Source organism: Ceratotherium simum, chromosome 14, assembly GCF_057802395.1.
Source record: "Ceratotherium simum simum isolate JZ-2026a chromosome 14, ASM5780239v1, whole genome shotgun sequence".
NCBI classification, from domain to species: Eukaryota; Metazoa; Chordata; class Mammalia; order Perissodactyla; family Rhinocerotidae; genus Ceratotherium; species Ceratotherium simum.
In genome coordinates this window covers 50,889,191-50,961,279 of record NC_141913.1, presented here as the reverse complement: position 1 = coordinate 50,961,279, position 72,089 = coordinate 50,889,191, and the positions used below count along the sequence as shown (strand labels likewise).

The 72,089-nt window shown below is 41.2% G+C and overlaps 2 protein-coding genes and 1 pseudogene across 5 annotated transcripts in view; all 3 read right to left on the bottom strand.

Moving 5' to 3' along the window:
- Nucleotides 1–21,038: 21,038 nt before the first annotated feature.
- On the bottom strand, nt 21,039–36,112 carry SERPINB8 (serpin family B member 8). Of its 3 annotated transcripts, none has more exons than XM_014781495.2 (7): nt 35,898–36,112; nt 30,001–30,178; nt 28,536–28,673; nt 26,561–26,678; nt 24,701–24,843; nt 23,162–23,314; nt 21,039–21,564 (listed from the first exon to the last, which is right to left on the bottom strand). In XM_014781495.2, exons 2-7 carry the CDS (start codon nt 30,166–30,168, stop codon nt 21,160–21,162), a joined length of 1,125 nt encoding a protein of 374 aa, XP_014636981.1. In that variant the 5' UTR covers nt 30,169–30,178; nt 35,898–36,112; the 3' UTR covers nt 21,039–21,159. The 3 variants fall into 3 exon arrangements, with proteins under 3 accessions (XP_014636981.1, XP_087295450.1, XP_087295449.1); XM_087439324.1 differs by lacking the exon at nt 35,898–36,112 and adding an exon at nt 35,441–35,523; XM_087439323.1 differs by lacking the exon at nt 35,898–36,112 and adding an exon at nt 35,337–35,398.
- Nucleotides 36,113–43,655: 7,543 nt separating this feature from the next.
- On the bottom strand, nt 43,656–48,016 carry LOC106800596 (serpin B6-like; annotated as a pseudogene). The gene is made up of 3 exons (XR_015554212.1): nt 47,918–48,016; nt 47,444–47,600; nt 43,656–46,080 (listed from the first exon to the last, which is right to left on the bottom strand). The product of XR_015554212.1 is annotated as a serpin B6-like (transcript).
- Nucleotides 48,017–70,110: 22,094 nt separating this feature from the next.
- The window catches only part of SERPINB10 (serpin family B member 10), a 24,358-nt gene continuing 22,379 nt past the window's right edge, over nt 70,111–72,089 (bottom strand). The window contains exon 8 of the mRNA XM_014781494.2: nt 70,111–71,513. Coding sequence (XP_014636980.1) covers nt 71,109–71,513 — 405 coding nt within the window. The 3' untranslated portion in view covers nt 70,111–71,108. The remainder of the gene's footprint in view (nt 71,514–72,089) is intronic.

Genomic DNA, 72,089 nt, shown 5'->3' with positions numbered 1-72,089 from the left:
TGTACTAATGATGTCAAGACCAAACATTCTGACATTTGGTCGTATCTCAATAGTGAGAGTCATTTTAGGATTTGAACTTTCATTGCACTGGGAATTTGTGGTTAGCGTTGGTATGAGCAGAAAAAGAGTGTATCTAAAACCTCAAAGCCAGGGAAAAAATAGCTTTAAATGGGAAAATTGGAGATGAGTATTTGAGAGGAAACAAAGTCTTTAATGAAGATAAATGGGTGGATAAAAGCAAGTAATCAGTGGAAGAAGGATGTTCCCCAGCCTGTGGCAATGCTGATGAATTATTCACTAGAACCAGGCCCAGGGCCTGCTGGGAGCTGTCCTCTCCTCACTTTGAAGTTACTGGAAAAGGCAATGGATGTGTCCAGATTTGACCTCATGCACACCGGGCCCAGCTTTCAGGGGAGTCAGACTGTGGCAGATTTGGGGGAACGACCTTCAGATTGTTGAAATAGTAACCTGTGTCCACATTTTCAGGCATGGTGAGATAAAGACAATGCCATCTTGCTTAATATTAAATTGCATTCCCGTGAGATTATTTTCAGGTTCAAGAATAATAGTAACTTTCTTTCCACCTCCATACAACTAAAAGTAGATTTTTTTTCTACCAGAAAAACACCTAAACATATCAATGTTAATTTATCTTCTAATCTTGGACAAATATTTTAGTTTTATTGAGTCTTTGTTTCTCAGCTGTGAAATAGAGATGATTTTTTGAAAGACCTACTTAACAAAGTGAGTGTGAAGATTAATTACATGAGCTATCATATGGTGCAGTTATTCATAAATTTTCAAGTGTTGTGTGCACTAGTTATTATCTTCACCTTTCTGGCTAGATCACATTTGTGCCCCTTCGCTAAGTACTAACACATACATGGACCCATTTAACAAACGTTTATTGTACCTCCTAATACTGTGCTATTGTAACAGGTTCAAGGATAAAGAAACAGTTCTCTTCACACATAATTTATATGGCAAGGGTGAGGGTGATATTACAACAGAATGTGACAATGGTTCTGATATTTTAAAAATGGGTGTACATGGGAGAAACACTTATTCCAGTCTTGGGTCAAGGAAGACTTCCTGAAGACAGTTATATCTAAGATGAAAACTGAAGAATGTATGACATTTAGAAAAGTGAGAGAAGGTTTTGATAGGAGAGTATAACCCGGGCAGAATAAACAACATGTGCAAAGACCTGGAGGAGACATTCATAGCAGATTTCTGGACCTGCACACCGTCTAGTTTAGATAAATTGAATAGTGTATCCTGTATGTAAGGAGAGATGAGACTGGAAAGGTTTACAGAAAACAAATCTTGAATGGTCTTATACAACATACAACAGAGTCTGGACTTTTTTCCGTGGGCTGCAGCAGCTATTAAAGCTTTTAAGTAGGCTATGGCATGATCAGATTAGCATTATTAAGGATTGGATTAAGGGTTTAGATTAGGATTATTGCAGTTATCCAGGTGAAATATGGTAGCAAAATGTTCATCAAGTTTTATCAGAACACAGCCACATTCATTTACGTACTGTTTATGTCTGCTTCCGTGCCACAATGGCAGGGCTGAGTAGTCATGACAGAGACTGTTTAGCCCGCAAAGCCTAAAATATTTACTATCTGTCACGGACCAAAAATGTTTGCCAACCCCTGATCTAAGGAAAAAATATTAGGAATAGAGAGAAGAAGAAGGCATTACAGAAATATCAAGGTGCTAAAGTTGACAGTCTGTGATTGACTGAATATGAAGTAGGAAGAAAGACAAGTCGAAGATGTCTAATATGGGTTCAGTGAATAGGTGATAAGTAAATAAACTTTATCTGATACGCTATCTTTATAAGTGTTCCACTACTATGAAGTTATCATGCTGTCTGATAATCACAGTTTAGGGTACAATATACATAACATACTGCAATATATTCAGCCTACAAGAATCTCAGTTCATATGGTTCAATGCATAAATGAAATAGACCAATATTTTATTTAGAATCAAAATCAAAATGAATATTATTTTCCAAATAAAGCTAAACTTGCCCCTTCAAGTATGATTTTGTTTTTCTTGAATGAATCTCATAGCTGTTTGTCTATGGCATTAACTAGGCATCTTGGGCAAACTCTTTCAAGTCTCAGTTTTCTCATTTGTAAAATCTCATTTGTAAAAAATGACATATTATCTCTAACATCTGAAAGTTCAAACATTAATGATCCTATATCATTATGATTTTCAATTAATTTGCAACAGAGGAAAAGAGCAAAAAGCTGGTTGAGGTGATGGTAAATCTGACTGAGATAGAACATCAAAAGAGAGAACCATATTATAAGGGAGATATGACTGAGCTAAAGGGAAAAATTCCAGCCTAGATGCTTAGGAGGCATATGTCCAGCATAGTCTAAAACTGGACTGGGTACACACTATGGTAAGTTGGTTTATACTTTTAAAAGGTCCGGAATATGGAAACCTCTTTAATGGCCTATTTCTGCACTTTTATTGTACTTCCAATGCCATGATGATTCTCTCTAGTGAGAAGCTCAATACGATTACTGATTTGTTTCTCTGTCTTTATTGTGTAGAACCAATCAGTGTAGCTGTCCTGTCAACTGATCAATAAGTATATTGGAAAGACTGAGATATGAACTTTGGTAAGCTGCTTTGATTTTTGATGTTCTAGACACTCTTCCTTCTGAAAGTTTCCTTTTTCGTGTCTTTTTCTTCTCATGTCCTGATAGAAGGAGAGGGAAAGGAAGGATCTTTTGTGGTATGATACTTTCGGTTGATTCTAAAGACAATATTAGTCATTCAGAAGAGGAGATTGGGAGAGTAAAAGTTGCATATATGTAATATAAATGTTGCATTGTCTATTACTTCAGCATTTAGGCATTTGCATTTAAAACCAAGAGCACAGATATTGTGAGTCAGAATCAATTTTGCTTTAAATCAGTTGGAGAAGTTCAGAGCCAAGGCACACCGGCAGCCAAAGTACCTGTTAGGGGAGATGATAAATTGAATCCTTAAGTCCTTGGCAGAGGAGCTGACTTAGAGATAAGAGATAAGAAAATTAGTTTGCAATAGAATCTCTAATGATTAGTAGGGATGGAAATCAGGTCTTCTGCAGTCTTGATTACATTTTTTTTAATCTTGGCAACTTATTTGGTACATCAGCATATTTTGCAACTTCCCCCCTACTCAGTCCCTTCAGTAACAACTTTCACTTGAGTGAGCAGTAAATAACAAGGAGAACTAGGGACAACTAACTATTATTGTAGCCCTATGACTAATGAAAATTCTTATACTGCACTTTGGGGAAAAATGTACTTAGTAACATGCCTGTGGGGGGTAGGTTAATGTTTCTATTTTAACTTTGCTTGGGAGAAACTGAAGTAGAATAACTTATCCAAGGTTATCCAGCCGTCCGTGGCTGTCAGCATTACACAAACAGAGTTCCTCCCAGCAATGGCCCCAAGCCACCTTGTGAAGAAAGTCGAGGGTACCTGCAGCATCCTCTGGCCACAGCCCAGACTCTGAACACAGGATTCATCTCTGCATAGTGCAGCTCCTTAGCTGATTGACTAAAAATTTATATATTAACTAGTAAATCTTAATATTCCCAAAGCTTTTCACAAGCATGTATGTACACGTTCATTTATCATTCATTTTTGAGGATTTTTGAACCCAATATAAACTTCAGGACCCAAAGAAGAAAGTTTTAATGGTGATGTGACAATTGGCAGGGTTGAGGTGCTACTCCATTAGCCATCAAATCACACTGTCACTTATTTCTTTATTAATTCAACCACAATTTATTGAGCACTCACTGGGTAGTTAAGTGCTGCTGTAGCACAAAACTTAACAGAGTACTGTGGTATTAGATGGGAGCAGATATGGAGGGTGTTCTAATATGACAAGCAAGAGGGTATTTTATCCTGTAGCTAATGGTTAGTGACTAGAAAATTCTAAGCAGCAGTGTGACTTGATTAGATTTTCTTGACTGGTTCTGGCAACAATCTGGAGGACAGAGGAAAGGAAACACTGGAACTAGGAAATAGCCCTTTTCTGAGAAAGAGATGATGAGAACTTGAACTAGGTCATTGGCCATGGATGCGGAGAGAGGAAGACAGGTTATGAGAGATATCAGTATTCACAGGAGAAAAAGGCATGAAGACATGAGTGACTGGATGTAGGAGGCAAGAGAAAGGGGAAGTCTAGGATGACTTCTGGGTTTCTGGCTTGGAAAACGGGGTGGATGATGGTGCCATTCAGTGAGACTGGAAACACAGAAGGCAAACCAGGTGGCGTTCAGCAGATGCAGGGATGGAAAATGTCTTTACTTTGAAATATGTTGAGTTTGAAATGCCTGCAGACATCTGGAAGACATTTTCCAAAGAGTAGTTCACTATACAGGTCTAGATCTCAAGGCGAAATCTGTACTAACATAAATATTTGATAGTCATGATGGAGTCGACACTCATGCATCTTGGCTGGCCTTGATTCTTCACCCACTGGTGTTTGATCCTGAATGAAGGTTATAATCCTGACAACTGAAAAACTGGACACAGTCATTCATTTTCTCTTTGGCTTTATTTCTTTTTAATGTGTTTTTTTATTTTTTAAGCCATGAAGAAGTCTGATGATCTTAGCAAGTACTAGAAAAAATATGCAGTCAAATATCAAGATGTGTCTAATAAACGTTAATACACTTTTATAAATCCCTAATAATAGGGAGTATAACTCATAGATGTTTCTCATCTTTCCTTTGTTTCTAATGGTTTTCCTGAGTATTTTTGACACTTGCCCTCTGCCTCATGGGAGTCATTAAGATAAAGCGAATTGTAAGCTGCAAAACATTAAACAAAAGTAAAGAATCAAAATGGTTGTAATGATGAAGATAAGTAGACTTTATACATGTAAATCACTTAACACAATGTCTTCACACCATAAATATTCAATCAATAATTATTTTTCTTACCCATTTCAATGGATTCAAGTGCTTACAACATCAGCACAATAAAACTAGAACTGTACTAAGAATCAAATTAGTAGTTTTAAGAAATCAATTCTAAGCATTCCAGTTCACTTGGCATTGATTTGGCCTTGACAACATTTTGAGAGTTTCCTTCTGGTCCTGTTACTTCTGTTCAATGAACCAAGATGACTTGGGTGCAATAACTGAGGTTTTTTACCTTTCATTAGAGAAGATATATTTGTTCAGGAATACGTCTACTGAAATAAACCCAAAGTCGATTACTATTAAGTTTTGAAAAATAAAATTAAAAAGCAAGAATTTTAGTTGAATTCTGATATATCTGTTCCAGTTTAGCCCGAAAGTATTTCTTTAAAATAAACAATTTGTCATTTGTGTAGAATATATGAAAAGGAAATCACTGTTCATTCAACTACATACAGACAAATAGCAACACCAAGTGGTATCATATTGCAAATGTTTTTAGTCTGTTATTTAAACATGGGAGAGAAATTACAACCTGGGAAAATGGTTATTGTGACCAGCATCATCTGTAATCTGGCTCAAAATGGGTGGATATTTTCCATTATAATTATAGCCAGTGCTTCTGTAATGAAAATTTTGTCTCCAGCCCAGACTCAGAGTCAAATAGGAAATTCCATATGGACAGCTATGATTAGTATATAAATGAACGTGAGTATTTGTGCTTATCCTTTTGGAAAGAAGGAGGAGGCAGATGTGCAGTGCAACGTGAGCATTCTACAGAGGTAGCTGCTGCCCCTGATGATGAGAGGTACCAGTGGGAAGATTCAACCAAGTAAGGTCCAATCCTCCTTTGCTGCTTATTAAGTGTATGATTTGCAGCCCATTATCTAAAATCTCTCATTAATAAGTTTTCTTCCCCCATCTCTAAAATGGGGAGACCTAAACTCATTGGTGTGAGGGGAGGCCAGTTCCAGAAAGATCCAGAGGAGACAGTGGATCTGATATGACTTTCAGATAGCTGGGCTCCCCTTGTCTTACCTTTACCTGGGGATCACCTGAGAAGTTCTTTGGGTTGCAAGGTGCTCCGCTGGGCATGTATGTGATGGCTAGAAGCAGAGAGGAGGCCCACCTTATTAGACCAATATCCATGTGCATGAGGATATGAAGAAGCATGAAACATAAATCAAACTAACCGGTTCACTACAGCTGAAGCATTATGTACAAGTGAGAGAAAATGGGAAGCAATGAGAATAAAGAATTAGTGAGGGGACAGGTCATAAAAGGCCAAGTCACTTGAACAAGTTTGGATTTTATTATGAAGGCATGGCATCGAAAAGTAGAAATAGTATGAATATATTTACTTTTTTAAAATTATGACCCTAATAACAGTTTAAAGATTCGATTCATGGGAGGGAGCAGATAAGACTGGAGCAGAGGAACTGCTGAAGGGCGGGGAGGATGGTAGATGCGGGTGGAATCATAGCACAGGCAGGGTTCTTAATTGATTGGATATGGGAGTACCACGGAGGTGGACATCAAGGATGATGCCTGGGTTTCTCTTGCTGTGCCCTGGCAGATGATGTTCTATAAATATAGACAGAAGTGCAAAAACAGCTCTCTGTCACAATTCCTAAAAATGAAAGTCTTAGGGCTTAAAGCAAGGTTCAGACAGGCCATGGAAAAGGAGGAGTTTTAAATGTCAAGGACTCTTCGGTGGAGATCTAATGCTTCCTTTTTTTCCCCTTCCAAACCCATAATTCAGGACTGCCACCAACAAGATTTGTTACTGGACACTTAATTCAAAAATATTTAATTTAATAAACTGCTTTAATGCGTGGGGTGAGGTGATGGGTGCTGGGCAAGCCATGCAAACTCTCTGGGTCTTAGATTCCATAAAATAAGGGTGGCGTTTACATTGTTCCTAAAACCCCTCCCTATTCAAATACTGACTCTCTGTGACTTTACAATAAACCCCTTCTTTTTTTTTTTTACAATAGAGTTTTTTCTTTTGTTTGTTTGTTTTTAATTTATTTTTTCCCCCAAAGCCCCAGTAGATAGTTGTATGTCATAGATGCACATCCTTCTAGTCGCTGTATGTGGGACGTGGCCTCAGCATGGCCGGAGAAACGGTGCATCGGTGCACGCCCAGGATCCAAACCTGGGCCACCAGCAGCAGAGCGCAAGCACTTAACCGCCAAGCCACGGGGCCGGCCCTAAACCCCTTCTTAATCACTTGTCACTGTTACAATAACAAAATTTGCTTATCCCCTCCGCTCATCACCATTAATATTTCTCCTTGATGTCTACCTAAAGGTGAGGAAATCATCCTTACTTCAACCTCCCCTGGAAAGCAGAAGTGTCAGAAGTCCTGGGTTGTCTAGAACAAACCTAATTTCAAACCACAACAAACTTGATTTCAACCAGAACAATCCTGATTTCAACCCAGAAAAATCAAAAACTGATTTCAAACCTGTTTCTCAGAAAACACAGTTGCATTGTGCCCTGATTCAGGATTTGGGGAAAATGACCCCGGTAGAGACAGCTAGAAAGCTTTCTTCATGCACCTTCTGGAAAGCTTTGTGACCCATTAGATAAACAAGGCGTCTCCCAGCTGAAGGGCTTGATGGCATGGTTCAGTCACGGCTGTGCTTCTCAGGCAGGGATAACCAGGTCAGCTGTCCCTCCTGCCCCAGGCCCAGGACTCCCCGGCCTCTCATGATGAAGAAGCACGTAAGGTCTGAGAATATACATAAGCTTTACTTCCAAACAGCAGCACCGAAGCAGCAGGAGCCACAAACCCCTGCAGCAATTTTTTCCTCCAAATCTTGGTCCTCTAATTGAACAACGCTTTCTCAAGCAGGAAGAGAAGGAGATTGCCTGGAGCCCCAAGTTAACACTTAAGCAAGCTTGCCTAACCCCCTTTCTCTGACACAAGCAGCAGCCCGGAGAACTATTAGCAAAGGCCTTCAACCAGATGAGAGAAACTTCAAAGGCCCCAAATGAGGAAAAAAGTGTCACTGAAAAATGTTGAAATGACAAATTGCAATATTTCCGCTGACAAAAGATGAAGATGAAACAAATGTTAGAACAGAAAACATGGTTCTATTTTGCCGTGCTCTCACTGGAAACTATCATCAAAGTCTTTAACTGAAATGAAAAAGTATCGATATAGCAAGTACACGAGAGCCCACTTAGATTTCTAACCACAAAAATCATCTTTGAAATAACAAAAGCTTACAAAGTAATGAAAAATCTCAATGCAGAAAGTAAGGCATATGGCCCAAAATAGTCTTGTGCTGCACATTTATTAGACGATATTAGAGCTGGAAGCCACTTAGGGATCATCTGGGCAAACCCTTTCATGTTACAAAGGAGGAGACTCTGAACCCAAAGGACTTGAGTAACTTGCTCAAGGTCATATAACTAGTTAGTGACTTCTGAATTGTTAGCAACTGTCTTCTGTACGTCCACTGGAATTCTATCTGCAAATCCACTTTTGCCCAGTTGTTGAGGCAGCCCTGATCAGGGCTGAAGTTCAAGCTCACCTTGGGGCCTAATATTTGTCTTGCTGTCTTTGATCCATGCTGCATTGTGCTCATTGAGCCAGACTTGCTGGAACCTGCCTCACTACCACTCCCACAACTGCAGAATCAGAGGTCCGTGTGCAGGCCTATGCTGTCTGCAATTAGGTCTGTCTGATATATGATATAGAACACAAGTACAAAAACTGTAAATTCCAGAAAAATGCTGGGCAAACAGGACGGATGGCTGGGGAAGGCATGGTGCAACCCAGAAACTGAAGCCCACAGAATTAAATCTTAAAGATAAGGGGAAAGATGGAAAACCCAAAAGGTAAAACATATGATTTTTTTTTCAAATATTGCCTAGTATGAGAGATCCTGTGAATCAGTCAGTAGGAGAGACATTCAGACAATTCACCTTTTAGAAACTGGCAAAGGATTTGGAGCTGTGTGGCTTAATCTGCCTTCTGGCTATACAGATCATACACGTTTCAAGAATAAGTAAAAATTTTTTTAAAAAATGCATGGAGCCTGTAGAGATAAGCACCTTCAGATCAAAGGGGCAGAAGCAGCATGGAAAATACTCAGAGAAAGACAATCTAAGGATGATCTCCTGCAGAATCTAAAGATACCGTATAGAAACTGTTTAGCACAAGCAACAGGTATCAAGAAGATGTTTATTTATGAAATAGGATCACACCCTCAAGAAGAGAAGAGTCTGGTATGAGAAGATTGAGATCATTGACATCAGGAAGGATTGCTGAAAGGGCACTCAATCCACGTCGTCTCTTCCCAGGTCCTCTGATCTTCCAGCCACTTCCATGGCCTTTCATCCATCTGAAAGTCTCTTCTGAGCTCAGGACCCAGCTATGAAGCTACCTTCTTGAAATAGCATGTCTATGTTGCAGGAATCTCAATGTTAACAAGTTCAAAATGGGATCCTTGGTCCCTATCCCACCTAAAACCTCCTACCTCTGCTCCCCCTTCAGCTTTCTCTGCTGTAGGAAAAGCACCTCCTTCTGTTCCTTTGCTCATCTCAAACCTTTCAATAATTTTGCTTGTCCTCACCACCCCCAGGCATATGCTGATGCATTCCATCCAACACTGGGACCTATGATTCCTTCTTTAAAAGATATCTCTAATGCCTTCCCTTTTCTACATGTCTTCCTCTACTGCTCTAGTGTCAACAGCCCTCATCGCTTGCCAAGACTATTAAAATAATCTTCCAATTGCGCTTCTTGTCTCTACTTTTGCCCCTTTTTATTTTATTCTCCATATTGCAGTCCAAATAGTCTTTAGAAGCTTAAAGTGTAAACCCTTATATTTAAAACTCTTCAATGAATGCCAATAGCGTTAATAATTAAATATAAATATTTTTTGTGGCATACCCTACCCTCAGGACCCGATTCTGCCTCTGTCTTCAGCCTCCTCTGCTACCCTTCTCCCTCTGGCTCACGACTCCACCCCCACACCAGCATTGTTTCAGTTCTTCAATAAGCACCTTCTAACATTAGGGATTTGCACATGCTGTTCCCTCTTCCTGAAACACTTTCACCATTAACATAGCCTTCTTAGTTGTTCTTACTCCACATTTAGATCTTAACTTAAATAGTACTTCCTCAAAGAAGTCTTCCCTCACGTCCAATCTAAATCACTCTCCCAGCTTACCCGCTCATGGCATCCTTTATTTTACTTCCTTTCCCAGCAATTAGAATTGGTTATAATTATATTGTTTTGCATCCCTTTGGTTCATCATTATAATCTTTACTCGCACAAGACAGAATGGCACAAGTAGACAGTCTATAAATAGCAATCTCCTGGCACACAATAGATAAAGAACATGTGCTTATCTCCTTTTCCTCTAAATATCCTATTTTAATGTCTATGTAAGAGGGAAAAAAGAAATATATGAATGAAAATAAGAAGTATAGGAGGGAGTTCAATGGTGGGGAGGAGGTTTTGGTTGATTTCTGGAAGTCATAATGTATATGACAGAATATTGATGGATGAATCAAGGTGGAGGAACACGCAGCTCAGCATACATAAAGGACAAGGCTGGGGTCCTGGTGGGAGTCAGAATTCACAGACAGGCTCAGCAGATAGAGAGGGAAGGGGGCAGAAGGGAGACAGAACTCCAGTGGCTCCAACTGGCTCCCTAGCTTCCTGTTGGCACAGTGATTGGTAATCCAGAATTGCTCCCTAGGGAAAAAATAAAATAGTGACCTTTTTTAAAAGAAACTTTTAAAATCCAGCCTGAGAGAGAAGGAGCTTTTACTATGAATACTAGAGCCTGAGAGTAGAACTCATCTTCTTCTGAAATGTGAGACAGCATTAACGGAGGGGGAAGGAGAGTGGAGGCAAGTGGGGAAAAGGGGCCAGCATACCAGGCTCACCGCCTGTGCACTTTCTGGTACAGAATGTGGGGTGGCACACTTTTCCATAAAAAGCAGGCCTCTCAACTAAGCACACTTTTTGACAGAGAGCCCTGTTGAGAAAATAGACCAACCTATACATTAGATAGGAATGGACAATCAAAATTTGCAAAGAACTTTGAAGAACATCATTTGTCTTCATCGTTGGTCAATATCATTCACTCAGAAGAGTTGATCTGGAAGAAACAATTTAGGCAAGAATGTCAAAAATCCCAATTAGTGTTTTTAGCTAACTCAAGAAGTTATTCCACGTGCTCACGTGCACACAGACAAACACACACGCACACAGAGACTGATATGATAAAAGGAGTAATCAAAAAGCAAGAAAATATATTTTTGAAATTTAAAACATTATTGCCAAAAAACAGAAATCAATAAAAGCGCTAGCAGAAAAAGTTCAGGAACTCTCTCAGGATTTAGGAATGGAAAATAGAGAAAAGTTGAACTGTAGATGATCACTTCAGAGGGTCCAACACCTGGCACACATTCTTTCTAGACACTAAGGTAGGAAAGGAAGAAATAAAATAAATTGTACCACATTTCATCAATTCTAAAGTGACTTCAGCTCTAAAATGCATTATTATTTCATGTATCACCAAGGAAATAAAAGCCATGCCAAGTGAATTATGATACAATACTTTCTTTCACTTGAATTTTTATTTTATAAATATGTAGAGTTCTTTTAGCTGTATTTAGATATATATTTTATTATATCTTATTCTTGTTCATATGTAAAATTAATTATTTACAAAATAACCTTACCACATACTCAGAATCTGACTCTTGCAAATTATGTGGCTTAAAACCATAGATGCTCATGTTTTTCATCACAATATTGCTTACTATGCCATCAAGAACTTTCGTATGGCATTATCCAACGCTACCAAAGGGGAGCAAACACAACACTCTTGTCTCTATGATTTTCTTCAAAGCTGCTGACACCTTTTCTGCAAGTTTTGGTGTTGGCATGTGATAGATAATCCTATAGCACAGCTTCTTCTGCTTGTCCTTTCTGGGGTCCTATAAATCATGGTCATTGCTTTGCAAGATAATAGGGAATTTCACTCATTCTTCTAAAGATAAGTATTTGCTTCTCTAATATCAAATTCCACATCACTGTTTGACTTCAATAATTTTCAGCATTCACAATAATTTTTTCAATACCTAATAATATCTTTTTTACTGAAGTATAGTTGACATACAATATCCTATCAGTTTCAGGTGTACATCATAGTGATTTGATATTTATATACATTACAAAATAATCACCTTGATAAGTCTAGTAATCATCATTCACCATAAAAAGTTATTACAGGGGGCCGGCCCCGTGGTGCAGCAGTTAAGTGCACGCGCTCCGATGTGGCAGCCCAGGGTTCACAGGTTCGGATGCCAGGCGCACACCGACGCACCACTTGTCAAGCCATGCTGTGGCAGTGTCCCATATTAAGTAGAGGAAGATGGGCACGGATGTTAGCCCAGGGCCAATCTTCCTCAACAACAAGAAAAAAAAGAGGAGGATTGGCATCAGATGTTAGCTCAGAGTTGATCTTCCTCACACGCAAAAAAAGTTATTTTAATATTAAAGACTATATTCACTATGCAGTACATGACATCCCCATGAGTTATTTATTTTATAACTGAAAGTTTGTACCTCTTAATCCCCTTCACCTCTTTTACCCACTCCCCCAACCTCTCTCTGCTCTGTTAACCACTAGTTTGTTCATTGTATCTATGAGCCTGTTTCTGTTTTGTTTGTTCATTTGTTTTGCTTTTTTAGATTCCACATATGAGTGAAAGTATTTGCCTTTCTCTGTCTGAGTTATTTCACTTAGCATAACACTCTCTAAGTTCATCCATGTTGTCACAAATAGCAAGATTTTATTCTTTTTTATGTCTGAGTAATATTCCATTGTGTATATACCATATCTTCTTTACGCATCCATCTATTGATGAACACTTAGGTTTCTTCCATATCTTGGCTACAGTAACACTTATTATTTTTTGTCTTTTTGATAATGGCCATTCTGACAGATGTGAGGTGGTATTTCATTGTGATTTTGATTTGCATTTCCCTGATGATTAGTGATGTTGAGTATCTTTTCATGTGTCTATTGGCCATCTGTATGACAACTTACATTACTTAATATCAAGATTAAAAAATTGGCAGAGGACTTGAATAGACATTTTTCCAAATAATATAATCTTTAAAAATTAGTGCCAACTATACTCAACACATATAGAACCAACAATAACTCGAAGTGAAAAAAATACAGATACCTATGACTACAAACCGGCATGTATGGACAATGACAATTATATCAAGACATATCTTACTTTCAGAGGTGTGAAGATGTACAAAAATGGTCTTAGTGTGAATTACAGTGTAATACTGAGCTTTTTCTTCAAATTCTTATTTTTTGTGTTCATCTGCCCAGTATTGAAAGAGGCACATTGAAGTTTAAATTTCATCTTCACTGTGAATAGAACCCTTTTCTATATCAAATGACAGCAATTTTCTATTTTAACCCACTTCATTAAAGTCTACTTTTTCTGATATTAATAGCTTGACTCCTGCTGTCCTTTTGTCTAAATTTCCCTGATATCTTTGCTCATTTTGTGTCACTTTTTTTGAGATATGTTAATTTAAAACTACATTTGGCAAAATACTGTTTTTCATTTCCAATCTAAAAGATTTTTGTCTTTTAATAGGGAAGGTATATTTAGTTTGATTATTAAATTCACAATATTTTGTCATATCTTTTAGCTGATTGTAGTTCTCATCACATCATATTATATCATGATTTCTCCATTATTTTGTTAAATTTCTTTTTATTGTGAAATGTATCATGCAGATAACACAATGGATATACATATATGTATGTTTAAAGGTTAATAGTAAATTTAATAAACATCTAATATCCACCATCCAACTTAAGAAATAGAGTATCATAAATAACTTTGAAACTTCCTGTTGACCTAACTGATCACAGTCTTTCTCTGCCCTGGATTTAATACTATCCTGTATTTTGTGTTAATAATTCCTTTATTTTTTTCTCTATAGATTTACTACATATATTTATCTCTAAGCAACATAATGACCAGTTTGCTTATTGTTTAACTTTATACAAATGCAGTTGACATTTGTCATTTTTGCTCTGCATTATGTTTTATGCTGGTAGCTGTGATTAATTCATTTCTCCTAGTATACGGTATTCTGTACAAATTTGTACAACCTCCAGAAGACACCAGTAACATTGTGTTCTGTATGAAAGGTGCTGACAATGTGAAGGGTGCCCCAGAGCTGAGTAAGGTGTTGACTCTGATTCCACTGTATGAATACAAATAATTTATTCATTTTAATAATTCATATTTTCCCTAGTTTTTTTTTTTTTTACATTTTTTTCTTGCTGTGATGGACAATATTGCTATCAGCATTATTATACATGTCTCTTGAACATACAGTTTCTCTAGGGTTCCTAACAAGGCCTTGAATATCTGGTCATAATGTGTATAAATACATGTTAATAAACTGTTTTTCTCTTGTTAATCTGTCTTTTTGTTGACGAGTCTCAGCTGAAAACCTAGATGGGCTGAGGGAAAGTTTTCCTCCCCTACAGAAGCATAAGATGGACTGAACCACCATTGCTGGCTTTGAAAATGGAAGAAAGGGGCCACCAAAAAGCTGAGAAATTCCACCCCCGACAGCTAACAAGGAAACAGGGATCTCCTTCCTACAACCATGTGGAGCTCAGTGCTGCCAATAACCTGAATGTCTCTGGAAGTCGATTCTCCCTCAAAGCTCCCAGAAAGGAGGCTGGCACCCTGACTTCGACCCCGCAAGACTGGGGCAGACAAGGCAAGTCCATTGACCTGCAGAACTGCGAGACCAGACTGTGGTCATCTGTCAAGGCAGCAATAGAAAACCAGAACAATAGCTGAGCTCTGCTTGTAATAGTTTTTTTGATCCAAATGCTTTTAAATAACCTGTTCAACGTTATTTTAAATTAATTGTTTCTTCTAGTTGCGTCTATCTTAAACTGGCAGAAGGAGGTCATGAACTAAGACATATCACTGCTCAATTAAGGCCAAAACAGGTTGGGTGGAAAAACAGATACTTGAGTGGCCTTCCAAGCTGCCCTTCCCCAAGTCATAAAATAGTCTGCTATATTTTCTTGTAAAACATATAAAATTAGCTTTTCACATTTAAGTATTTAATCTCTCAGTAACTAATTGTTTTCTTCTTTTATATAAGGACGATATATAGTCCCAGCACACGGGATTGGGTAGTCATTTTCCTTTTGACTTCTAATGCCAGTTCTGTCCCATTTCGCATCTTCATATATGAATGAATCTGCTTCAAGGCTCTTTATTCTGTGCTATTAATCTGTTTGTCTATCCCTGTGTAAACACCACACTATATTACTGGAGCTTTATAATAAGGTTCAATGTCTGGTAGAGCAGAACTCGGCAACTTGATCTTTTTCTTTAGAAGTGTCTTGAATATTTTTGGCCCATTGATTATTCATATTAATTTTTAAATATACTTGTCAAGTTCCACAGAAAACATTGCTGGCATTTGGATTAGAATTACATTATATCTATAGGACAAGTGGGGAAGAACTGACAACTTTTCAGCTCAGGATTTTTCTATTCATGATATGATATATCTCCATTTATTTTGGTCATCTTTAATGACTTTTAGTAGCCTTTCATAATTTTCAACAGAACAGTTTTGCTTATCTTTTGTTAATTATTAGTCCTAAGAAAATTATAATTTTTAGTGCAAAATTAATTACATTTTCTAACTATTGCTTTTTAGATGCATAAAAATGGAATTGATTCTTGTCTAATAATGATAATTACCAATAATATGCTGTGTACTACCATACCAGGTATTGTTCTAATCTCTTTATGTACCCATTAAATCTTCTCAAGTGGATCCTATTACCATACTCACTTCTCATATTAGCTCCTTGGGCGATATGCCTGGGAGGCTGAGGGGCACTCTTAAGACCTTTACATATAGCTTTGAGACCTTTTCTGGGCCAAGTTTCACCTGCTGCTGTATGTAACAATTCCACTTCACTATAGAGAATTCTTGAGCCACCCCCTGCCCAGAGATTTGAGGCCTTTGCTCAATCACAACGTGATTGGGATTTTGGGTCACAAAACTTCCATGGTCCTGGGTCATGTGCTCATGGATATCTATGAAGGCTTAATAACAGGCCAATAATTTTCTTTCAAAGAATGTATATGTTTTGGCTGACTCCAGGAGCTTATGGATTCAAAAGCCCAATGATTGCTTCTGAATATTGTGGTATCCTTCTGCCATTGACTCCAATCATCAAACTGAGAGGTTGCTGAGACCTGTGAGTCAAATGGCAAATGTGGATCAGTGAGGCCCAAAGGAAGGGTAGTCTGGTAACCCATTGAAGGGCTTTCAGAGCATCATGTTGGTTGAGGCCCCATTCAAAGATAGCAGCCTTTTGTAGTAACCCGGCAGATGAGTGCCATCAAGATTCCTGCATGGGGAATGTGAGACCAACAGTAGCTGAATAGGCCCACCGTCACTGGGCGTCCTTTTTGTTTGTTGGGGTGGAGAGGGCCCAAACTTAGCAAACATCTCCTCTAGAATGAGACATCATATCCCCTCCCCAGATTGCCACCAGGAATTTCACTTGGGTACCTTGTCTGTGTTAATGGTGTAGCCATCTTGCTGCCTGTGAGTCATCATGGCATCCAGTCATTGTTGGGTTGTACCCTTGTCTAGGCTTTTCAGGAGGATGTCATCAATATAGTGCAAGGCTAGTGCTTCCTCCAGGCACAGGAGTTTTTCCAGATCATGAGCTTCCCATTGATGGCAGATGGCCAAGGAATTTAGGTAGGCTTATAGAAGGATATTAAAGGTGTGTTGCAATCCATTCCATATGAAGGCAAATAGATCTTAATCATCACAGTGGAGAGGGATGCTGAAAAAGGCATTTACAATGTTGATTGCTGCAGACCAAATTCCCTCCAGTAGCCTCTGTAAGAGTCAAAATGTCAGGTACCACCAGTGCCAAGGGAAACAGTATGGCACCGAGCCACCTACAATAAATGATGAGTCTCCAGGTACCCCAGGCCTTGCATACAGGCTACATGGGACTAGTGGACAAAGAAATAGACTCAGGAGATCTTTGGTTCCCTTAAGCTCAGCCACGAGGGCAGTTACGTCTTTTTCTTTGGGCAGCTGATGTTGTTTGGAAGAGACAATGACCCAGGCACCAGTAGTCGGATAGGTTCGTAGTCTTCCACATGCCCCACTAAGGTGGCCTTAATTGCAGCAATTCCTTTCAGGGCTTGGGGCTGAACACCAGTGGGGGCGCATATAAACAATACACCTAGGGCCGGCCCCTTGGCTTAGCAGTTGAGTGTGTGCGCTCCGCTGCTGATGGCCCGGGTTCGGATCCCGGGCGCGCACCGATGCACCGCTTCTCCGGCCATGCTGAGGCCGCGTCCCACATACAGCAACTAGAAGGATGTGCAGCTATGACATACAACTATCTACTGGGGCTTTGGGGGAAAGAAAATAAATAAAATTATAAAAAAAAAAAAAAAAAAACAATACACCTATACCAACAATACATTCAGTCGTGGGGGCCACAGCAGTGGAGGTCCATAGCGGCATGAAGGTACTCTCCCAGAGCCAGAGCAGGTGGTAGTGATCTCAGACCCCACATGAGAGAGAATTACCTATTTTCCCCTCCTCCTGGTGCCAGGAATTGTGGGGATCACACTCATCTGTGCACTGATATCCAAAGAGCCCAACTGCACCCAATAAGTGCAATTCTCCCCACCTCCCCATTGAACTCTGACCTTGACATAGGGCCTCTGGTCCCCTCTGGGGACAAAGGAACCTCAACCTAACCCCTAGTCTCCTTTATTTTGAAAGCCAAGAGGTTTGGGTAAAGGTTGGCAGGGCTCTCCAACTCATCTCTGGACTCAGCATAGGGGTCGTCACTGTACCAACCCTAGTGGGCTGCCTGTCAGGATCTCCATGGCCTAGTACCTGACCAGGAGTCCTTGTGGAGGAGCCCCTCAATCTCCTTTGAGACCCCAGTTATTGAATAATCAGATCCAAGATCTCCTTGAGAATGCTATTGCCTGGATGGTCCAGGAGAGGGCGCCCAATTACCATCTTTACATTGCTTTTTCAGCCGTCATAGCTTCCTTGGCAGTAGCTGCTTTTTCCTTGTCTGAGAATGTGTCAGTTAAGATCTCTAGATTGTGTTGTGAACTAACTGACCTGACCTTATAAGGTTTAATTGGGCTTGATAACCAGCAAGAGCAGCACAAACGAACCTAGAAATCTGAGTCTGCTTAAAGCCCCATCATCTGCTTTTCGCAACCTCTCATTGTGGACCCCGGGGACCACTAGCGTGGCTCCAGGGCTGCTAAAACCACTGCTAGGGTGGTTTAGATGTGGTTTTCAGTGGCAGGAAACTCATCACGGGTGGACCAAACCTCTCAAACCCGTCAGAGCCCATAAATAGTACCCAGCTGAGGAATGAGAGGATCTCAGGTGTTCGTGCCCTTTTGTCCACCCCTTCCTCCTCCTCTGTAGGCAAAGTGGTTGCTGTCAGGGCGCTCGGACAGAGGGCACCCCACAAGACACCACTCTCCCTCACTAAGTTCAACAAGGTTACCACCTTCATCGTGGAGGCCAACTAGCCAGGTCTCTAAGGTCTCTTAAGGTCACTCGGCAAAGTGATCTTGAAGCACTCTATGCTGTTTTTTATTGAAAGCACAAGTCTCAATAACCCATTGTGTCTCATGTCATGCATGATGGCCAGGGACCTGCTTAGAGCTAACAATAGTCATTGGGTGCAACTCAGCTAGCAGGGTCTATGATGACTCGGTCCCACCACTGGAAGACTTGCTTCCCTACCCTCTGTTGGATTTCTAATTTGACACATGGGTGACATCGGCTGGGGAGCCAGATGCTAAAAAGAGAAATATCAATGGTCCCCCTCAGAAACAAAAAGTTTGTGTAGCCAATCCTCTAGCACATGCCAATTGTGCCCCACAGGGTCCACTAGCTTCCTGAGACCACTGGCATGACTGGCAAAGTGCCCTGTGGGACCCTCAGACACTTGTAAATGATCTACTAGCACCTTGGAGAGTGTCCTGTGGACACTTTTTGCTTTTATTTTGTGTTGTACTTAAGTGACCACTCTGTTCCTTTCATCAATTTGTTAGAGAGGGAGAGAGAGAGAGCTTTGAGATGTCAATGTAGTCAATTGCGACAACTAGCCAAACTGAATGTAACAGGCAAGCCTTTATTCACTTACCTTGATAGTATAAGCCAGAGGCTACACAGGAAATGGTGCTATTCCCCCCCCACACACACACACAGAATGGCATCAGACAAGGGTCAGAGGACAAGCAGAACAGGTAGGGGGATCATCTCACTGCTCAGGGCCCCCCAGACAAAAAGCTCCAGCCATTTTACGGACCCTGGAGCCAACAGGAGCAAGAAGGGGAAGAGCTAGGAGTGGATAAGTACTGAGTCAGAGTCAGAGTGGAGCAAGTGTTTTCAAGGCCTCTTCTCCCCTCCCCATAAGGAGGCCTCTGAATGGCAGTGTCTGGGCTAGGAATGCAGGCATGCATAAGAACAGGGCCAGCCTACAGGGTCCTGAGTCCTTGACTGCCACTCCCTCCAGAGACTGCAGTGCACTGGCTGTGCACCAGATCTGTGCGGGGAGGGCAGCTTCCCCCTGTGAGGCCTGCCACGTAAAGCCTTTGTAGTTGCCTATGTTCAGGCCTAAAAGATCACACTTAGGATTCTGGCCTGGAGCTAGATGACTCAACAATTATACTTAGAGATTTCAACACTCCTCTCTCAACAAATGACAGAAAAAGTAGACACATCAATAACAATCTAGAAGACCCAAACAATAGTATCAACCAACTTGACTGAATTGACATTTATAGAAAGAACACTATACCCAAAAACAGCCGAATACATATTCTTTTCAGGCATCCATGGAATATTTACCAAGTCAGATCATATTTGGGAGAATAAAATACATACCAATTTTTTAAATTAAATTAAATCTCAATATTTTAAAAGAATTCAAGTTGTTCAAAATACATTCTCTGACTACAGTGGAATTACATCAGAAGTCAATAGCAGAAAGATCTTTGGAAATCTTCAAAATTGGAACCTACATGATACATTTCCAAATAACCTATGGGTCAAAGAAGAAATCAAAAAGAAAATTGTAGTGTATTTTGAACCAAACAAAAAATGAAAGAAAACATTTTAAAATTTGTGGATGCCACTAAATCAGTACTTAGGGGAAAATTTATGGCAGTAACCACCTATATTAGAAAACAAGAAAAGTTTCTAATCAATGACTTCAGTTTCCACCTTCAAAAAGTAAATTAAAAAAAAGTAGAGAAAATTAAATGCAAAGCAATTGGAAGAAAGGAAATAGTTAAGAGCTGAAATCAATGATAAAGAATACAGAAAAACAAAAGATAAAATCAATGAAACCAAAAGCTGGTTCTTTGAGAAAAATCAATAAAACTGATGAATCTCTAGCCAGACCGATCAGAGAAAAGAGAAGACACAAATTACCAATATCAGGAATAAGAGAGATACATCACTACAGATATTAAAGAAAAATAAGGAAATATTGTTAACAACTCTATGCCGCTAAATTTGATGCATTGAAAAAATAGACAAATTCCTTGAAAGACACAAGCTACCAAAGCTCACTCCAGAAGAAACAGATAAAACTTGAACAGTCCTGTATCTATTAAAGAAATTAGAGTCGTAGTTTAAAATCTTCCCACAGTGAAAACTCCAGTCTCAGCTGGCTTCACTCATGAATTCTATTAAACATTAAAAGAAGAAATAATTGTCAATGTAGGATGGAAGTGCACTTAGGGCTAGTTTGTGAATCCTTGACGTGCTCCTAAAGACACCCACAAACAACGGGCACAGACTGTGAGGGGAACTGGCCATCCCACGATAGTTAGGTGAGGCAGACTCCATGAGAGGCAGGAGGTCCCTGAACTTCACACCTCTGACACCTCAGTTATTCTCAGTTCCTGTGGAATATTCAGTAAAGACATTCACGAATGTCTCAGGTGCACACCCTTTATTTTGGCACTCAAACCACCGCACCAATTTGCTCACATGGAATTTGAATTAAGGCGAGGTGGGCAGAAGGGAAAGGAGCCCACGTATAGAAGTTGCACCTCTTTATGGAGAAGAGAACCTGCCACAGAACAAAATGCTGTTGGTTTTCTGATGCCTGATGAAAAACAGGAAAGGGTGGTCTGCACAAAATCTTGGTTCAGTTCTGCGGCACCGGGCATTCCTGACCACAGCAGTGGCCGCGGCCGCCTCTGTGCCCTCCTCGTTGACCTCTACAAAGCACTTATGTGCGACCTTGGACAGCGGCATATTCTTCTTGGTTGACATTCCAGAAAAGTCTGCCTTGGCTTCCTCAAAAGCATCGGTCATGCCTAAACTTCGAAGAAAAGACTCCAAGTCATAACTCTCCTCCAGCTTGAATCTGGGAAGGAAAACTTGAACTTTATCCTTAGTCATCTTTTCTGGATTTGTCCAGGCTCTGAACTTCTCATATGTAAGTGCTTTTTCCACCTGAAATAATGAAGGGTCAAATCTTAAAATCTAGGTGACAACAGCCTGGTGCCCACCCACTCACTCATGACACCCTCCCCTCATGACCTAGATGGTGAGTTCTGGTCCAAGACAATCTACAGAGATAGTTCCTATTGTAAACACACCAAGATTTTCCCTCCAATTCTTGTCTTCTCCCCTTTCATGGATACAAGAGTAAAACAGAAAACACTTGAGACAAGGACAGAGTTGTTTTTATTTTTAACTATCTGTACCAAATTCATTTCAAATGATTTTTAGTTTAGAAAATTCTCATAACCAATTGATTGTATTCATGTGGTACACATTACCCTGAGTTGGAGAGATGGTTTGATAAAAGAGAGACAAAGAGCATGGCTCAGAACCCTGAGGGGTGAAAGAGGGAGAAATCAAGGATCATCTGAACAGGAAGGGAGACATGATTTCTGGGGAAGGGAGAGCAGAAATGGGGAATTCAACAGGACAGTTGCTTCTGGCATCCTTGTTTGCCCTCTGCCTGTCCTGGGGTTAGCTTCAAAACCTCCAAGACCCATCACTCATTCTACTTATCCACAAGGAAAAAATAAAGGAGGGAGGGGGCTTCCACTTGCATCTCCCTCTTCCCTTTACCACCTGGAGCCCAGATGAGTGCTCCTCTCCAGTGACAGCTGTTTGGATGTCAGCTTTATTCCTAGACTCTCCTACTCTTCTTCTTAAGTAGCCATGACAGAGCTTATCCTTCACTTATGCCAACAGCTTCCTGATTCCATAGAGAAACTAGGGAAATCAGGCAGGCCCTACCCTCAACATCCTGTGCATTGGTGTGCTGGAGCTGGCTTGTCTCTCTGGTGAGAGTCAGTTGTTGAACCCTTCGTAGCCTAAACTCAGCCATGGTAGGAGTATTTACACCATGGGAATCAGCAAACGTTCTAAACGAGGGCTTCCCCCACACCCCAGAGAGCCAGATAACCAGCACACTATTGGTCCTGCACCTCCCACCTTACAAATTTACCTTCTCGCATCCTGAACCCTGTTCTTTTTCTGTCATGGAAAGATGTCCCTCTCCTCCTGTCTAAGATAAATTCCTCACCTGAAACTTAGACTCTTGCTACTCAAAGTGTGGCCCATAACCAGCAGTGTCTGAATCATGGGAATCTTGCTAAAAATGCAAAATCTCAGGCCATACCCCACTGAATCAAAATCTGCATTTTAACGAGATCCCCAGAAGATTCATATACACATTAACATTTGAGAAACACTGCCCAGATCAATCCCTATCATTTTCCAGTACTTTTGCTCAGTAATTATTGGGCCCTTAACTAGCTCCTCCCTTCAGAATAAAGAATAATGTTCTTATATTTTTGGAACTCTCTCTTCTTAGCTTCATCAAAATTTGGCCTCACCAGCAATTCCACTCCTAGATATGTACTCAACAGAAATGCATACATGTGTTCACCAAAAGACATGCAATGGTGTTCATCCAGCACTCCTTATAATAACCCTATACTGGAAATTCCTCAAATGCTGTCTCATGGCTGGACTTAAAGAAACGAGTTCACGCTGGATCCGCAGACACTCAGAGTCACTGCCAAGGGCTTACCACAGTGAGATCGGTGTTGTCATCAGGCAGCAGAATGACCATGCTCAGCTCCTCCCCCTCATAGGGCAGCTCCAGGACCTGGGTGTGCACTTCATCTACATACCCCGTTTTAAATTTAGCTTGCTTAAACATCATCTGCACCGTCTTTTTCTCCTAATGAAAATATGAAACTAAAATCAGATTACTGAAAAATGAGCACAGTTTACTAAAAATAAGATATGTCTAATTCGCAGAATGCCTCGGTGCATGTAAGAGAATTTTCATTTCTGTGCATTTATGCTGGTGAATGTAAAATCTTCATTATTACCTATTGGTGTTGAGTATAATATGCTATCCCCCCAGCAGGTCAAGTATTACCAGGTGAGAGAGAATAAATTGACAAATATAGAGAGACATAAAACTCTACATTATTTTTGGAAGAAGTTGTGTTTTTTCTCTTTTGAGAAGATACATAGAGAAGCATTCTCAGGGACCACATAATTAAAAATTATTTCTCCAAATTAGGAGAATTAAACTAATATTCAGGCCTTTGGGCTGAAGGATCTGTTTAGAAAAGATGTATAGGCCAGAGGGAGTTATACTTTTATTCTGAAAAGTTGTTCAGTTATATAATTGGCTTTACAGTTTTGGTTTTCTTGGAGGGGGGATCTTGATAAGATGTGCAAGATCCACTATTTTTAAAGTGTGCGTCAAATATATTCTAGACTTTTAAATCTTTGTGCCATATGCTATTATCAAGTTGATGGAGGTCAAACTCCAAGCTCATAGCTATTGACCCCAGCCATTATCATATTCGAAAGGGAATGGAGAAAAGTGTTTTAAAGTTAGGCTTATAAGTCCAGAGACCTAACGGACAGCGTGATGACTATAGTTAATAATGCCCCATTGAATACTGGAAATTTGCTAAGAGAGTAGCTTTCAGGTGCTGTCATCACAAAAAAAATATGATAATTATGGGAGGAAAAGATATGTTAATTAGTTTGACTGCAGTCATTATTTCCCTATGTGTATGGGTATCAAATCATCATCTTGTATACCTTAAATACATACAACTTTTATTTTTAAAAAAGATCCAAAAATAAATAAAAACAAAGTTAGCCTGAACATCTGCTAACACTTTTTTTCTTGTGTTTGGAATTCTACAGCCATGAATTCTAAGCCAATAAATACGCATCATGGTCACTGACATGGCAAGAAGGTGTCTAAGTAAGTACAGAAGTGACAGTACAGCTCAAACATCACTCCAATTCTTAGGAGAAATTTTCTTTCAATCTAAATATATGAACAGAGAGAGAAAATTGATTTGACCAAGAATACCTTTATCAATAGAAAATGATTTTAGTTTTTCTCGTCTCCTCTCCAATAAAAGATATATCTCTTTTATCTCTCCAATAAAAGATATATGGGGGGCATAAAATTCATTCAGAACTAGATTAAGAGTCAAGACAGTAAGAAATAAATTATTTATTTTTTCCATTCATTCACAATCTTTCCCAGCATATTACTTTAAGAAAGTATATCTGAAACATATTTCCCTACCTGGTTGACTTTAAAGGGCATTCCCCTGGTGTACTTTCTGTCAAATTGCTCATTCCACTTTCCTTTGAAATAGACAGCATTCACAAGGACCAGCTTAGTCAGTGGATAGACTGTCCCAGCACCCAGTATCTCTGAAATCTTACCTGTGAAGAATATGAGAGAAGGTCATTGTTATTTGGGGGGGAACAAACATTCTTATACAAAAATCCTCTCGACACATAAAGCCGAGGCTTGGTGGAGAGCCCAGGCTGGAATCCTTTCTGCTGCTGGATGAATCGGTGTTTTGTGCTGGGCACACACACAGTGTATTATTTGTCCTTAATAACAGTCTTGAAGCAGGCATGTCAGCTATCATTTTGCCCTCAATTTACAGATGTGGAAATTCAGGTTCAGAGCATTTGCCTGACTTTTTTGCCAAGGTCACATAGGTGGCAAGTGGCTGAGCTGAGAAAATAACCCGGGAGTCTTGACTCTAACCGTAAGCTTCTCACCTTGGCACGATAATTTCTCAACCGTGCCACTACTGGCATTTAAGGCCGGATAATTCTTTGTTGTGGGGACTGTCCTATGCATTGTAGGGTGTTTAGCCAGTAGCACTTCCCCCAGTTGTGACAACCAAAACTGTCTTCGGCCATTGCCAAATGTCACCTGGAGGTTGATTCTGGTTGAGAATCACTGCTCTATGCCAGCCTTCAAATCTCATTAGGTGAGGAAAGAATTCCAAAGGGCGGGGGAATACAGACCCGTATATGGGAGGAGGAGGGCTTCCTGAAGGGAGCGAATGGGGCAAAGGAATTAGGGGGATGCAGTAAAGGGGCCAAATCGAATTCTCCCACGAAAAGTGGGGACAGGGTGATCCCAACGTCCCCTCCAGTTCTAATGTTCTGGGAAAACACGTGGGTGGTCAATCTGATGGAAGAAAGAGTGTGAGCAGCCATGGAGGGGAAGTGAGTGGTGTCGGAAGGCTGAGGTGTAGAGAAGCTTCTGGTTTCTCCAGATCAACTGGAGAACGACAGACCACTGCACATATGATGTACGGAAACGTGAAAGGCTCTTCGCTGTCCATGGTCATTATTCTATTGGCTCTCAGTATAACCGTGGACATCACCACTGCCTGACACACAGTGGGTGTGCCATAGAGACTGAACTGACAGAATAAGGAGTGCTAGGTGGGCACATGAGGAAATAAGTGATTCAACTCCCCACCTTTTGGAAGTCTCTACATATTTAGAGTGCTTAAGAGCATGCCCTTTTCCTCTGTGCTCTAGTTAAGAAATGGCAGGAAGATTTTGGTGAGACAGAGTGTGGACTGGACAGGGCACCACAGGCTCCACATTAGCTCTACCTATAGCATCTGGAGCCCGTTCATAAAGATCATGCTCTGAAAGCAAACTTATCCACTGCTAAGTTTAGAGGGAAGGGGAGGGCTGCGGATGAAACGAGAGCTGTTCACATTATACAGGGAGATAACAAGCCTGTGTTAGCACTCGGTCTCAGCTCTAACCTAAATGGAATGCCATTCTGCCCTTAGAGCATGGCAAGGGTCCTCCCAGATAGAATTTAAACAGGGACACAGAGAGGAAGCATTTTCTGGGGGTTTTCCAGCACAGTCCAGAGGGGAGAGGGTCTGAGACCCTTACACTAGGTTTAAGTATTTTTTAGAAATCACTATTTCATAAGCCCAAGAGAAATAACAGAATTGCATTGCTGGCCTGAAAACCCACCAAACACACACAAACAGGTCACTGGTTATGGGGTCACAGCGGCAGTACCGTGGAGGTACCGTGGAGGTCAGACCCCAGCCAATCTCAGAGCTCTTTCCTCCATAACTGCGAGTCTACTGAAATGACACTCTCTCACCTTCCGTCTTTTTTGTCACCCAGTCATTGATGTGTTTCCTGCATTCTTCAGTGTCTTCAGCAAAGGGCAGCTCCTCCAGCTCTGCCTGATAGAACTTCTGACAGGATTCCTTAAAGGCCTACAAATGCAAAATCCGGAGTTTGGCCCTATTCGGCAAAGATTTCCATAAGTGTGAAAACATTTTTTTTCTTAACATGTTTCTAGCATAAATGCTCGCACAGGTCATCCTGCACTTTAAGACTCATTCATACAATTAACAAAATATATCATCTGCGGACTCTGTGCCCGGCACTGTGCTAGGTGCTGGAAACAGGGTGAAGAAATGATATGGGACCTGAGGAGCTCCCAGTCGGCTGAAAGAGACAACATGTATACAGAGATGGTGTCAACAACATATATACAGAAATAGTCTCAACAACATAAATAAACACAGATAGTCTCAAGATGTTTTGAAAATGCGGAAGACGGGAGCCATGCGTGAAAAAGCCCATGAATATCCCTGTCAAACACTTAAATTCCATATTAACTTTCTGTTTGATTTTCTGTCTCTGCCACTAAGCAGTCTAAGTCTTTTTTACTTATTTTTGTATCATCAGCACCTACCAAAGTGTCTGAAACATGTTTGTGGAATGATTGGGAGTCTCCATGGTGGAACTAGATTATTAAGAAATCTTACAGGTCCTCCGGGAGTGGAATGTGACAGGCCTAGATCACAGTGTGTGTGTATGCGTGTGTGTGTGTGTGTGTATGTGTGTGTGTCTGTGTGTGTGTGTGTGTGTGTGTATGTAGAGGATTAGGGAAAGCACAGAGGCAGGGGGTGAGCCTTGAAATATAAGTTGGGGTCAAATCAGGAAGGGCCTTATATGCAACACATTAAAACCCAAAGATAACTCACCTCATGAAAACCTGGTTTCAGATATAATGTGTCTGGCAATTGGCTCCCATCCCCCGCCCATCTCCTGTTCTCAAATATTTTAGCTTCTACAGAAGAAAGAAGACGTAGAGAAAGAGGAGCTAAGCAATCAAGAAAAGTGGAGGGTGGCTCCCTGTGTCCAATAGTCCCCAGTTATAATATTCAAAGATCAGGCTGATATTCAAAAATGTACATCAATTAACCAGGAGATTCCTGGAATCACTAGGGCTTATCATAGAAGACCTAGCCAGCTGAAGGAGCCAGAATCATCTCCGATGATATTTAAGCTCAGACGGGCAACCTCCATTGGCTGGCACCCAACAGCAGCTAGGACGAGGATATAGTTGAGTCTTACAGAATAATCCTTAGAACTGCCAGCCACCATGGTGGCCAGGCTTGCCTTGATCGTTTCATTAATCTCACGACAGCATCACTCTGCATAGTATGTGGCATAATTTTTTGGAGCCTAATTGAATTATGATAGGCTTTTACTGGACTAGGGAACTTTGGAATTATATGCTGCAGTAAATAGGAACTGCTCAGATTTAAAATCTCAGTTTTCTGAACAGATTTTAATTTTAGAAAGACTATTCTGTCAGTAGAGTGGAAGGACCACGCTGGACCTGGAGAGATCAGTTAGGAAACAATTAAAACAATAGTGTAGAAGATATAGTGAGAGTCTGGACCCAGGTAATGTGGTGGTGATTCAGAAGAGGGCACAAATTTGAGAGGCCGGCTCTGCAGGAAGAGCCCAACAACCAGAGGGGGAGGAGCCTTGTACACGGGCACAACAATCTGGTCACTGAGGGATGGGGATCAGGAGGCAGAAGCAGGTCTGGGAGGGGCAGGATGGACATATTGAGATTGCCATCCAGGAGGGATGTATCAGAAACAAAAAAAAAGGCCATAATTCAGAAGCAATCATAAAATTCAAAATGATAATTACAGAAGTGTAATTCCAAGCATATTTTTAAGGCAGCCGAGTCAAACTTTATCTCTGCCCTTCTGTAGTTTCTATCTGATTTTCAATCTCTCTTTCATCACTGTGTGAGTCCTACTTACCGGAAGGAAATCACACGTCTTTTCTCCAAAGAGCCTGTTGGCAGTTCTAAGCACGCACAGAGTGCCAGATTTGTTAACTTGAGTGAGAAGTGACTGGAAACCCTGGTGAACATCTCCCTCTTTGTTCAAACAAAGTGCCTGGTAATGGAAAACAAGGACACAGACTTATAACACCACCATTTTACTCCCCCAAAGAGCTATCTCCGAACGAATCTCTGCGCTGAAAATCACAGAGGAGCCTATCTTAAAAAGAGTTTGGTTTAACCATCTAGCGCGGAGTTTCTGGACCTCAGCACTATTGACATTTTGGGCCAGACGCTTTGCTGTGGGCAATGTCCTGTGCGTTCTAGGATATTTTGCAGCATTTCTGGCGTCTGCCCACTAGATGGCAGTAGCATCTTTCAGTTAGGACAACCAAAACTGTCCTGCAAGTTGCCGAAATGTCCCCCGGGGGGCAAAATCGCCCCAGGATGAAAACCAGAGCTCTAGCAGGTTTATCCACGCAGGCAAGGCAGCGTGTGATAACTCAGGAGACAGAACAGAAGCCCCAGGTAGCGGAGATAAATCCAACCTGACCCAGGGAATACAAGAATGACCAGAAATAAACATAAAAATGTTTCATCAGCATTTTTACAGTTCTGCAGACCAAACTGTGATTTCAGCGTCAAGTCAGAGTGAGAATTAAGCTGTTCCTGCATCTCCCAACAACCCCAGCCAAAGCCTCACTCCTCCCATGAGCTGGAAGAAACAACCCCAGGGGATTCCACAGCGGCCACGGCGGCACTTCCGGAAAAGGTCCGTGTGCCCCTGATATTACTGGGAAGGTGAGGTGCATATGGCAATTCTCTGGGACACTTTCGCCAGATAGTCAAAGAAACTAAGACATGAAGAGGTTAAGGACTACTTTCCTGACATATTATCCACTATTCCTTTGCAGCTAAGGTCACACATAACCCATTTCGGATCAATCAGATTATATATTCCTTCTAAATAACTCCAGAAGAGATAAGTCCACATTTGTCTTGCACTCTTCTTCCACTCGTGCATAATCATACACCAGAAATAGCCTATTTAACAAAGAGTGCATTTACACAGCTGCATTTCAATTCGATATATAATGTTAGCAAAAGTTTAAAATATAACAAAGTTGAATTCTTGGCCTTCTTGTGGGACAGAATTATAGTTTACTTACCAAAGATGCAATTTTACTATAACATATTGATGTTTTGTCTAGAGAAAATAGCGTAATGACTTGATTTCTCCCATAAACACTAAGGGGAGCTTCCCGGTCTTACACAATTTACCTTTCTGCCCATGTCTGCCCTTTGTCCTTCACCGCGGTACCCCCCACCCCGCTACCAGCCACAGTGGCTTTCCTCAGCTGCTGTGAGGTATGAAAAGAACACCCCCTGGAAGCACAGAGAGAAGCATGCCCTTGGTCTCCCTTTGTGACAGGAATACATACGTGAGACATCTGGGCCGCGGTGTTTCCTTTGGCCCCCATGAAGACCATGGCCAGGGCAGAGGAGATGCTCAGGGGAGAGAAGAACACATTGGGGGAGTTGTCCACGTCACCCAACATTTTTAATAAGTTGATGGCAAAAGTGCCATTTGCTTCACAGAGATCATCCATCAGGGAAGGTCTGCATCAAAAGCACAACACAGAAGCACATCAACCACCTGGTCATTTGCACCCCTGTCCGTGGACGCTGGGTGTGGTCAGCAGAACAACTGCACCCCCAAAGACATCCACGTCAAATCCCCCAAACCTGTGTCATTATCTTACATGGCCATAGGGACTTCGCAGATGTGACTGAATTAAAGATCCTGAGATGGGGAGAACACATGGTTTGATTCGAGAGCCTGAATTCTTCACTGTTACACAAAATCCCCCTATTGTTGCTAGTTCTCCTTCAGTTTAGTGCCTATAGCATACTTTATAAACAATGTTCTGCGAATTATAATAAAAACGACATTTCTGTCATCATGTCACGTGAAAACAGCCGGATGGATTGCAACAGATTTGGAGGGTTTGTTTGAGATGATCTGACTTAACATATGAGTCAGACCCGTATTTGTTTTCTGGAAGACACAAAATTTACTTTCAGGCAGGGAGACTCCAAAAAAATACACCGTTTTCCACCGGAGTTCTTGACACTCGGCTGGGAGCTGTGAAGGGAGCCCATGGGCGGAGATATAAAATATGAAGCCCAAATCTCAAGTCATCAGATGGACACTGAATCAGAGGCACCGATTTTGGATCCCGTCTGACCTTCCCTCTAGCTTGACTAAACTTTAGACACGCTTCTTCCTGCCTCTCTGCCCTGATCTGCCTTTCCTTAGAGCATTTACTTTAGACAACTTGTCACTGTAAACTCTTTCTCTGCTCCTTTCAGATATAAATATTTTGAAAAGGCTCTTTCCTCTTTTACAGGCCAGGACAGTCTCTCTCAAGTCCCTAGGAGCCATCCCTTTAAAAATATAATTATCATGCAGGATAGCGCCCAACCTCCCTGTCTCTGTGGGAGGGTAGGAACAAAATTTCAGCTGGTACCTTGCTCCAAGCTGTAAAAAATTACAGCTTATTAATTATTATAATTTTAGCAAATTATTGTAAGTCCTGCATGATTTATTTCTATTAAACCTTACAGAAAACGGAGCTACTATTCAATAAAATATTAAAGTTCATCAACTCCTCTTGGTTTCCCTGAGTCTCTTCCATGTTACAGTTGAAGACATTTTGGAAAATAAAAGGACAAACCATCGCCCACAATCCCATGACCTTGCAAGCTATGTTTTTCTATTATGTTATCCCTTTTTTTTTTCTTTTGTCATTTGCACGTATATTTGTAACTCAAAAATTTTAAAACTACACAGGAAAAGTATGTTCCAGTTTGGAATAGCAAATAAGCAAAACCAAAAGCACTAGAAACTCCACCTAGAGATAAGGGTCACCGTGCAGGTGTTCATTTTTATAAAGAGAGGGGGCATCATATGATCCTTCTTCTTCCAGCGGTCTAGAAGTGCCTCCTACAGCAGTCTTGGAACTGTATTTCATTAGGTTTTGGGGGGTCTCCTGGGTCTCAGGGGCAGGAAAGGAATGAGAAGCTGAGTGGGTGCCACAGGAATGGGGGACAACTATTTTAACCAGAGCCTTTTGCTGTCAAATGGTTCCTTTGAAGCTTCCTCCTAAGATATATATATATATTTTTAAAGAGATTTCTCTCATCTTTTTTCTTTTTTTTGAGGAAGATTGGCCCTGAGCTAACATCTGTTGTTAATCTTCCTCTTTTTCTTTTTTCTCCCCAAAGCCCCAGTACATAGTTGTATATCCTACTTGTAGGTCCTTCTAGTTCTTCTATGTGGAACATCACCTCATCATGGCTTGATGAGCGGTGAGTCTGTCTGCGCCTAGGATCCAAATCCGCGAACCCCAGGCCACCGACGTGGAATGCATGAACTTAACCGCTACGCCACCAGGCCAGCCCCCTAAGATATTTTTTCAAGAGATGTGTCCAATTTAGGAAGAAAAAAAAAAAGTGGGGTATAAAAAAAAAAGGTAAAGACCACACTCTAAATATAGAATCAAACCAGTGCTAATTCTTTAAAGTTTGAAAAAAGGTATTAAAACGCCAACCAAGAAAATACAATAGTGGCATGGTTTGCACAGCAGTACTCTATACTCAACAGGTCATTCATCAGAGGACAAGATGTTCAAGATCCTTGCTGCCCTCACATCGTGAAGCCACCCCCGGGGCCTTCAGCTGCAGGGCTTGAGCCCCAGGGCTGCAGGTGATGGAGGCTGCTGTGTCTGCAGTGGGCAAGTCCCAGCGCAGAGCAGGGTCCAGCCTGCCTCCAGGCACTTCCAGCCCCGCATTTCCTGACCGTACACTTGAGGATATTTCAGAAAATAAAAAGCCAGGAGCCAAAGGGATATTCAAACTTCATAGCACTGGGCCTACCAGAAGGTGGCACCAAAGAGACCAAAGAAGGAGAGAATTCTGTAAACCGGAGATGACAGACACAATAAATTTGGACTTGGTCCTACCTGAGCATAAGAGCTTTGGACTCAGGGTGAGGCAGGCATAAGCTGAGGCTAGTAAGTGTGAGAGAGAGAGAGTGTGTGTGTGTGTGTGTGTGTGTGTGTGTCTATAGTTGTCCTGCCTGAACAGACAAAGGAATGAACTGGAACATTACATCAATTTCAACTTTACCCTTTAATTGCTCTTAATTCCAAATGCCTACTTCCGGATTCTTCCGTCTCTCCTCCTCTTTCATCTCATTTCCTCACCTCCATTCCTTTTCAACGTCCAAGTGCTGGTCAGCAGCACAGTATTTCCCATCAGTATCTGGCCCACAGCAATGGCACACACTGGCACACACAGACACACAAGCGCACTCGAGGATGTGTCCCCGCTCACACCAGTGAAAAGGCAGGGGCTGGAACAGGATAACAGATTGACTCTCTTCCCTCCAGTTCTTCTTGGTGCCCCAATCTCATTGGTACACTAGAGCTCTTAAGAGGGTTGGAACTTTAAACAAAATGGACCTTGCCCAATAAATCTAAAAAGGAATTAATTTCAATATAATGCAAAATAATACCTTTGGGTGCCAGTGCCACAATTCAACTGTGTCATAAAAACAGCAATGTGGAAAGATTTGATTTCCAGCCAATAAAATGAATTGGCATTAAGCTAGTTTTCCTTTGACAGGAGAACAAACCAAGTTAGGACAATTACATACTGTCCCGGGGTCTTACAGCAAGAGCGGCAGAGTCGGCCACAAAAGCAAGCTTTCTGCTTCCAAGCATCTGGCATCATTCTTCTCCTGGGGGCCGTGAACGCCTGTGAAGTCACTGCTCCACTGCCCTTCCCATACACACATCCAAAAGTGATATTCAAAGAGTATTTATCTAGAACTTTCCTTATACAGTTTTGGAGAAGAAAATGAGCAATAACAGCCATTATTCCTGACTGGGAGCTCCCACCCTAGGAGTGACACAGATACATAAATGCATGGTTTCAAGTTAGCCCTGTGCTCTGTAACAGGATAGTTTACAAAGTGCTAAGAAAGCCCACAGAAAAGCAGAATGAATTTTCTTTAGAAGCCTGGGAGAAGGTGAGTGGTGAGCTGGTTCTAAAAGTTTGGGCAGGAGCTTCTGTAAGGTGGCGAAAGGGAGGGGTGAATTTTAAGGCTGCAGCTCTGGGACTGACAGGTGCAAAGAATGTGGCAAGAAGTGCATGGTTTGTGTGGCCCAGGGAGCCGTCTGCGGGGTTTTCCGTGAGAGACAGGTGTGTTGAGACTGGATGGGCCCTCATGCCAGGTTTAAAAGGTTGAACTTGAGCTATGGTCTGGAAAGCCATGCATGGTTTTTAAACAAATGGTACAAATGAGTACTCATTTAAATTGTACGAATTGTACTCATTTAAATAAATGAGTACACTGGAGTTTTACAAAAATACTGTGACTCACCGTCAGCATTGAAAAAGGCCGGGGAGCCTGCTGGTAGAACACTGCCCTAGATCAGCAACTGGCGAATACAGAGAGAGCAGAAGATGCAAGTGCCAGGCTGGGTGACTGATCACACCAGGAACAGGGAGCAGGACGAGTCAAGGATTATGCTGAGGCTTGTTAAAAACAATTCAACCTGCCCCAAATCAAGTCACTTATGTTAAGCCCTATGTCACCAAACCGAGGACTTAATTACAGTTCTGGCTCTCCGAGAAATGGAATCTTAATCCAGTCAATCAGGAATCGCCTGACCAGCACTAGTGAGGTAATCTGCCTGATAGCCCCTACCATCCCCTAAAGGAAAGCAACTTTGCAATAACCAGCCTGCTTTTTCGCAAGTGTTACTTCCTTATTCCTGCTCCCTCCTACCTATACAAGTCTTTCATTTTGTGCAGCTCCTCGGAGCTCCTTCCTATCTGCTAGATTGACTGCTGCCCGATTCAAATCTATTTTCGCTCACACTCCTAAAATTTTTAATATGCCTCAGTTTATCTTTTAACAGGCTCCTAGGTAATTTATGCTTAGGGTGGGTCATGAACCATAGGAAGTTTATATGAGGAGCCAGCTTGGAATGGAGAAGGTGATACATTCCATGTAAGATGTGTGGAACATACCATACCAAGGGATCCTGTAACAAGTAGAGCCAAGGGATGTTTGTAAATATAGGCAGGTTACTTAAGATGAGAATAAGAGCAGGAGATTGGGAGCCACTGGCGTCTGGATTCCAGCAGATTCTAGGCTAATGGGATGAAATTACTCGGACCATACACTGGAGGCATAAGAGAAGAAATTCACCTAGTTCCGGGGAATTTCCAATAACTGCAGGTAGTAAGAGGAAGAAGCCAAGGGACTGAGACCCAACAATTAAGAATGTCCTGGGAGAGCTGGGAGGGTGTGTCTGAGGGGCCCAGAGAAGCACAGAAGGCTGGAGGAGGACAGCACGGGAGAGTGCATGCATGAGGCATTCGGCGCCTGAAAACAGGGATAGAGGGCTGAGGAATATCTGGGCAGTTAGGAATCGATTATATTAACTACTGTAGACGAGGGGGAGACAGGTGAGGAAGCATTTTTTCAAGTTGCTAATGAAGAAGAACAGATGAAAGGTGTGAAAAAAAAAAAGAAAGACAAAGAATGGAAGAAAAATAGAAAACAAGAAGGACGGAAGTAAGGAAGGGAGGGAGGAAGAGAAGGAAGGGAGGAGGCAGAGAGGGAGGAAGAGAAAGAAACGAAAGGCACAACCAATAAGCAGGATCGCAGAGGGACAGGCGTTTGTCTGGAGGTGGCACTGACCCAGCCTCGCCCCCGGAGCTTGTCCAAGGCGCCATAGAAATCCCAGACACGGCTGCCATTGGCGCCTTAGTCTTCCCGCTGCACCTGCGGCTCCTCCCGCTCACCTTCCCAAAAGGCTCCGCCCAGCCATCTCCGGCAACCGCACTCCCGGCTTGAATCCCGGCCACTCCCCACTGCCGGCAAAACGCAGGACAATGGCGTCGCGAGCCGCAGGCGCCACGCCCACTCCGGGACCATCCCCTGGCCCAGGGCGGGTCTGCGGCCGCGCTCCCGCGCTCGGGTCTCGCAGTCCCGGCTCTGGCGGACGCTCACGCAAGAGCCGGCGGCGCGGGGCTGGGGTCTAGGGCACGGCTGGTGCCAGGGCGACCCCAGCCCCGCAGCTCTCCCGCCCGGTTACCTCCCGCCATCATTTCCCTAGGCGTGTCCTCCTGCTTTTCCTCCCTCTGTGTCTGCCTCTCGTCTTCCTCCTTCCCTTCGTCTCCCCGCGCTGCGCCCGAGCTCTTGGCAAGAGGCGTCCGCCGTGGGAACCCGACGACCCGAGCGCCTCCGCAGCCCCAGTACCTGGGAGATTCCTGCGGCCGCTGCTTCCGCTCCTGCTGCTGCGGCTGCTACTGTTCCAGCTTGGTGGACGCTTCAAGTCCGCTTTGACTGTGGGCAAGGCTTCAGGCGGATGACTCAGAGCAGTCGGAGGTTGCACCGGCGCAATCTCTGACTCTGCATCCCCAGGCTGGACCCCGGGAGGAGCCTGAACCTCGCCCGGCGTCGTCCCGCCCTGGTGCAGATGGCTTGGTGGGGGGAGGCTAGTGTTCCGCCCTCGGAGAGTGTTTGTGGAAGACGTCGCGCAATAGGGGATTGATTTGTTTTCCTGGGTTAGTATGCGCAGTATTCGTGTTGCGTGTACGTATGCAAGAGCGGTTTCAAAATTGGAACTTCGCTTTGAACATTAAGTAAAGCAAAACCAGAAGTTAAGTTTCCTAACGCCAGTGGTTTCCAAACTGCTTTGGTGGGACACCCATCAAACATTTTTGAGCATGCATCTTTGGTATCAGTATGACTTTATATGTGCTAATATGCTAAATACTAAAATATTGTGAACGCTATAAAACACATGAAAATTTGAAAGAATAAGAAAAAAAACTTTTTATTAGGAATACACATGTGCTCACAAAAATTATTTTAAAATTTAATGAGATCAATGTGATTGAATATTTGTTTAACGCTTTGAAGTACAGTAATTTGAAGACCTACTTTTAAGTTTAATTTATTTCTAAACTTGGATTGATGGTGATCATGAGGAGAGGCTTCACAGGAAATGAGTGGACTTAAATGGAGTGAAGGCATCATTAGTTGTACTTACTAAACCTGGACATTTGATTTTCATCCACATACTAATTATGCAAAGATTTCTAGCTGAAGTCTCACTAGTAAAAATCCATTTGTCCTCTTGAAAATCAGTTGTTCTTGCCAACCAAATTTTTTAAACCTTGTATTTTCAATATTTTTAAGTTTGAAGCCCACCAAATTTTTTCTTTTTGGAAGATTTTTATGAAGGTTAGAAAATTATATTTCCAAGTTTTTTGAGTGCCTTTATATGAGAGTTTTAACATCTTTCTTAGTAATAATCATATAATAATGGAAAATATCCAAATAGATGTTCTCAAAATGATCACTCTGCACTGTTTAAAAAAGTAGTTGATTTCTCATTCGTAGATAAGATGCACCTTTACCTAAAGGCAATCCTCTGTATTTTTCAAGAATACTTGCTAAGTGTTCAGCTACTGACAGCCACTTATCATCACAGAAAAGGTCAGCACATTTGGAACACTAGCCTTTTAAAAAAGAAAAAATATGCAAATAATTAATGAACCTCTTTTTTAAAGTACTTTGGCATGAGATAATAAGCAAGCCTCATTGGTTTTCAAAAGATATTCATGGCCACTACAGTGCTTATCACAAGGTATTATAAAAGTTCTACTATTTAATGTTCTAGGTGGTGGTGGTTGTTTTTAATCACAGTGATACCATCTGGTAGCAGGCATCCCTTGCAGTGCCTTGCTGAAAGCACACGTGTGAGTGTGAGGATGCTACTCTGAAACCCATGCGTTATGAAAGAGTGGTTCTAGATACCTGCGTAGAGGAGCAAAGAGCCAAGTAGCAGTTCAAATCCAAGGAAGTATCCCTGACTCCAAAGTCTGAGCTGTTCTGCCTCCAGAGGGGAACCAGGAAGGCTAATTAGGAATCAGAGATAGACACAGGCGCTCCGGTTTAGAGCGCCACAGGACAATGTTGATGAGTATGCTTGCCACCTCAGCTTTATATTGAACCCTTACTTTTCAGAGGTCTCTTACTCTGGAAAATCTTAAAGGAACCTCAGGCCTGACACGTCCTTGACTGAACATGAGCGGGCTAAAGAACATACAGGGATTAGTTCTCGTGGTCTCAAGGCAGATAGTAGAGAAGGGAAGGTCTGTCTGAAACACGTGCACCTTTAGGATTTCCTCTTTACTCCCACTAATGGAGGGGTGGCCACTGGGCCCCTTCACTGCACCTACCATGTCTCTACCCTTTCTGTTTCAAGGAAAGAAGTAGACCTCTTCCTTCTCTAGGACCTGGTTCCATTAATTACCTCCTCTTCTGTTTCTTTAATCTTTTCTACTCCTTTGAAGTCTTCTTGTCTCATAAATATACGCAATCTCTCCCATATTAACAAAAAAAGAAAATATTTCCACATTTTCTTTACTTTTTATACTCCGTAATTATAGCATCCTGCTTTTTCATCCTTCCATTCACAATCAAGTTTCTCAAAAAAAAAAAGTAGACATTGGCTGTTGTCTTTTTCTCTTCTTCTGATTCACCCTTCACTCCACTGGAGTTTGACTTCCATCCCAACATGCTCTGAAACTTCTTGTGATAAGGTCCCCAATGATCTTCTAATTGCCGTGCTCAAAAGATATGTCCCAGGTCTTATTTCATTGTATTTGCTGACAACCATTAGCCCTTTTGTCAGTTGCCTCCCAGGGTTCCAGAGCACCCTTCCTGGTCCCTTCCCTTCCTCTCCACATTCCTTTCTTCCATTCTGAGCTTTCTTCTTTTCATACTGTAATAACCTCTCCTTGAATGACCTTGGCTATCTCCATGTCCATCTGGACATCTCTCAGAAAGCTGGAGTCAGTCTCCTCCCCAGTTCTCTTAACTAAGTGATCAAAAGTCCTGTCATTTCTATCATCTTAGTGTCCTCCCATCCCTCACCTCTTCTCACTCTATTTCTTGGGTGAGACTCCCTCATTTCTTTCCTAACCAGTTGATTTTCCTGCCTACAGTTCTGATGCACACCAACCTATTCTCTAAAGGCCAAATAAACATTCCAGTTCTGATTATTACCCCTCATTTTAAAATCCTTCATACCACCTTATCTAAAAAGATAATTTACAAACTATCAAACAAGGGTAAACCTCTTAAAGTCTTGATTTCTCTTCTTTCTTTAGAGCCACAGGAAACTATCTGTAGTCCCTCTATATCCTATATATTTACATAGGGTGCCTGGCATCCTAGCTTGTCTTTCAAAATTCATCTCAAGTGATGCCTCCTGTGGGAAGCTTACCCTGACCTCTCCAAGTAGTGTTTGGTGCTTCTCCTTTAAATATCCCCATGCCCAGTCTGTACCTCAAATCAATTAAATCAGGATCTCCTGCACCTCAAATCAATTAAATCAGGATCTCCTGCTGATCCAGGCAGCAGTATTTTATAAAGCTCTGCGAGGCTACAAGTACCTGAAAAGAAGGTTCCAGACTTTATCATGCAGAATCTTAGAAACTATTTTCTGTCTTCTTGTCTTGTACCTCATTTTTCTCATCTCTTCAACTGATACTGGAGAGTATCTGTTGATTCTCACCTCCTGATTCAACGTTGACCTAGATTTTCCTAGTTCTTTTCACTCTTGATTTTTCAGACTGAGGAAAGGCACATTCCTGGCCTACTCTCAGTCCAGGCTGCCAGAATCTCCAAGTTAGATGTCCTCTTGTCTGAGAGGGGAGTGGAGTCCAGGCATAGTCGGAGAGTCAGGGTGATTTGAGATCTCTGTACTCCATGTTGTTGAGTGAACACACAGTCTACCTAGAAGAGTCTCAGTTAGGACTAATTGTGAGGAGGCATCCATAGCCTTCTCTGGGTTTCCAAAATGTTTACATTCAGAGACTGACCATATTCTTCAGCAATGGCCACTCCATACATGCCCTACCTCACCTCCCACTCTCCCCACGTGATTCCCATCAGCCTTTCATGGTTTTGAGAAGGTGTAAGGTAAGAAACACTTGCCTCTGTTAATGAATCCCAGGAGAACAGAGATAGCATCATGAAATTGTAAGAGAAAGTATCATCGGGATTGTTGACTCTGCTCCTCATATTTTGCAGAGGAGGAGAGTGAACCAGAGGTGGTTTATATGATTCGCTCAGGGTCCCATGGAGAGTTTGTAGAAGAAGCTAGTGCCCTGAGGGAAGATGAGCTTAATTACGATGAACAAGTGTCAATAAAATTACTGATTGTTGGGAACATTTAAGGAACGGACTTTTCACTCTCTGAGAGAAGTTGGGCTACATGGGTGAATGGAGTCTCCTCGTACGTATGTAATCCATGATGCTGTTTTGCTGAAGCTAAATTGCTGTTTTAACTTAAAAATTGTCCTGACTGCTTTGGTGCTGATTGTTTTGGCTTCAGTGCGCCTATACTAATGTGTATATTCAATATACCCAAATATCTTCTCTATTCAGTTCTCTCTCCACTTCTCTCTATTCAAACAATTACAAAACCTCTTGCATATTATTTGGCCAGTGCTTTGAGTTAATGAATCATTTATATAGGATCTGCTTCTGTACTTTTTCATTAATATTCCCCAATCAAGTTAGTGCCGCTTGGTCCCAACACAATCCTAAATTCAGAGTACTCCGTTATAAAGTGGGCATCTAGATCATAAAAAATGTGCTTATATTAAAATATGTAGGTTATTACCAAAATAAAAGCAAGCAATGAAAAAGAAATGCTATGGAGAACTTGCTGACCCAGGAATATGTAGAGCCCAGTGGACCTAAATTTGAAAAGCATTACACTAAGTAACATGCCAAGTTTTGTGTTTCAAGGAAATTATGAGAGAAACAAAAGTGTTTCTGACAAGATATTACTGTACCTGGTAACTGCCATTAGTGCCTGGTGAGTGCACTGTCATTCTCTCCCTTAATTCCCAAGGTGTTATCTGGAAGTATTAAATGATAAAGAATTGGGTAGTAATCAGAGACATCTCTTTGGGGGCTGCTTTGATTGGGTACACTGGAGATAGGTAAGTTCAAAGGGAAGTAGAATCCCTGATATCCTCTTGGAACATGGCGTCTCAATAGGGTGACCACACACTCTGGTTTCTGGGCAAGTCTTATCAGTTTATATGGACAGTCCCAGTTTATACCAATTGTCCTTGTGTCATGTCTGGTTCAACAGTTGTCTCAGATTCTTCATCTTTGCGCTGGCCCCGTGGCTTAGCGGTTAAGTGCACGCGCTCTGCCGCTGGCAGCCCAGGTTCGGATCCTGGGCACGCACCGATGCACTGCTTCTCCGGCCATGCTGAGGCGGTGTCCCACATACGGCAACTAGAAGGGTGTGCAACTATGACATACAACTATCTACTGGGGCTTTGGGGGAAAAAAGGAGGAGGATTGGCAATAGATGTTAGCTCAGAGCCAGTCTTCCTCAGCAAAAAGAGGAGGATTAGCTCAGATGTTAGCTCAGGGCTGATCTTCCTCACAAAAATAAATAAATAGATTCTTCATTTTTAACTGAGTATTTTTGTTAATAGCTGCATTAACTTAAGACAAGATGGGTTTGGTAAACCTTCATATTGTACTTAAGCTTTGTTCATGATCTTTCCTGATAGTGTGTGAGATGCACATGTGGTTACAACAGTCAGGGTCCACTCTGGAGACAGAAACCATACCAGTTACATAAACAGGGGAGAACTGATATAAAAAACTATTAACTAGTAAAAGGGGTTAAAAAACAAAGGACCCTAATGGGAGCAGAAGTAGCAGGTATAGCAAGAGAAATTGCTATCTCATGTCTGGAAGTGAGTGGACAATGAAAGAACTAGGGACTTAGGAGAGGACCTATGGACTGAACTGTGTCCCCCAACATGCATATGTTGAAGCCCTTACCCCCAGTGTGATGGTATTTGGAGATGGGATCTTTGGGAGGTAATTAGGGTTAGATGAGGTCATGAGGGTGGGGCCCTCATGATAGGATTAATCCCTTTATAAGAAGAAGAAAAGAGATCTCTCTCTCTCTGCCAAGTGAGGACACAGTGAATAGGCAGCCACCTGCAAGCCAGGAAAAGAGCTCTCGCCAGAAACCAGCTGGCACCTTGATCTGCTACTTTCCAGCCTCCAAAACTATGAGACATAAACGTCTGTTGTGTAAGTCGCTCGCTCTATGGTATTTTGTTATTGTAGCCCGAGCAGACAACCTAAAGCTCCAAGGCTGAGATTCAGACTTCTTTGAACGTAGGGGTGCCACAGGAACACGCAGTCTGCCAGTGGCCAAGAAATTTGCCCCAGGGTCAAACCTAGTTCACGGAAGCTGTCTGCGGTTGCTGGAGGGTGTGGGCAAGCTGGACCTGGCCTACGGAAGCAAAATGCCTGGTAAGCATACAGTTGCCAGAGGTTGCATCCTGAACAACTGTGGAAATGGCCCTTGTGCACATGCATGGCTTGAGAATGTGGCTAGAGATGGCCATGTGAGATGCTGGGCACCTACCCTGAAAAATCATAAGAGGACCCGAAGCTGGGAGGGAAGTGCCTTTCTTCTGCTATCACCTTGCAGTGCCTCTCTAGCTCCCTCTATTGACAAATCCTAGCATTGTGCCTGCTGGTAAAGTACTTTTTAGAGGGTTCAGGTCCAGTATCACCGAGTATTCCCATGAAGGTAGATTCAGAGCTGAGAGACAATAAATGTATTGATAACTGACACAGCAGTGAATAGAGTTTTCAACTGAACCTGTGCTTAAATATGAAAGGCAACCAGTAAATCTCATTTCCTGACCTTTTCTAGAAACCTCCCCTTTCAAGGACGTACGCTTGGCCACAAGCAGCTAGGGAAAACTAACTCCTTCTGGACTCAACTCTAGGGCTGGTGGGAAGGGGATTTGATGCTGTTTTCCCTGACAGCCATTTGGTGTCTCCATCAGTGGTGCATGGCCCATGCTACGGCCTGAGAGTATCAGATGAGGGTCAACTTATGCAGCAAGCCTAGTGGACCAGAAGCCCCAGTCCGGCCCTCCGGTCCTTTTATCCCCTTCAACCCAGGAATGGCAGATAAAGGCATGTGCAAATGTGCAAAAGGGCATCAGGTCCCCGTGGGGTGCCTTCTGCAGCCTCGGCCTCCGTCCTCTCAGTCTCCAAAGCGTCTGACACTTTGGACCCCTCCTTTGCAAGTGAGGCCCTGTAACTTTTCCTCTGAACACAGGGATGCAAGAGCTGCTCCAGGGGTCCCAGTTATTTGGGCACAGGAAGAGGGAAGGCTCTTAGGACCTCCATCGGGGACTCTTGGAGAGGGCCAGCCATGCTTGCAGAATTTGTAGAGCCCAGCTGGACCCGGGCTTAGCTCCACACCCCAGGACATTCATCGATGGGTCCAATGTTGTGTGCTTTTGGTCCTGGAAGTTTGAAAGCCCCACTTTCCAGATGGACAAACAGAGCCAGAGAAGTAAGACTTCATATTAGGGGCAGACATATTACTGGCCCCTTCTCCTCCTCCTCTGTGATGATAGCTGCCCTTCCAGTAGGAGCTGAGGTAGCAGCTCAGCCTCTTAGGAAGAATCCACTCTTTGGCATCATCAGATCTGACATTGGACCCCAGTTCTACCCCCTTGCTACCTACAAGAACTTGTTCAAATTACTTAACCTCCTGGCCTCAGATTCCTCACGGATTTATTTATTGCTGAGGATTAAATAAAATAATCTGCATAAAATATCTAATGCCAAGTAGGTGCTCAGTACTCATTTGTGAATGGGTGCAACCAACTTTTTTCTAGAATAAATCCTGGAGGAAATTTATTTTGTGGATGCTTACAAGAAACACTGCACAGCGTAATGGAAAGGTCTTCTAGCACAATTTCTTAGAAGATGTGGAAGCATTATTTGGGTGGTTGTGTCTTTTATCAAAATGTAATTGTTTTGATCACCTCCCATTCATCCCATTGCTGAAGGAGGGATCCCCCACCCCAAATATTATAAGATGGCCAAACACACGACATGAGACACTGGACAGATGGAATTGGCAGCAGTTTATTAAGTCACATACACTCATAGACCGGGAGAGGAGGACACCACATACTATGCAGGACCACATGGAGGCTACACTCAGGAACAGGGTCAACCAGCAAGGACTGTGGGAGGCAGGCTCCGTAGTAACAAGAGAGTGAGGTGGCCCTGGTTCCTGTGGGAGGATGTGACCATTGTGTCTGAATAATTTTACAGGCTGGCAGGGAAGTGAACTCATTAGGTGGGGGACTAGGTAGAGTACAGCTGGCACAGCTGATGGGGGAACTAGCTGGGGAGGGAGACTTTCTGCTTGGGGAGAGGGTGCACATATCTGGTGACAGCAGGGAACACATGGCCTTTGGGGCCCTGGGAGACTCAAAGATGTCAAGGCAGCACATGGAATTTCAGGCCTTACAGTACAGTAATAAAATAGTGAGCAGTAACTCTTCAAAGGCAATTTGACAAACAGCTAAGGTAAAGTAACTCAACGAGACAATAAGAGCCTCTTAGAGCAGTATACCTATTTTTATTTTCTGTGTTTTATGATGTACATGGCTAAGGTCTATTGTATTACAGGTCTAGAACAGGTAAGACCACTGTCATTCATTTTCACAATTCACTATTGTTAGGGTCTGAATGTCCTTCTCCCAGAGAAAGGGAAGAAAAATACCTTAATGCTGGGGTAACTCCTACCCTGCACTTAACAGGACTCTCTGCAAGGCTGTGTAAAGTGGCATACCTTTCCCCGAGGAACAGACACCGGCCTGCTGCTGCTGGTTGCAGCCCTCAGAGGCTCTCTCTACAGTGGAAGAATCACATAAACTGACTGTTCCCCACCTTTGAGTCTTTCTTCCAAGTCCAAGTGCTAGGCAGAGGAGGGAGAAGGAGGAGAGCGACAAAACGAGCCACCTGTCGTCCCCACTTTCCTCTCCTCAGCCCACATATCATGTCGACGTTTCCTTAGACTCCTCAGTCCCATTCTCTCTCCACAGCTATGCTTCTGGCTTGCGTACAAAAGGGAAAGTGGACCAGCCAGAGAACAGAAATACGAGCTGCATCAGTGAGTTGGGGGGCCCAGGCTCCTCTGACTGCAAGGGGGTCGGTGGAATAAGTCCTTTCAACTGTTTCCTAGAAAACAGCACAGCTTGTCCTCTTCAATTGACTAATCAATTTGTTCTCGAATCACTGAACACAGCAAGCACATTTTTAGCATATAACACAAATGACCACAGAAACTTTAACTTCCTTCTTTTTCTAATACTTGAAATACAATAGAAAGTCATATGATGTTTACCTGTGACATTATCTAAAGCTACCTTCTTGGGAACGGAGCATATCTAATCATCTCTGCCTACTGATAGCAATTTTAAATTTTGAAGGAAAGTAGATAGTTGTACATTTGAATAGGTTTGTGACCCACAAATCCCTATGAACGCAGACTAGGATAAAAGCAGAAGCACACGAGGGAAATAGGACTGGTACCTCACTGGTCTGAGTTGACTGTTCACTCAGTCTCTGTGCTGGCCTCTGATGAGCTCACAAAAAGTCTGGGAATAGAGGTCTACCTCTCCATTTCACTCTCTAGTCTCTCATTAAAAATGGAACAAGATATCAATGCTATTTGGTAAAGAGAGAAAAGTAACACCAATCTCCTTGTGCCTGGGAGAAGAGAGGCACAGCAGACAGTGAGGGCAGCACTCTGCACAAAGTGAAGACACAGCTGAAATGCACATGTATGGGGAGGAGGCGAGTGGGGATGACACCTCGTTCCAAGCAAAGTGGTTTTGCTAAGTGGCCGGAGCTACCACTGCCAACGTGATCATAAGACCCTCAGAGAATGTCCATTTCAGACCCTACAAAACACTTAACATGCAAACATACAAACACACAAGGGCTCCTAACAAGGGATTTCAAAACTAGGTCCCTAATTTGTGATTTGCCACTCTTGCACTAATTAAGGTCACTTTGGATTACAGGCACATGGTGATAATCAGGTCAATAAGAGAAAAGAGAAGGGCTATATCCAATGACTATTATGTCTTCATGGAGAGGAAAATCCGCCACAGAAGAGAATATTATTGGTTTTGCTGTTCTGGATAAAGAAAAGGAAAGGATGGTCTTCACAGAGCCTGGGGATGATTCTTGCTCATGTGGGGACCACGATGATGGTAGTGACAGCTGCTGCTTCTGTACCTTCCTCACTGACCTCTACAAAAGACTTGTGTATGATCCTGGACAAATACAGTCCTTTCTTAGATGACATTCCCAAAAAATCTGCCCTCTCCTCTTCAAAGGCATTAGTCATGCCCTAACTGCAAAGGACATCCTCCATGTCATAACTTTCCTCCAGTTTAAATCTGGGAAGGAAAACTTCCAGCTCGTCTTCGTACATCTTGCCTGGCCTTGTCCATTCTATGAATTTCTCATAAGAAAGTTCTTTTTCCACCTAAAAGAAGAGAGTTGGAAATGTTCAGATCTAGAACAGCGTTGTCTAATAGAACGTTCTCCTAGGATGTTAATGCTCTATACTCGTGCTGTCCGATATGGTAGCCACTAGCCAAACATAGCTACTGAGCACTCCAAGTGTGGGTAGTGCAAGGGAAGACTTGAATTTGTTATTTTGTTTAATTTTAATTAATTTAAATCTAAATAGCCACAAGTGGCTAATGGCTACCATATTGGACAGCACAGGTCTAGAAGAGGACACACTAATGCTAAACTGTTCAACTACAAGACGATTTTCCTTTTAATGTCTCGACTCCTCAATTCCAGAAACTTAGTCAAGCCTGTTTCCTGAGGCAGAAACTTATAACTAAGACATTATCTTGGGCTACATTTCCGAGAGAGTGGCTATTCTTTTAAAATTTGGTGTTCTATCTTATTAAAAGCGTGTTAAGGTGGGACATCTTAGACTTGGCCTTCTCTTTCACCCACACTTCCTTCCAATGGCTCCCTCACCGTTTTCTGCTGACTTAACTGCCAACATCTATGTCCAGTCTGGCCCTTCCTCTGTCTCCATTGCCATTGCCTTCACTCAGGCCCTTGTCATGTTTTGCTGGAAATACCAGAGTAGCCTCCTGTCTGCTCTATCGCCAGTCTCCATTCTTTCAGTTCATCCATTGCAGCCACAGGGATTAGCTTTCTAAAAAAGCAAAATACTCTCCTGCTTAAAATTCAGCAATTCTCCACAAGCTTGCTACTCTGAGTGTGGCCCAGGGGCCAGTAGCTTCAGTATCACCTGGGGGCTTGTTAGAAATGCAAAATCTCAGTCTCCACCCCACACCTACTAAATCAAAATCTACATTTTACAAGATTACCCAGGTGATTCAGAGTGTCAGAGAGGCTCTGCCTCATATAACTGCTTTCTGAAGAACAAAGTCACAACTATTTAGCAAGATTGGGGAGAAGAGTACTAAAGTTTGTCAATGGCACACCCTGTGCATTAAAGCGAATGCATTAGATATGCCATCCCCTTGAATCCTATAAGAACCCTCATAGAGAAGTATTGTCATCATTTGCCATAGGAAGAAACAGGCTGAGAGAAGAAAAATTACTAAGTTGTAAAGCAAGACATTGAACTCAGACCTGGCTCAGACCTGACCTGAGCCCTTGCTGGGACAAGAGTATTTTCTAAAGTGTGTTCAGTACTCAGAACACCAACCCCACTGGATGTAACTATAATAAGCGAAACTGCACAAGAACAGATAGGTTAGGGAAACACTGGTAAAAGTAAATTTAAAACGTTTCTTTCCTACAGGGCCTGTCAGAGCCTTTAATATGATAAAATATATACTCGGAACACTCATTACCATTTCCAAATTGGTGTTTTCATCTGGAAGCACAACGATCATGTTCAGCTCCTTTCCAACATCAGGAAGCACTAGAATTTGGGTGAATATTTCTCCTATATATGTCGTTTTAAAAAGTATATACGTTAAACATCATTTGCACAGGTTTCTTTTCATTCTATAAAGGAAACAGATAAACATTAAGTTGAAACACAATCCAGTTGATATATCTGACAAATTCAACAGAGTTAGCCACTCTCTGCCCCTAGAAACACTTTCTTCTCTTGGCTTCTAGAACACCACATCGGCCCCCTCCTTTGCCCGCTCTTCTTCATTACTTCAACCTCCAAACACTGGGATGCCAGGGCTTAATCTTCAAACCTATTTTCTCTTGGTGATCTCATTCAGTCTTGTGAATTTAGATATAATTCCCAATTTACGTCTCCAGCCTGGCCCTCTCCCCAGCACCCCAGGCTCGTGTGTTTTATTGCCTACTTGAGAGCTGCATTTGGACATGTAAAAGCAACCTCCAATGTAACAGTTAACACTGGGCTCCTCGTATTCTCTTCCACATCTATCTATAACCTTCCCCATCTCAGTTGATGGCAACACCAGCCTTCCAGTTGTCAAAAACTCTGGAATTAACCTTGACTCCTCTCTTTCTTTCACACTACATGTTTGACCCGTTCATAAATTATATTGGCTCCACCTTTAAAATATAAGCAAGATCTGACCTGTGCCATCACTCTAGTCCAGGATGGTTGCAATGAACTCCTAAGTGCTCTCCCTGCTTCTGCCCTTAATCCCCTTGTGACAATTCTCAGCACAGAAGCCAGAGGGATCCAGTTAAAACCTAAGTCAAATCACATCATTCTGCGCCTGAGAACGCTTCAGTGGTTTCCCCTCTGACTCAGAGCCAAAGCTGAAGTCCTTAAAACGACCTTTAAATCATGACAAGAGCTTAGCTCCCATTTCCACTCGGATCTTCATGTTTCACCACTCTCCTTTGCTCATCCGCTAGTCACAGAGGCCTCTTCACGATCCATGGACAAACCAGGTTCTTCCCAACTCTGCCCAGCATGCTTGTCCCCTAGAACTTGCAGAGCACTCTTCCCTACCTCCTTCTGTTCTTTACAGTGAAGGCTTCCTTGATAATCCTTATCTGAAATTGTGTGCCCTCCCCCTCCACTTCCTCTCCCCTTTCCTCCATATCTGTGTCTGCAGCACTTCCCACTATTTAATACACCACTCTTTTCTTATTTATGCTACTGCCGCCCTCCCCAGGAAACTATCAGCTTGTGAGGGCGGAGCTGCTTTGCCGGTTTTGTACACGGCTGTAACAGTACCTAGCACAACACCTAGCACATAGTGGGCACTCAATCAACATTTGTTAAATAAATGAATAAATGAATTAATGAACAGGAGCATTTTGAAAGGGCCAGGCAAAATGAACACAACTTACTAGAAAAATACCCCATCTGTCACTAATGCATCCTCAGACGGTAAGAAAGGTCTGAGAACCACGACAATGTTCTATACAACAATCCTTCTCGATTCCTGGATCTTTTGTAGTTTAATAATAGCAGTTACTGTGAATTTATTAAATACCTTGTGAGAAGCACAATCACAGGTACTTTATATTCTCCAGTTCTCTGGTATATCACATAATGTTGTACTAAATAAACTAAACCAAAAATATGTCTTTGTGTCATCACATGGTTGATGCTCACCCAAATTAACCCTCAGCCAGAACATCATCTTCTTCCATAGTTACCTCCCTCCAGGCCAGGTTTTGGCAAACTCCTCTGTCAAGGGCCAGATAGCAGATATTTTCAGCTTTGTGGCCACACAGTTTTTGTTGCAATTACTTAACTCTGTTGTTGTAGGATGAAGGCAGTCATAGACAATATGTAAACATCTGAGCATGGCTGTGTTCCAAGAAATTTTATTTACAAAAAGAGGCAGTGGGCTGGATTTGGTCACTGGCCATATTTTGCCAACCCTTGCTCCCTCTTCCCGACCTCCAGGTCTCAAAACTTTTAGTTTTACAGTATAAAAGAATCCAATCTTGATCATTTGTAGTAACTGAATGATTAACTAAATATACAATTGTGTGGATAAGTTTCAGTTTATTTAGAAATAAAAGAATTAAAATGAAAATTAATACCAACTCAAAATCCGTGCCCTTTAAGGGACTTTATAGGTTGATGTACTTAACACCTATTGCAACTTCTTTCTCCCTTCTCTCTCTCTACTGTAAAGACTAGAAAGCAAGATAGGATTCTTCACCTCCCCATAGGATGCAACGATTCTGGCCAATGAGATATAGAAGAAAGTTTTCACTTTCTGAGAATAATGGCAGAATCTTAGGAAGAGAAGGCTTTTGCTCTGAGCCCTTTGTCTTCTCCTTTTCTCTTGCTCGGATTAAGGATGAACCATCTTGTGACCATGAGGAAGAAAGTCATGTGCTAAGGACGACAGAGGAGGAAGAGAGAGAGAGCCGGTTCCCTAAGAGCATCACCCACATCAGCCCTGGTCCCTGCCCACCTCCACACCTCCAGCTAGGGAAGATGAACTTCAAGAGTTTAAACTACTGTACGCTGCGGTTTCTGTTACTTGTAATTGAATAAAACCCTAACATCCATCTTGTTAAAGAAATTTCAAGGAGAGAAGTATTTTGCTGGGAGAAAATGGGACAGTTCATTTCAGAATAAAGCTAGAAAGAAAATATATTTCTTGAGAAACTGAAGATTCAAGCTCGAGCCTGCCTGGAAGATTTAACTAATGTTCAATGATCAAGAAGAAACTTAATTGATCTATTCTGTCTACTGTTGTGTGTGTGTAAAAATCTCTAGAGTCAAATAAAAGAGAAAGAATAAACTGGATTCTATTACAAAAAGGTAAAGGGCCTTAAGCAAATAATATATTCAAAGCTGGAGGTAGCTAAATTCTTGTCTAGCCTGTGTATATGTCCTTTTGCTCACCTGTTTATTAAATAAAAATTGGTGCTTGTATTATCTTTATTATCAAAAGAAGACTAAAGGTAATTCTTTGGTTCAGTATTTATTGTGCACCAAGTATGTGCTAGGCACTTGTAAGTTCTCTGCCCTCAAATGACGTTAAGCAGGGAGGGCGAAGACACCCATTCAGCACTGCAATGCTACTGTGGGGACAGGCAGAGAGCACTGTGAGAGCTTGGAGGAGAGCATCAATTGGACTGCAGAGGTGGACTGTCAAGGAAAGCTTCCCAGAGGGGACACTGGTGGAATGAAAGGAACATGGAGGTAGTGATGAGAAATGAAGAGAAATAGGCAGGATCCAAATCATGAAGAGCCTCACACATCATACTATGGATTATGAACTTTATCTCAAAAGTTTCGGGAAGCCAAGGACTGTACAATCAGATCTATGCTTTAGATAGAACACAGTAGATGATACAGGGAGCTGGGCCAGAGACATAGGAGTACACAGCCACTTGTGTGAGAGACAAAAAGGGGAACAACGGCAACAGAAAGGTCTAAAGGGGAGTCAGCTGCGGGGCTGCCAAAGGACCATGTCAAGTCAAAGTTCTAGAGGTTAAGCTTCTTGCATGTTTTTTTTTTTTTTTTTGTGAGGAAGATCAGCCCTGAGCTAACATCCATGCCAATCCTCCTCTTTTTGCTGAGGAAGACCTGTCCTGAGCTAACATCTATTGCCAATCCTCCTCCTTTTTTTTCCCTTCTTCTCCCTAAAGCCCCAGTAGATAGTTGTATGTCATAGTTGCACATCCTTCTAGTTGCTGTATGTGGGACGCCACCTCAGCATGGCCGGACAAGCGGTGCATCGGTGCGCGCCGGGATCCGAACCAGGGCCGCCAGCAACGGAGCGCGCGCACTTAACCGCTAAGCCACAGGGCCGGCCCCCTCTTGCATGTTTTAAAACCAATACACACACAGGGACTGTTCCCAACGATTTCCTTTGATAGTGCAAAATATTCACCTTTCTGATTTTAAAAGGAATTTCCATGGTCAGCTCTTTCTTAAACTGACTATTCCATTTTCCTTTGAAGTAGATGGCATTCACGAGAATCAGCATAGGCAATGATTCAACTGAATCTGGAGACAGTACCTCTGTAATTTTACTTGTAAAGAAAAATTTAAAAACCACTTAGCTAAAAGACTGATGTATCAGGAGTGATATTCAGATAGGGTCATCTTTGTGAGCAGTCAAGTACACATGAAGAGAGTTCATTGTGCTCCAAAATATAACCATTTAAAGAGATGCTTGTCCTTAACCAACAATAGTAAAAATAGTCCTTAAACAACCACAGTAAAAACACCAGCAACAAAAACTTGAGATAGAGTGTCCAGCTCTGGTAAGAAAAACACCACAATTTGAATAAAACACAATAACATGAACAATTAGATATTCATAGGTGAAGGATGAAATGACACCACAGAAGACAGAAGGGAATGACTTAAAGAAAGGAAATTAAAGGTTTGTTAAAGACATGAGAGGCTGTAGTAAGTATAAAGAACACTTAAGATTAAGAAGCAAAGGAAGAAAAGGGGTTGGCCAAGCACCCAGCAACACTGAATGAATAAACTGTAGAACGTGAGCAACACTGGAGAGGGACACAACTCAAAACCTTTAAATACAACTTTTTATGTTATTTGTGAAAAGAAAGACTATCTAAGATTAGCAACAATAAAACAATTAAAGTGTAGATTGTTCTGGAAGAGATGTACTGAATATTGAGAGACATCACACATACATGACGAGAGCAGAGAAAAGCTAGAGGAAATGTCTATATGTTGACAATACTTCAGAAGCATATGATTCAAGTTTGCATTATTTAGAGAAAAAAAATCACTCATTTTTATATTTAACACTGTTGTAAAGGAACTGACAATAAGACCAATTAAAATACTATTAAAACAGAATAACATTATATTTTCACCTTTAGTCTTATTGGCAACCCAGGTGTTTATGCGTTTTGTGGACTTTTCTGCAGCATTAACAAAGTCGAGCTCTTTCATCTCTGCTTGGTAGAATCTGTGGCAGGAATCTTTAAAAGACTAGGATAAACAGAGAAACATCGTTTCACAGCTATAAAATAATTAATACCAACAGCTTACTTCTTCATTGTGGCAAATCAGAAAATCAATAATTTTATTATTTACATATATAAATTACAAAAAAATATGAGGAACGAACCTGAAGTCAATATTCTTACTTGCAGCTATATTTAATCTTAGCAGGTAAACTAAGTAAAATAGTGGTCTAAAGATCAACTGATCTTCAAGAACTGTGGGATCCTTTAAGGGGGTAGCTGTGCATCAGTGAGATAATTTAAAAGACGCTGATAATTCCCCAAGAAGACATAACAATCCTTACTGTGTAGGCATCTAATAATAGAGATAAAAATACATGAGGCAAAAACTGATCGAACTGCAGGAGAAATAGATGAATCCATTTTTATTGTTGGAGATTTCAACATCCCTCCATTAGAAATGAACATATCTAACAGGTGGAAAATCAGTAAGGGCATAGCTGAACTCAGCAACTCCAACAATCGACTGGATAAATAGACATCTCTAGACTACTTCATCCAACAACAGCAGAATACACATTCTTCTCAAGTTCATATGAAACATTCACCAAGACAGACCACATTCCAGGACATAAAACAAGCCTTAACAAATTTAAAAAAATAGAAATCATACAATATCTCCTCTCAGACCACAATGGAATTAAACTACAAATCCACAATAGAAAGGTGGCTAGAAAATGCTCAAATACCTGAAGATTAAATAACACATTTCTAAATAAAATATGGGTCAAAGAAGAAATCTTTTGAGAAATTTAACGATATTTTTACCTCAATGAAAATGAAAACACAATTTATCAAAATTTGCGGGATATAGAAAAAGCAGTGCATAGACAAAAACTTATAGTACTGAATGCATATATTAGAAAAGAAGAAGGCTCTAAAATCACTTGCTGGGTGGAAAACAAAAGTTTGTCTTATTCTCCCCAGCCTGTTAAATGATTTTAAAAGTTAAGAAATGGCCTCAGAGGGGCCAGCCCTGTGGTTTAGCGGTTAAGTGCGTGCGCTCTGCTACTGGCGGCCCGGGTTCGGATCCCAGGCGCGCACCAAGGCACCGCTTCTCCAGCCATGCTGAGGCTGTGTCCCACATACAGCAACTAGAAGGATGTGCAACTATGACGTACAACTATCTACTGGGGCTTTGGGGGCGGGGAAAGGAGGAGGATTGGCAATAGATGTTAGCTCAGAGCCGGTCTTCCTCAGCAAAAAGAGGAGGATTAACATGGATGTTAGCTCAGGGCTGATCTTCCTCACAAAAAGAAAAGAAAAGAAAAGAAATGGCCTCAGAGCAAAGACCAAATCTAAGGCATTGACCTCAGGGCAAGACCACACCAGAGGTGTGACTGTAAGATCCACCTTGCTGAATTCATAGAAAGATTTAAGGCAGCAGTGTCACACAGACTATCTCAGCTAGACAAATGGGCTTCTAAGAATCTTAAGGACATCGTCACACAGCACCCTGACTACCAACCCAACACAGAGTCCTGCCTCAAACGTATTTCTGGATGTGGCTTTTGTCTAATGCCGCAGAGTGTAAGTCGATACATAGAAAGCCCACAAGGGCTTTAAAGGAGATTTAACTGCTTGGACTAAAGGGAAGAGAGAGAGTTCAATGTAAAAGGAGGCCTTGGGTGGGTCCCCCACTTTCTTCGAGCAGGAAGCAGGCTGACAGAGCTACTTAGCAACAAAGAGGCCATTTCTCATAGAAAATGAAAAAAGTTGGTTGAGAACCAATTCAAGAACACAGAGGGCAGAGCCAAGAACCAAGGCAGACAATAGATTAAGAAATGGCTCTAGGAAGCACAAAGAGAGAGTAATCAAGGAATATTCCCTGCCTTCAGAACAGAGGAGACTGGCAACACGTACCTGGCTGGGTTTCAGAAATGCTATGGTTCAGTAATCGCTACGTGCCTCACACACACACACAAAGACCACCCTTTCTTGAAGGGGAACGTCTATGGACCACAGTTATCTCTCCCCGTCTCACTATTGTATCTTGGGTGTACGTGTGTGGTGTGGGTGGGGCAGATGTTTCTTTTTAATTCACAAATCTCTGTTCCCAAGAAACAAAACTGAAGAGCTGCATCTTTAAAAGCCTAAATGGCACAAATTCCTAGACTTCAAGCCTAAGCCTGATCCCATGATGGGATGAGATGTGGGGGTCTGGTGAGGGGGTAAGTGTACTTTACCTGTGGGAGGAATTTGCATCATTAGGGGCCAGAAGGTAAACTATGGTAGTCATTAGTGTCCCCAATGAGCCATACCTTCCGTGTTCACATCCTTATGTAGCCAGTCTCAGGCTGACTCTGGGCTTGGCCGTGTGACTGGCATTAGCCAATAGAACACCAGCAACCATGACACAAGCAGAGACTTGATAAGCACTTGCACATTCAAGCTTGTCCTCTTGGAATGCTCCCTCATGAGGCCCAGGTACTGTGCTGTAGAGAAGTCCAGGCTACCAGGCCAAAGAGAAACCAGGCAGATAGGCCCTCGAGGGTGACACAGTACATGGAGGAGAGGCCATGTGGAAGAGACCAGATGCGCCCCAGCTGAGCTCTCGCCTGAATGCAGCCACACAAGTGACCCCAGCCAACACCAAGTGGAGCAGAAGTGTTGCCTGATCCATCCAGAATGATGAAATAGTAAATCGTCATTTTAAGCCACTAAGTTTTGGAGTAGTTGCTTAGTCAACCATAAATAACTGAAACCCTAGTGAAACCACGTTTGGCCAACAAATGCCATTCTAACAGAGTTTTATAATTAATTGAGAAAACAAAAATAAAAGTTGCTTTTAACAACTGAAAATTAGTTGACAATATCCAAAGAATAACATAAGACTCAATGTTGACATAAGTTTTTACGTCTACTTACAAACTCATATGCAAGCTCTAACACTGTGGTTATGAAATCATTCTTCTGAATAAAGTGTCCACCACTCGATCCCTAAGAGATCAGAGACATCCACGGAAACACTCTCTGGTCACAGGACGGTCAGGCTGTGGTAACATGTCCTATCCTGACAACTCTCCATCCACACCCTTGCGACACTAGCAGAGTTATCTGTTAAGAGCAATTTCTTTGGGATTTCAAATATGAAAGACCAGCTCAACTGACAAATTTACAGCATTTATTGTTGTCTTTAAATGGTTTCAGGTACCTGGGAGATCTGGGCAGCAGTGTTCCCCTTCACCCCCAGCAAGACCATGGCTAAAGAAGACAAAATGCTCATGGGTGAAAAAAATATGTTTTTTGAGTTGTTTTCAGCCAGCTTTTTCAAAAGGTTTAGAGCAAATGTGCCATTTCCTTCTGAGAAGAGTATCCATGATGGTGAACCTAAAATGATAGATTTTAAAACAATATTATTTAAATATAGGCATACATGTCTACTGCATTTTTACTTTATTAACAGTTGTGGTTAATATTTTTGTTTAATGAGCAAGTAGATAAACACAAAAAATCTGAGTAGTTCTTTGTGGACCCTCCAAATTTATATTGTGTGTTTCTAATATTAAAGTGAAAAAATTTAATAGTAATGTTTACAATATGATCCAATTTTCGTAAAAAGAAAATAGCAGAGACATATATCTAAATACTTGCCCACCCTAAACCCAGGACGACTTCATCTCAAAAGCCTTAACTAATTACATCTGCAAAGACCCTACTTCCAAATAAGGTCACACTCTGAGGTTCCAGCAGACATAATTTTGGAGGGACAGTATTTAACCCACCACACATGGTCAGTGGGGTGCATGCCCATCTTCCCCTCTAGAATACAAAACTCTAAGGGTCAGGGGATGCATTTGGTAGTGGGCCTGGCTTCCCAGGTAGCGTCCAGATCAGGAATTCGCCTAAGGAGTCGTGATGGGATGGGTCAGGGGGTGTCTTCAGGCCATTCGGATTCACAGACTCATAAAATGTTAAAGCAGAACAGGTCTTTAGAAATATCTGTCATAAATCCCCACTTTGCTGATGGGAACCTGAAGTTCACAGAAATGAAATGATATATCTAAGCTAAGGAGTGGACAAGCCAAAATCAGACCACTGCCCTGTGTTTTGACTGCGCTCAAGAAGTCCTTACTTTTGGAAGATCTGTGTAGGTACAGAGGATTCTGGGTGAAAGAACAAGTGAATTAAGCACAATTAGTCAGGAAGTCTACAAACACAACAGAGAAAGTCCAGTAGGCAGCTGGGTGAACTCTGTGGGGGGCAGCACCTGTCTGCTCTGACATCTTTTATCAATATTTACCAAATTACGGTTTTACCAAGGAGAGCATCCTAGCATTCTCAGGCATTCACAATAACTCATCTGAAAATAATCACGAAAGTTCAATATATTTGACTAAAAATATTTGATTTCCATATGTCAAATAGATGCCATAGAATTTACTATTATATTCAACTATGTATTGGGGCTTTGCAGGGGAGAAAAGAAGAAAAAAGGAGGAAGATTGGCAACAGATGTTACCTTAGAGAGAATCTTCCCCTGCAAAAAAAAAAAAAAGATCAATGACAATAAAATATTTGAGAAAAAAATCTTTAAATGTCACTTAAAGGGCTCAAGAAAAAAGCTGATTAAAAAAACCCCACAAAACAGACCACAGTAGAAATAAGTGCAAACAACCTTAGCAAATTCATAAGAAAGAAAAGCCGTAGCTAATAATTATATGAAAAAGTTTTAACCTCAAAGAAAAATAATAAATATCATTTTTTGAGTGTATACCATGTGGTAGATCCTACACTAGGACTTCTCTTGCAAGACTTCATTTACTCTGGACAGCCCTGTGAAGTAGGTGCTGTGAATATCTGCATTCTACAAGCAAAGACATTGAGCCTTAGTTGTTTGAGTATCTTGTCCCTGAGGTCACACTGCTACAAGCATCAGAGGATTGGAAACCAGGTCTGTGTGACTCTGGAGTTCCCTGTCTTAATCACTGTGGTACACGATGGCCTTCCAACATGAAAGCAGCAGTGGAGAGCAAGTTAAAGATAGCTTTTTAAGACATGAAATTTGCAAGTACAACAGCTATTAGTTTCCAATACTGGTAAGGTGAGGTAGGCATTGCTTCTCATACTCTACAAGTGATGATGTAAATTGGGGTACCAATACTTCCAGAGGATAATTTAGAATTTTGTTAAAAAAAAAAAAAAAAAGGAAGGAAGGAAGGATGGAACAAGAACAAAGAAAAGAATTTTCCATGAAAACATTTATACTTTCTGAATTAAAAATTCCATTTCAAGGAATTTCACAAGCAAAACTCAGAAATATTGATAAAAATTTTATGCAGAAAGATAACCACTGCAATCATGCCACTTGCACAGAGAAAATCTTCACATGCCCATCACAGAGAACGGGTTAAATTCTATCACATCCGTGATGGGATATTTAAAAAGTATTAATAGAAAAAATACAGTTTTGCCACGAGAGCATGCAATATTAAGTGTAAATTAGGAATAAAGTTACATATGAGCATAATTTATGGGTAGACTAGAAGGATATTCGGCACATCAAGTGTTTCTGGGCAATGGGTAGTTGTTATGTTATTTGTGTTCTTCTTAAGGGTTTTATAGTTAATTTTTCTTTTTTTTTTTTTTTTTTTTGGTGAGTAAAATCAGCCCTGAGCTAACATCTGATGCCAATCCTTCTCTTTTTTCTGAGGAAGATTGGCCCTGAGCTAACATCTGTGCCCATCTTCCTCTACTTTATACGGGACGCCGCCACAGCATGGTTTGACAAGCAGTGCGTCCCTGCGTGCCCCAGATCCGAACCCGGGAACCCCTGGCCACCGCAGCGGAGCGCTTGCCCTTAACCGCTTGCGCGGTTATTTTTTTATGAAATTAATGTACATACACTTAGTTGAAATACAGATAATGCTAGAGGAGATATTACAAAAGACAACAGGTTTCTATCCACTCCTCCCACCTCCCCAGAAGCAATCACTCACAAGCCATTTTGCTCTTTCTTTTGTTTTCTAAATAATATACTATTTTTGACTTACTAATTTAGACATTATCTACTGCCTTCCTAATCTAGGGGCTGAGGATTTAGTCCTCTTACACCACTCACCCTCCTTCACCTCCCCTAAGTGTTGACTTTATTATAACTAAATAGTATTCATTGCTAAGCCAAGTTGTGTACTATGAATGCATTCCTTTTTTCATATAACTTTGTTTTCCTTATGTTAATATTGTCTTTTCCCCCATTTCTTTAGTTTTCTATCTGCCTATGGCAAATTTCCCCCCAAAATGTTCTACAAATCAGTCAACCCATTTCAGTAATTTTTCCTTATGCTCAAACACATATGGATAATCGATCAGTCTCATTTTTCTTCTGAGAGTCTATCACCCTCCAAGTGAGTGCACAGTTCCTTCAAGTTTTTGGGATTTTCATTCCCAAAGTGTAATTTTTATTAGCAGGGAACACCTTTCCCTACTACACATTAGACTTTAGTTAATGGTCAAATTTACTGTTGATCAACTGGGTAAAAATAATTGTTCTCCAGGCAGGCCCGGTGGCGGGGTAGCGGATGAGTGCGCGCTCTGCTTCCGCGGCCCAAGAGTTCACAGGTTCAGATTCCAGGTGCGCACCAACACACCGCTTGTCAAGCCATGCTGTGGCAGCATCCCATATAAAGTAGAAGAAAATGGGCACAGATGTCAGCCCAGAGCCAGTCTTCCTCAGCAAAAAGAGGGGGATTGGCATGGATGTTATCTCAGGGCTGATCTTTCTCACAAAAATAAATAAATAAATAAATAAATAAATAAATAAATAAATAAATAAATAAATAAAAATAATTGTTCTCCTCAAACTTTAAAGCACATTGCCTACACAGCAAAAAAATGATTTTTTCTTAAATGTTTAAGTATGATTCCATAATATGTCAGAGTTTTTAAAAGGTTTTAAAACTTAAATGCAAACTTACAAAGTTCACAAACACACTTCTATCAACATTTGAACCCTCAGAAATCTAATAATCAAGATTTATAGATCTAGTAAACCAGGCTCTCTTAAGACTTTCAAACATGTTTAAAAATATACAAAATAGTACAGTGATTTTGAAACATTTCTGCATCTGTACTTAGGTCTAGCACACCCTGTATCTACTGATAACAGCATGAATTCATATTAACCGCAGTGCACATTACTTAGCCCCAGGATACAATGGTGCTTTGGGACCTTAGAAAGTGACAAATATTACTCATCAGATCACACCACGTCAGAACTACAAACTACAGTGGGGAGAAGGCAGCTCTGAGTCGTATTTCTGTCATCAGGCACAACCGAGCCCCAGAAGCAAAAGTACCCACACTTCACAGCTTCCCCCTCACACCTGAGTATGCCTGACAGCACATAAGTACTAATTGTCCATACTTTTGTTTCCAAAATTCAGTTTTTATTAAAGGGAGGAGAGAGAAGAAACTAACTTAAGTGCCAATTTTATCTAGCACAACAAACCACATTCAAGATTAAAACTTCCCCCACCTCCTCTGAGCCTGAGGACAAAGAATCCTGTAATATTTTCCCAACAGTGAGTTTAATAAAAACAAGGAAGCAACAAAATCTAGGCTGGCCCTCACGATTATCTTCCCAAGCCTCAATGACCTTCACGTTTCTGCTGAACTAGCCAAACTCGGCGGCCAGGGCGGGCTGTGAAACCCACGAAGGCGCACGTCCTTGGAAAAGGCGCTGCGGCAGCAGGGTCCTTGGGACGCACCCCTGTTCGGTCTCGGGTCTCCATCCCCTCGGAATTCCCAAAGCCCGGCTCCCTGCAGGGTCACCTGTGGCCGGGTGTCCCAGCGCTGCTGTCCGGTTGGCTCCGCGACGCCCCCATCTCTCCGCCACCTCCCTGGCTGCGCGGCCCACGCCCTCCGGGTCCGGTCGGTCTCCGGCGACCGCGCACACCCCACCAGGGGCGTCACCGTGCGCACCCGCTGTCCCGCTCCCGCAGGGGACCTGAGCCGGGATGTTCATCCTCCGCTCGGCGCCCGCGGTCCCCACCCGGACCCGCAGGGGCGCGGCCAGGGGTGGGCTCCTCCCCTTGGAGAACCTGAGCATCCGAAGCACCCGGCCCGAGACAAAGCTAAGGATGGGGAGTGCAGGGACACGCGGGGCCCCCGGGGAAGGCATGCTGGGCCCTGCGCCCGGTGTTGCTTTCGCAGGGTCTCGCGCTTTTCCAAGTGATGCAGCGGGTAACCGGATCCTAGCGTGTAGGAGCAGCCACCAATGAGATTCTGGGCGCTGCTGCCAGGGAACAAGGCGAGACCGGGTCCGAGCGCGGCGCGGACCAAGCCTGGAGCCGCCCTGAGCCTCGAATGCCTGCTGGGTGGGAGGCGGCGGTAGGCGCAGGCAGGGTCGGGCTGGCCTTCCTCTGTGATGTAAATTGCAGATATTTTCTCCCGGTTTGTTATTTGTTTTCGACTTTAGCTTGCTTCTGGTGATTTTGACATACAAATTTTTTATGTAGTCAAATTAATGATATTTTTCCTTTATTGCTTTTAGACATTTGAGTCGTGGACGGAGAGGCTTTCCGCAGCGTATAGAGCTCGCCAATGTTTTCTTCCATTTCTTCTTCCATTTCTTCCATTTCTTTCTTGCATATGGCTTCATTTGTTAAAATTTAGATTGCGGATCCATTTGGAGTTTATCCTTCTCTATGAGAAATATGGATCCAATATTAATGCTTTTTAAAATGGCTTTCCACTAGTTCTAAAATGTATTTATTCCAGTTTAAACGTGTTAAAAACTCCATCTTTTCACTAATGGTTTGAGATGCTAACTTTATTACATACCAAAGAGCTATATATACTTGCCTCTGCTTCTGGACTTTATATTCGGTTCCATTGGTCACACAGTTTTAATTACAAAGGTTTTTTTAGACTCTATTTTTTAAGAGCATTTAGGTTCATAGCAAAATTGAGAGGAAAGTACAGAGATTTCACAAATTCCTTCCACCCCCAGACATGCACAGCCTCGCCCATTATCAACACCCCTTGCTAGAGTCGCATATTTGTTGCAAATAATGAACCTACATTGACACATCATTATCACTCAAATTTCCTGGTTACCCTTAGGGTTCACTCTTGGTGTTGTACTTTGTATGATTTGGGGCAAATGTATAATGACATGTATCCACCATCATTGTATCCTACAGTATTTTCATTGCCCTAAAAATCCTCTGTGCTCTGCCTATTCATCCCTGTCTGCTCCCACCACCCCTGGCAACCATTGATCTTTTTACTCTCGCTATAGTTTTGCCTTTTGTAGAATGGCATATAGTCGGAAACATGCAATATGTAGCCGTTTCAGATTGTCTTCTTTCATTTAGTAATAAGCATTTAAGTTTCCTCCATGTCTTTTCATGGCTCGATAGCTAATTTCTTTTTAGCATTGAATAATATTCCATTGTCTGGATGTACTACAGTTTATTTATCCATTCACCTACTGAAGGACATCTTGGTTGCTTCAAGATTTGGCAACTATGAATAAAGCTGCTGTAAACATCCATGGGCATGATTTTGTGTGGACATAAGTTTTCAACTCCTTTGGATAAATACCAAGGAGCACCACTGCTGGGTCATATGGGTTAGTTTTTTTTTTTTTTTTTTTTGCTGAGTGTAGATTTTATTTTTTTATTTTTCAATTTTTTAAGAACTTTTATTTTGAAATAATTGATTTAATTCTGTAATTCAGATTTTCAAACATAAATGAAAGTACAGAAAACAGTAAAATAGTATGATGAACCACCACGCACCCATCTTTCAGTTACAGCATTTTTCATAACATGGCCAATCTTATTTCACTTACATCCACTCCCAATAACCCCTCACTCCTTGGGCTATTCTAAAGCAAATGTGGATGTCTGTAAATATTTCAGAATGTAGCTCTAAAAGATACATTTTATCTTTATCTTTAAGAAGAGTCTTAAAGCATAGACTTATGCTTTAGGTCTTAGAACCATAAAACCATTATCATACCTTTAAAAATGAATAATTCTTTAATATCATCAAATATCTTTGTCACTGTTCACATTTCTGATTTTTTTACATTGTTTCATATTTTTAAAACAGGAATCCAAATAAGATCTAATATTGTGATAATTTATATGTCTCTTAAGTCTCTTTTAAACCATTGCTTCTTTGTTTCACCTCTTTTTTTTCCCTTGCAATTTTTTTGTTGAAGAAACTGAGTCATTAGTCCTCTAGACCAGGGATTGGCAAATTTTTTTCTGTAAAGGGCCAGTGAATAAATATTTTAGGCTTTGCAGACTCTACAGTCCTTGTTACAACTACTAGTTCTGCCCTTGTAGCATGAAGAGCAGCCACCGACGACACATAAACAAATGAGCATGACTGTGTTCCAACAAAACTTTATTTGTGGACACTGAAATTTGAATTTCATATAATTTTCACATCTCATACAATATTATCCTTCTTTTGTATTTTTCCCAACCATTTTAAAGTGTAAAAACTATTCTTAGCTCACAAGCTACATAAAAACAGGCAATGGGCCAGATCTGTCCCATGGGCCATAGTTTGCCAACCCCTACTCTAGAGTTATTCTTTTTTTTTTTTAATTTTTTGTTTATTGCAGTAACATTGGTTTATAACATTGCAAAAATTTCAGATGTACATCATTGTACTTCTATTTCTGCATGGACTACATCATGTTCACCACCAAAATACTAATTACAACCCATCACCACACACGTGTACCGAATTATCCCTTTCACCCTCCTCCCTCCCCCCTTCCCCTCTGGTAACCGCCAATCCAATCTCTGTCCCTATGTGTTTGTTTATTGTTGTTATTATCTACTTCTTAATGAAGGAAATCATACGGTATTTGGCCTTCTCCCTCTGACTTATTTCACTTTGCATTATACCCTCAATGTCCATCCATGTTGTCACAAATGGCTAGATTTCGTCGTTTCTTATGGCTGAGTAGTATTCCATTGTGTATATATACCACAGCTTCTTTATCCATTCGTCCCTTGATGGGCACTTAGGTTGCTTCCAAGTCTTGGCTATCGTGAATAACGCCGCAATGAACACAGGGGTGCATGTATCTTTATGCATTGGTGTTTTCAAGTTCGTTGGATAACTACTCAGCAGTGGAATAGCTGGATCATATGGTAGTTATATCCTTGATTTTTTGAGGAATCTCCATACTGTTTTCCATAGTGGCTGCACCAGTTTGCACTCCCACCAGCAGTGTATGAGAGTTCCCTTCTCTCCACATCCTCTCCAACACATGTTGTTTCCTGTCTTGTTAATTATAGCCATTCTGACGGGCGTGAGGTGATATCTCATTGTAGTTTTGATTTGCATTTCCCTGATAGTTAATGATTTTGAACATCTTTTCATGTGTCTCTTGGCCATCTGTATAGCTTCTTTGGAGAAATGTCTGTTCAGGTCTTTTGCCCATTTTTTAATTGGGTTGGTAGTTTTTTTGTTGTTGAGATGCATGAGTTCTTTATATATTTTGGAGATTAAGCCCTTATCAGATGTATGGTTTGCAAATATCTTCTCCCAATTGTTAGGTTGTCTTTTTGTTTTGTTGATGGTTTCCTTTGCTGTGCAGAAGCTTTTTAGTTTGATGTAGTCCCATTTGTTTATTTTTTCTATTGTTTCTCTTGCCTGGTCAGATGTGGTGTTTGAAAAGATGTTGCTAAGATCGATGTCGAAGAGCGTACTGCCTATGTTTTCTTCTAGAACTTTCACAGTTTCAGGTCTTACATTCAAGTCTTTAATCCATTTGGAGTTAATTTTTGTGTATGGTGTAAGGTAAGGATCTACTTTCATTTTTTTGCATGTGGCTGTCCAGTTTTCCCAACACCATTTGTTGAAGAGACTTTCTTTTCCCCATTGTATGTTCTTGGCTCCTTTGTCAAAGATTAGCTGTCCATAGATGTGTGGGTTTATTTCTGGGCTTTCAATTCTATTCCATTGATCTGTGTGCCTGCTTCTGTGCCAGTACCATGTTGTTTTGGTTACTATAGCTTTGTAGTATATTTTGAAATCAGGGAGTGTGATACCTCCAGCTTTGTTCTTTTTTCTCAGGATTCCTTTAGCTATTCGGGGACTTTTGTTGTTCCATATGAATTTTAGGATTCTTTGTTCTATTTCTGTGAAAAATGTTGTTGGAACTTTGATAGGGATTGCATTGAATCTATAGATGGCTTTAGGAAGTATGGACATCTTAACTATGTTAATTCTTCCAATCCAAGAGCACGGAATATCTTTCCATTTCTTTGTGTCTTCTTCGATTTCTTTCAGAAATGTTTTATAGTTTTCGGTGTACAGATCTTTCACCTCTTTGGTTAAGTTTATTCCTAGGTATTTTATTCTTTTTGTTGCAATTGTAAATGGGATGGTATTCTTAATTTCTCTTTCTGCTACTTCGTTGTTAGTGTATAGAAATGCAACTGATTTTTGTATGTTGATTTTGTATCCTGCAACTTTACCGTATTCGTTTATTACTTCTAAAAGTTTTCTGGTGGATTCTTTAGGGTTTTCTATACATAAAATCATGTCATCTGCAAATAGTGACAGTTTCACTTCTTCCTTTCCAATTTGGATCCCTTTTATTTCTTTTTCTTGCCTGATTGCTCTGGCTAGGACTTCCAATACTATGTTAAATAGCAGTGGTGAAAGTGGGCGTCCTTGTCTGGTTCCTATTCTTAGAGGGATAGCTTTCAGTTTTTCACCATTGAGGATGATATTAGCTGTGAGTTTGTCATATATGGCCTTTATTGTGTTGAGGTACTTTCCTTCTCTACCCATTTTGTTCAGAGTTTTTATCATAAATGGATGCTGTATCTTGTCAAATGCTTTCTCTGCATCTGTTGAGATGATCATGTGATTTTTATTCTTCAGTTTATTAATGTTGTGTATCACATTGATTGATTTGCCAATGTTGAACCATCCCTGCATCCCTGGAATAAATCCCACCCGATCATGGTGTATAATCTTTTTAATATATTGTTGTATGCTATTTGCTAGTACTTTGTTGAGGATTTTTGCATCAATGTTCATCAGAGATATTGGCCTGTAATTTTCTTTTTTTGTGTTGTCCTTGTCTGGTTTTGGTATCAGGGTAATGTCAGCTTCTTAGAATAAGTTAGGGAGCTTCCCCCCACCCCTCAATTTGTTGGAAGAGTTTGAGAAAGATAGGTGTTAAGTCTTCTTTGAACGTTTGGTAGAATTCACCAGGGAAGCCGTCTGGTCCTGGACTTTTATTTTTGGGGAGGTTTGTGATTACAGTTTCAATCTCCTTACTGGTGAGTTGTCTATTCAAATTCTCTATTTCTTCTTGGCCAGTTTTGGAAGGTTGTATGATTCTAAGAATTTATCCATTTCTTCCAGATTGTCAAATTGGTTGGCATATAGCTTTTCATAGTATTCTCTTATAATCTTTTGTATTTCTGAGGTGTCTGTTGTAATTTCTCCTCTTTCATTTCTGATTTTACTTATTTGAGCCTTCTCTCTTTTTTTCTGGGTGAGTCTAGCTAAAGGTTTGTCAATTTTGTTTATCTTTTCAAAGAACCAGCTCTTGGTTTTATTAATTTTTTCTAGTTGTTTTTAGTCTCTATTTCATTTATTTCTGCTCTGATTTTTATTATTTCCCTTCTTCTACTGATTTGGGGCTTTGTTTGTTCTTCTTTTTCCAGTTCCTTTCAGTGTATTGTTAGATTGTTTATTTGAGATTTTTCTTGTTGTTGAGATAGGCCTGTATTGCTATAAACTTCCCTCTTTGAACCGCTTTTGCTGTATCCCACAAGTTCTGGCATGTCGTTATTTTCATTTTCATTTGTCTCCAGGTATTTTTTGATTTCTCCTTTGATTTCTTCATTGACCCAATGGTTGCTCAGTAGCATTTTGTTTAATCTCCAAATATTTGTGGCTTTTCTGATTTTCTTCCTATAATTGATTTCTAGTTTCATACCATTGTGGTCAGAAAAGATACTTGGTATTATTTCAATCTTCCTAAATTTATGGAGATTTGCTTTGTGGTCTAATATGTGATCAATCCTGGAGAATGTTGCATGTGCATTTGAAAAGAACGTGTATTCTTCAGTTTTTGGATGGAATGCTCTGTGTATATCTACTAGGGCCATCTCTTCTAGTGTATCATTTAAGGCCAATGTTTCCTTATTGATCTTCTGTTTGGATGATCTATCCGTTGGTGTAAGTGGAGTGTTAAAGTCCCCTACTATTATTGTGTTGCTGTCTCTCTTTTTATGTCTGTTAATAATTGCTTTATATATTTAGGTGCTCCTGCGTTCTCGTTGTTGTTGTGATTTGCTTTTCCCTGATGACATATGATGTGGAGCACCTTTTCACATGCTTATTTGCCATCTGTAGATCTTCTTTGGTGAGGTGTCTATTAAAGTCTTTGGCCCACTTTTTAATCAAGTTGTTTGTTTTCTTATTGTTGAGTTTTAAGAATTCTTTGTGTATTTTGGATCACTGTCCTTTATCAGCTATATCTTTTGCAAATAATTTGTCCTAGGCAGTTTAGACTGGATACCTATGAAGGACTTTATATGTCATGCACGAACATTTTTATTTTATCTTATAGGTATTAGAATGCCTCTGAAGAATTCTGAGCTGGTGTTCACATGATTAGAATTACGTAGTGGAAAGATTGCTCTGCAGCAATGTGGACAAATGGGGTGTGAATGAGACAGAAGGCATGGAGACCAGTGCTGCAGTGTGTCAGATGAAAGACACCAAGAGGTGAACCAGGGCAGTGGCGACGGGGATGGGAGGGCATTCATGGAAGAGCAGTTTAAGAAGGAGGATAGGCAGTGTTTGGGATGTTGGAGGACTCCAGCATGACACCCAGATTACTGGCTGGGCAAACCAGTGAATGGTGGTGACAATAAAGCAAGATTGTGAAAAGAGGGAATGTGATGAATTCAAAGGAGAAAATGAATTTTATTTTGCCATGTAAGGTTAAGTTACATGGAAAGCCCAGGAGAGAGGTCTAGGCACTAGATATTAATTTGGGATCCATCAGCAAAAGGATATAGCTGAAATCATGGGTGTGGTGAGATTTTCCTGGGAATGTGAGAAGGGCAAAGGAGCCCTAAGAATGCCAATATATAAAAGATGAATAGAGAAAGAAAAGAGCCAGAAAAAAAGCACATGGAGAGGCCAGAGAGGCATAAAAAGAATCACAGAAGAGAGTTATTAACAACAACACCACCACCAAAAAGGTGGAGATAAAGTTTTAAAGAAGGAGTTGAGCAGTTTGAGGAGATGACAAGGTCCATGGGCGGCCAGGGAGTGGGTAGTCATAGTTGAGCAGCAGTAACGTCCTTAGAATTGAGCACGTGTAGGATCAGATGGGTTAGGGGCTAGGGTTATTATCTAGGAAGACACTGAAAGCTGTAGATGGGTGGATGGATGATGGTGGAGATATGGATGATGAGGAAGTTGAGCCTGATGCTAAAATCCTCAGTTCATGAGCCTGAAATAACCAGTCCATCGGGAAATGAGGGTGGAAGGAAGGATGGAGGCTGGCATTGCTTGGTGTCCTGGGAGTGGGCCAAAGAGAGCCTGAGAAGCCAACCCTGCCTCCCACTCCCTGGAGGTGGAGGGAGCAGACTCCATCCCACCAAGAGGGCTACCAAGGAGCATCATGGGGAGAGGGCAGAGCAGGATTAACGGTTTATTTCATTTTATGTATTTATTTATTTATTTATTCCATTCTGTTTTTAATTCTGCAAATACACTTTTCCCTTCCACTCCAAGCTCAGCCCAGAGTACACTTTATTATAGTAATGTTGCAAAAGCAATATATATTTGTACTGCTCATAACAAAACTAATCAATGCAGCATTGTAGAAAGTAAGGAGTGAAATAACTCTTCTTTATTCACCAGACACCTTTAGGTACATTAAAATATGTATGTGTGGTCTTGGGTAGGAAAATTTTTCCTTCTACCCTTTTAGATTCTTTAGCTGGTCTAATAATCAAATTAATGTAAGACAGATTAACAGGGGAAAAACAAATTTAATTGTGTAGGTACGGGGGCCCCGTAAGAATATGAGACCCAAAGAAGTGATCAAAGGAGGCCGCTTTTATACCATTTAGACAAAGAAACAATAAATTCGTGAAGAACTGACAAGACAAAGAAACTTAGGCTTGGTACTAATTAGTGAAGAAACTAAGCAAAGTTTGCTTACACAGCCTTCTCGGCCCTGAATTCTCTCTCTCTGGTGATAAGAATCTCTCTCTCTCCTGGGGCAGGGAGGGTACCTTTCACATGAGAGATTTATCTCCTGCTTTCAGGGGAAAAAAGGCAAGTCAGAGTATCCTTTTTGCATTGGCTGTTTCTTAAGTAACTTCAATTCAAAATAATCAATATGCCAAAGTGGCCTATTTGGGGTGGCCTTCCCTGAACCCCAAGATTAGGAACATCTATATTTTACATGAATGGAATCATACTGTCTGTAAAGGGAGCCCCAAACAAAAATCCCACACAGGAACTGAGACCACTTTCTGACAATACCCTAAAATAATTTTATTTTCCCCCGAAACAAAGGAGGTTAACAGACCATAATTATTAACTATTGTTCTAAGATCTATAATCCTTCTAAAAAGATAGGTTATATACATCTGTGCTGAGGGAGGAAAACATGTAACATCAGCAAAATTCCCCACTTAAAGCCTCTGTATTGAAAAGCCCGATACACACACACACACACACACACACACGTCTCCAAAATGACTGCAATTTATTTTGTAGTCATTCTTTGCACTAACTTCCACTATTGGGTCCCTTTCCTCCACTATTTTGTAAGCTCTATAACTCCAGGAGACCAGGGTCTGTTTTTGTTTGGAAGTATAGTCTCCATGGCCTGAATATCAACTGATTCAGTATAGGTGCTCAGAGAATACTTTTGTGTGTGAGAAAGATTAGCCCTGAGCTAACATCTGTTGCCCATTCCCCTCCTTTTCACTGAGGAAGATTGGCCCTGGGCTAACATCCATGCCCTTCTTCCTCTACTTTATATGTGGGATGCTTGCCACAGCATGGCTTGATGAGTGGTGTGCAGGTCCACGCCCAGGATCTGAACCTGCAAACCTCAGGCCACTGAAGCTGAGGGAGTGAACCCACCTACTATGACACTGGGCCAGCCCCTCAGTGAACACTCTTTAATGAATGACTGCGTGAATGAATCTTACTAATCTGAAGTTTCTAGCATCACCCTTTTTCCATTCTTGTTGTTTGTTTGAAGCATATTATATTTAATATTTTCTGATTGTCAGCCTCTGAGAGTGTTACACTGGTCCTGCTTTATTCTGGCTTGGATTCCACGCTGCTGGTTCACTTGTTACCACTTTTCTTTTGAGTCCACAATGATCCATAACATTTAAGGACTTTTAATTTAATTTAATAACACAGACAAAAGAGATTTCTTTCATTTCTACTTAATTTGAGATGTTATGGGTAGAGGCAAAATATTTCATAAAGATATGGTATAATGTCATATGTATTACAACTTCCTATCTTTGGAGCTAAAGCATAGAATATTTTTCTTATTCCATAACACCAAACCAAGAGTTTATATAGAAAATAAAGTTTCTTGTACTAATTTATACGTCAATCATGTCAGACCCAGTCTTTCACTTTATTAGATAAATACAGAAAAAGCAACCTAGAATGATACAATCAATCTCCAAAATTAGAACAACAGCTGATGAGACTACCAATAAGCAGTTGTGTATGAGCATTTGTAAAAGAAATTAAGAGACACAGCCAATTTTATGGAAATACAGTATTACTAAGAATATCTTCTTATAAATAACAATACATATTTATATAAATCAGAAATTTACTCTCCTAGTTTATAAGATTTTTAAAAGCAACGATGTTAGTGTGACAACTTTTACACATGATAATTATTTTTAACACAATTTTTATTTTGGAATAATTTTAGATTCACAGAAAAGTTGCAAAGATAATACAGGGAACTCTTACATACTCTTAACACAGTTTCCCCTAATACTGATCTCTCACATTACCATGGTACATTTTCTAAAACCAAGATGCCAACACTCGTACATTGCTGTTAACTAAGCTCCAGATTTCATTTGGATTTCACTAGTTTTTCCATTAATGTCAACATAAGTATTTTTTAATAGTTAGCAGAAAAGGGGAATTTAATTTTACAGTAGTAATTGATGAACCATAGAAAGAAGATTCTTGAGAAATTCTTGTTTATCAATATATTTCCTGCATAAAGACTTTTCTTAACTAAATAATGCATGTGAAATATAAGTGACAATGAAAATACAGTGACCAAGCAGTTCAAGAATTGTAAGGCATTCAATGAATAACAGAATTTCTGAAATGTAAATAAAAGTCACATTAAGACAAATGTTAAGTGGTAAAAATAAAATTTGCCATTGTCTCTAGCTGTATAGATATGATGGGATCACTAGAATGCATTATTTCAAAATATTTTTGCTAATATTCATATGTGAAAAAGATCTAGGATACAAACTGTTTTTTATTTTAATTGTATTTTTCCATCTTATGGTGCATTTTTCACACTGTAAGATGCTCTTGTTTGATGAGAGAGATGCAGAGTTAGGGGGAGCAGAATCTCCCATAAAAGAGAATGCTATTGGTTTTGTTGTGCCTGATGAAGAAGAGGAATGGGTGGTCTGCATTGAATTCAATGGTGGGGAGTCTAATTCTAAAACCCACCTCACTCCCAGTGCCAGCTGCGGCCTCTGTACCTTGTTCATTTATTTCCACAACAGACTTGTGGAAAACGTTGGACAGAAATAGGTTTCTCAACATAGACATTCTTGAGAAGTCAGCTCTGCTCTGGTTAAAGGCATCTCTCATCCCCATACTGCTTAGAGCTGACTTGAGATCATAAGCCTCTTCCAGCTTGAACTTGGGAAGATACAGCTGCACGTCATACAACTCCATCATGTCTGCACTGGTCCACTCACTCAGCTGCTCATAGGTGATGGCCTTTTCCAGCTGCGGGTTTGGAACCAAGGAAGAAAGAGTCAGTAATTTCAGAGTGGAGTGATACATATTTGTCGAGGGAGACCCCTAGATACTACATTGATGAATTATGATTATTCCCGTTACCAACAGTATCAAAACACACATGTTTGGAAATTTTCTGTTTATAATGAGATCCTTCATAGTGTTGACCTACAGAATCTTTGTTTTACAGATTCATAGTTCTCAGGATATAGAAGAATTAGACCATGATTCAAAATGGAAGTACTTCTACAGTAATATGCAAGACATCAACTACACACACAAATACATCAATATAAATATGCATTTAGATGTTGTCTACACAAAAGTGAATACTCTAGGAGAAGTTGTATGCCAGGGCACAACAAAAATTAGCCTTAATAACATGGGAGACAGTTCTTTGAAAACAAAATCTGAGATAAAATAAAATGCTATACTCTATAATGTGAAGATAATTTAGTAACTATAAATTATAAAGAAAAGAAAAGAAAGAAAAATCCCCAAATCTTAAGAGTAATGACTTTAATAGTGGATTTGAGAGTACTGTTTCTCCTCTTTATATTTTAA

Coding starts and splice junctions, on each gene's coding strand:
- SERPINB8 (XM_087439323.1), bottom strand. CDS start 35,395: ATGGCAGCCGTGTCTGGGATTTCTATGGCGCCTTGGACAAGCTCCGGG. Junction 26,679..28,535: donor AGACGTGTGATTTCCTTCCG/GTAAGTAGGACT, acceptor TTGCATTTGTAG/GCCTTTAAGGAATCCTGTCA. Junction 23,315..24,700: donor TGCCCTTTAAAGTCAACCAG/GTAGGGAAATAT, acceptor TATTTTCATTAG/GAGAAAAAGACGGTGCAGAT.